At 38.2% G+C, this 72,089-nt stretch overlaps 2 protein-coding genes and 3 non-coding genes across 6 annotated transcripts; 2 read left to right on the top strand and 3 right to left on the bottom strand.

Annotated features, from left to right (window-relative positions):
• The first annotated feature begins 7,125 nt into the window (after nucleotides 1–7,125).
• Nucleotides 7,126–7,233, top strand: LOC112804700 (small nucleolar RNA R71). Its single transcript, XR_003203316.1, has one exon. It is a non-coding gene; the product is annotated as a small nucleolar RNA R71 (small nucleolar RNA).
• Nucleotides 7,234–27,006: 19,773 nt separating this feature from the next.
• LOC112804155 (small nucleolar RNA R71) lies at nucleotides 27,007–27,114 on the bottom strand. The gene has a single exon (XR_003202773.1). It is a non-coding gene; the product is annotated as a small nucleolar RNA R71 (small nucleolar RNA).
• A 20,013-nt stretch (nucleotides 27,115–47,127) lies between these two features.
• Nucleotides 47,128–49,565, top strand: LOC112800937 (aldehyde oxidase GLOX-like). Its single transcript, XM_025843402.2, has one exon. The coding sequence runs from the start codon at nucleotides 47,304–47,306 to the stop codon at nucleotides 49,068–49,070; it is 1,767 nt and encodes a 588-aa protein (XP_025699187.1). The 5' UTR covers nucleotides 47,128–47,303; the 3' UTR covers nucleotides 49,071–49,565.
• A 367-nt stretch (nucleotides 49,566–49,932) lies between these two features.
• Nucleotides 49,933–54,548, bottom strand: LOC112800936 (protein TWIN LOV 1). Of its 2 annotated transcripts, none has more exons than XR_003201601.3 (7): nucleotides 53,368–54,548; nucleotides 52,139–52,346; nucleotides 51,966–52,030; nucleotides 51,739–51,818; nucleotides 51,594–51,629; nucleotides 51,420–51,483; nucleotides 49,933–50,276 (listed from the first exon to the last, which is right to left on the bottom strand). XR_003201601.3 is itself a non-coding variant. In XM_025843400.3 (7 exons), the coding sequence occupies exons 1-7, from the start codon at nucleotides 53,999–54,001 to the stop codon at nucleotides 50,124–50,126; spliced, it is 1,260 nt and encodes a 419-aa protein (XP_025699185.1). In that variant the 5' UTR covers nucleotides 54,002–54,548; the 3' UTR covers nucleotides 49,933–50,123. The 2 variants fall into 2 exon arrangements, 1 of the variants encoding a protein (XP_025699185.1); XM_025843400.3 differs by having other exon boundaries at nucleotides 51,574–51,629.
• A 10,985-nt stretch (nucleotides 54,549–65,533) lies between these two features.
• Nucleotides 65,534–65,637, bottom strand: LOC112804959 (small nucleolar RNA R71). The gene has a single exon (XR_003203575.1). It is a non-coding gene; the product is annotated as a small nucleolar RNA R71 (small nucleolar RNA).
• Nucleotides 65,638–72,089: the final 6,452 nt, after the last annotated feature.

Below are 72,089 nucleotides of genomic sequence, written 5' to 3'. Positions count from 1 at the left end.
AATCTCTAAAGTCTTTCCACCAGGATTCCATTTTAGACCAACAACCATAAACAAAACCAGACAGTTTTATGAATTCATATTAGTGGATTCAGATTCGGTCTCGATAAAACATTATAAAGACCCTAAAGATACCGCTAACATAACTCATTCAACCATTCAAATCCTAAAAGTACTCACCCCTACTCAATTCGGTAAAAACCCAAACAGTACTAAAAAATTTCCCCAATAATATATATATATATATATATATATATATAATTTTTATAGATAAAGATAATGCTCGTAGATATATAGATAAAGATGATGCTCCTTACTAATAAGTCAGATCATTTTTATTTGAATGTGTTGTATTCTTGTTTTCAAAAGAAAGAACGTAGATAGCTAATAAGTCAGAGAATTTGCTTTCGTAACTCTTGGTTATCATAAAAATAACATTCTTATACACTAATAACTCTTAGTTTTCATAGAATTTGATTGGCCAATAGTAGTTTTAGTCATAAAAAACTTAGTTCATTTTGCTTATTCCATTCTTCTAGCATCTATTTAGTAGCTAATTAACATGTTATAATTGTAAGTTTAGTCATGGAGAATGATGGCAAAGAGTCGTATAAGGATGTTGATCACTCTAAATATTTAAATTTTGAGTATGAGTATAGATCCGATGAAAGTGATGATATGATGGATGTAACTACACATAAGGCAGAGGCAGATACAATTAATATTGATTGTTTTAAAAAGTTGATAACTGATTTGACCATCGAAAACATATGGTGATTGGTGTTTGATACAAAATCTCAAGTTTTTGAGTTCTATGCCAAGTGGTGCGCGAAATTGTGAACAATACTTTTTCACAACTCTCATAATCCCCGGTCATGAACCCCAAAAACTTGGTAGTTCAGTACCATGGCATTACACAACTTCGCACAACTAACCAGCAAGTGCACTGGGTCGTCCAAGTAATAAACCTTACGCGAGTAAGGGTCGATCCCACGGAGATTGTTAGTATTGAAGCAAGCTATGGTCATCTTGTAAATCTTAGTCAGGCAAACTCAAATAGTAATGGTGATGAACGAAAATAACATAAAGGTAAAGATAGTGATACTTATGTAATTCATTGGTAGGAACTTCAGATAAGCGCATGAAGATGCCTTCCCTTCCGTCTCTCTGCTTTCCTACTGTCTTCATCCAATCCTTCTTACTCCCTTCCATGGCAAGCTTAAGCAAGGGTTTCACCGTTGTCAGTGGCTACCTCCCATCCTCTCAGTGAAAGCGATTGCATATGCTCTGTCACAGCATAGCGGAATTCATTTGTCGGTTCTCAATCAGGCCGGAATAGAATCCAGTGATTCTTTTGCATCTGTCACTAACGCCCCGCCCTCAGGAGTTTGAAGCACGTCACAGTCATTCAGTCATTGAATCCTACTCAAAACACCACAGACAAGGTTAGACCTTCCGGATTCTCTTGAATGCCGCCATCAGTTCTCGCCTATACCACGAAGACTCTGATCTCACGGAATGGTTGGCTCGTTTGTCAGACGAGCACTCGGTTGTCAGGCGATCAACCATGCATCGTGCAATCAGGAATCCAAGAGATATTCACTAGAGCCTTGATCGCCTGTAGAACAAGAATGGTTGTCAGTCACCTTGTTCATGGGTGAGAATGATGATGAGTGTCACGGATCATCACATTCATCAAGTTGAAGAACAAGTGATATCTTGGATAAAGAACAAGCGGAATTGAATGGAAGAACAATAGTAATTGCATTAATACTCGAGGTACAGCAGAGCTCCACACCTTAATCTATGGTGTGTAGAAACTCCACCGTTGAAAATACATAAGCATAAGGTCTAGGCATGGCCGAATGGCCAGCCTCCCAAAGTGATCAAAAGATCTAAAGAAAAAGGTTCCAAAGATCAAAAGATTTCTAATACAATAGTCAAAGGTCCTACTTATAGAAAACTAGTAGCCTAAGGTGTACAGAAATGAGTAATTGACATAAAAATCCTCTTCCGGGCCCACTTGGTGTGTGCTTGGGCTGAGCATTGAAGCATTTTTCGTGCAGAGACTCTTCTTGGAGTTAAACGCCAGCTTTAGTGCCAGTTTGGGCGTTTAACTCCCATTTGGGTGCCAGCTCCAGCGTTTAACGCTGGGATTTCTTGAGGTGACTTTGAACGCCGGTTTGGGCCATCAAATCTTGGGCAAAGTATGGACTATCATATATTGCTGGAAATCCCAGGATGTCTACTTTCCAACGCCGTTGAGAGCGCGCCAATTGGGCTTCTGTAGCTCCAGAAAATCCACTTCGAGTGCAGGGAGGTCAGAATCCAACAGCATCTGCAGTCCTTTTTGGTCTCTGAATCAGATTTTTGCTCAGGTCCCTCAATTTCAGCCAGAAAATACCTGAAATCACAGAAAAACACACAAACTCATAGTAAAGTCCAGAAAAGTGAATTTTAACTAAAAACTAATAAAAATATACTAAAAACTAACTAGATCATACCAAAAACATACTAAAAACAATGCCAAAAAGTATACAAATTATCCGCTCATCACAACACCAAACTTAAATTGTTGCTTGTCCTCAAGCAACTGAAAATCAAATAAGATAAAAAGAAGAGAATATGCAATGAATCTCAAAAACATCTGTGAAGATCAGTATTAATTAGATGAGCGGGGCTTTTAGCTTTTTGCCTCTGAATAGTTTTGGCATCTCACTCTATCCTTTGAAATTCAGAATGGTTGGCTTCTTTAGGAACTCAGAGTCCAGATAGTGTTAATGATTCTCTTAGTAAAGTATGATGATTCTTGAACATAGCTATTTATTGAGTCTTGGCTGTGGCCCAAAGCACTCTGTCTTCCAGTATTACCACCGGATACATACATGCCACAGACACATAATTGGGTGAACCTTTTCAGATTGTGACTCAGCTTTGCTAAAGTCCCCAATTAGAGGTGTCCAGGGTTCTTAAGCACACTCTTATTTGCCTTGGATCACAACTCTTTATTTCTTTCTCTTTTTTTTCGATTTTTTTTTTTGAATAGAAATGCCTTTTTTTTTTCTTGCTTCAAGAATCATTTTAATGATTTTTCAGATCCTCAGTAACATGTCTCCTTTTTCATCATTCTTTCAAGAGCCAACATTCATGAACCACAAATTCAAAAGACATATGCACTGTTTAAGCATACATTCAGAGAACAAAAATATTGCCACCACATCAAACTAATTAAACTGTTATAAAATTCAAAATTCATGCAATTCTTTTTCTTTTTCAATTAAGCACATTTTTATTCAAGAAAGGTGATGGATTCATAGGACATTCATAACTTTAAGGCATAGACACTAAGACACTAATGATCACAAGACACAAACATGGATAAACATAAGCATAAAATTCGAAAAAAAATAGAAGAATAAAGAACAAGGAAATCAAGGAACGGGTCCACCTTAGTGATGGCGGCTCTTTCTTGCTCTTGAAGATCCTATGGAGTGCTTGAACTCCTCAATATCTCTTCCTTGTCTTTGTTGCTCCTCCCTCATGATTCTTTGATCTTCTCTAATCTCATGAAGGATGATGGAGTGTTCTTGATGCTCCACCCTTAGTTGTCCCATGTTGGAACTCAATTCTCCTAGGGAGGTGTTCAATTGCTCCCAATAGTCTTGTGGAGGAAAGTGCATCCCTTGAGGAATCTCAGGGATCTCATGATGAGTGGGATCTCTTGTGTGCTCCATCCTCTTCTTAGTGATGGGCTTGTCCTCATCAATGGGGGTGTCTCACTCTATGTCAACTCCAACTGAATAACAGAGGTGACAAATGAGATGAGGAAAGGCTAACCTTGCCAAGGTAGAGGACTTGTCCGCCACCTTATAGAGTTCTTGGGCTATAACCTCATGAACCTCTATTTCTTCTCCAATCATGATGCTATGGATCATGATAGCCCGGTCTATGGTAACTTCGGACCGGTTGCTAGTGGGAATGATTGAGCGTTGTATGAACTCTAACCATCCTCTAGCCACGGGCTTGAGGTCATGCCTTCTCAATTGAACCGGCTTTCCTCTTGAATCTTGCTTCCATTGGGCGCCCTCTTCACATATGACTGTGAGGACTTGGTCCAACCTTTGATCAAAGTTGACCCTTCTAGTGTAAGGATGTTCATCTCCTTGCATCATAGGCAAGTTGAACGCCACCCTCACACTCTTCGGACTAAAATCCAAATATTTCCCCCGAACCATAGTAAGATAATTCTTTGGATTCGGGTTCATACTTTGGTCATGGTTCTTGGTGATCCATGCATTGGCATAGAACTCTTGAACCATCAAGATTCCGACTTGTTGAATGGGGTTGGTAAGAACTTCCCAACCTCTTCTTTGAATCTCATGTCGGATCTCCGGATATTCACTCTTTTTGAGTGAAAAAGGGACCTCGGGGATCACCTTCTTCAAGGCCACAACTTCATAGAAATGGTCTTGATGCACCCTTGAGATGAATCTCTCCATCTCCCATGACTCGGAGGTGGAAGCTTTTGCCTTCCCTTTCCTCTTTCTAGAGGTTTCTCCGGCCTTGGATGCCATAAATGGTTATGGAAAAACAAAAAGCAATGCTTTTACCACACCAAACTTAAAATGTTTGCTCGTCCTCGAGCAAAAGAAGAGAGTAGAAGAAGAAGAAATGAGGAAGAGGGAGATGGTGGTGTGTTCGGCCAAAGAGGGGGAGAAGTAGTGTTTAGGTTGTGTGAAAATGAAGGGTTGAAGAAGGGTATTTATAGGAGAGAGGGAGGGTAATGGTTCGGCCATTATGGGTGGGTATGGGAGGGAAAGTGGTTTGAATTTGAAGGGTGAGGTTGGTGGGGATTTATGAAGGATGGATGTGAGTGGTGAAGAGAAAGATGGGATTTGATAGGTGAAGGGTTTTTGGGGAAGAGGTGTTGAGGTGATTGGTGAATGGGGGAAGAAGAGAGAGAGTGGTGGTGGGGTCCTGTGGGGTCCACAGATCCTGTGGTGTCAAGGAAAAGTCATCCCTGCACCAAATGGCATCAAAATTCACGTTTTGAGCCAATTCTGGCGTTAAACGCCAGGCTGGTGCCCATTCCTGGTGTTTAACGCCAGGTTCTTGCCCTTCTCTGGCGTTTAACGCCAGTCTGGTGCCCCTTTCTGGCGTTAAACGCCCAGAATGGTGCCAGACTGGGCGTTAAACGCCCAACTGCTAGGCTTACTGGCGTTTGAACGCCAGCAGCATCTTCCTCCAGGGTGTGCTGTTTTTCTTCCTGTTTTTCATTCTTTTTTTGCTTTTTCAGTTAATTTTGTGACTTCTCATGATCATCAACCTACAAAAAAGATAAAATAACAAAAAAAAAATAATTAATTATAAAACATTGGGTTGCCTCCCAACAAGCGCTTCTTTATTGTCACTAGCTTGACAGAGGACTCTCATGGAGCCTCAGAAATGCTCAGAACCGTGTTGGAACTTCCCAACACCAAACTTAGAGTTTGAATGTGGGGGTTCAACACCAAACTTAGAGTTTGGTTGTGGCCTCCCAACACCAAACTTAGAGTTTGACTGTGGGGGCTCTGTTTGGCTCTGTTTTGAGAGAAGCTCTTCATGCTTCCTCTCCATGATGACAGAGGGATACCCTTGGGCCTTAAACACCAAGGATTCTTCATTCACTTGAATGATCAACTCTCCTCTATCAACATCAATCACAGCCTTTGCTGTGGCTAGGAAGGGTCTGCCAAGGATGATGGATTCATCCATGCTCTTCCCAGTCTCTAGGACTATGAAATCAGTAGGGATGTAATGGTCTTCAACTTTAACTAGAACATCCTCTACAAGTCCATAGGCTTGTTTTCTTGAGTTGTCTGCCATCTCTAGTGAGATTTTTGCAGCTTGCACCTCTAAGATCCCTAATTTCTCTATTACAGAGAGGGGCATGAGGTTTACACTTGACCCTAAGTCACACAAGGCCTTCTTGAAGGTCATGGTGCCTATGGTACAAGGTATAGAAAACTTCCCAGGATCCTGCTTCTTTTGAGGTAGTTTCTGCCTAGACAAGTCATCCAGTTCTTTGGTGAGCAAAGGGGGTTCATCCTCCCAAGTCTCATTTCCAAATAACTTGTCATTTAGCTTCATGATTGCTCCAAGGTATTTAGCAACTTGCTCCTCAGTGACATACTCATCCTCTTCAGAGGAGGAATACTCATCAGAGCTCATGAATGGCAGAAGTAAGTCCAATGGAATCTCTATGGTCTCATTTTGAGCCTCAGATTCCCATGGTTCCTCATTGGGGAACTCATTGGAGGCCAGTGGACGCCCAGTGAGGCCTTCCTCAGTGGCGTTTACTGCCTCTCCTCCCTCCCAGGATTCGGCCAAGTTGATGGCCTTGCACTCTCCTTTTGGATTTTCTTCTGTATTGCTTGGGGGAGTACTTGGATGGAGTTCAGTAATTTTCTTGCTCAGCTGACCCACTTGTCCTTCCAAATTTCTAATGGAGGACCTTGTTTCAGTCATGAAACTTTGAGTGGTTTTGATTAGATCAGAGACCATGGTTGCTAAGTCAGAGGTATTCTGCTTAGAACTCTCTGTCTGTTGCTGAGAAGATGATGGAAAAGGCTTGCTATTGCTAAACCTGTTTCTTCCACCATTATTGTTATTGAAACCTTGTTGAGGTCTCTGTTGATCCTTCCATGAAAGATTTAGATGATTCCTCCATGAAGGATTATAGGTGTTTCCATAGGGTTCTCCCATGTAATTCACCTCTTCTATTGAAGGGTTCTCAGGATCATAAGCTTCTTCCTCAGATGAAGCCTCCTTAGTACTGCTTGGTGCATTTTGCATTCCAGACAGACTTTGAGAAATCATATTGACTTGTTGGGTCAATATTTTATTCTGAGCCAATATGGCATTCAGAGTGTCAATCTCAAGAACTCCTTTCTTCTGACTAGTCCCATTGTTCACAGGATTTCTTTCAGAGGTGTACATGAATTGGTTATTTGCAACCATTTCAATCAGTTCTTGAGCCTCAGTAGGCATCTTCTTCAGATGAAGAGAGCCTCCAGAAGAGCTATCCAAAGACATCTTGGACAGTTCAGAGAGACCATCATAGAAAATACCTATGATGCTCCATTCAGAAAGCATATCAGAAGGACATTTTCTGATTAATTGTTTGTATCTTTCCCAAGCTTCATAGAGGGATTCTCCTTCCTTCTGTCTGAAGGTTTGGACTTCCACTCTAAGCTTACTCAATTTTTGAGGTGGAAAGAACTTTGCCAAGAAGGCATTGACTAGCTTTTCCCAAGAGTCCAGGCTTTCTTTAGGTTGGGAATCCAACCATGTTCTAGCTCTGTCTCTTACAGCAAAAGGGAATAGCATCAGTCTATAGACCTCAGGGTTAACCCCATTAGTCTTGACTGTGTCACAGATTTGCAAGAACTCAGCTAAAAACTGATGAGGATCTTCCAATGGAAGTCCATGGAACTTGCAATTCTGTTGCATTAGAGAAACTAATTGAGGCTTAAGCTCAAAGTTGTTTGCTCCAATGGCAGGGATAGAGATGCTTCTCCCATAGAAATCGGGAGTAGGTGCAGTAAAGTCACCAAGCACCTTCCTTGCATTGTTGGCATTGTTGTTGTTTTCGGCTGCCATGAGTTCTTCTTCCTTGAAGAATTCGTTCAGGTGCTCTAAAGAGAGTTGTGCTTTGGCTTCTCTTAGCTTTCTCTTCAAGGTCCTTTCAGGTTCAGGATCAGCCTCAACAAGAATGCCTTTGTCTTTGCTCCTGCTCATAAGAAAGAGAAGAGAACAAGAAAATGTGGAATCCTCTATGTCACAATATAGAGATTCCTTTAGGTGTCAGAGGAAAAGAAGAGTAGAAGACAGAAGTAGAAAATTCGAACTTATCAGAGAAAATGGAGTTCGAATTTTGCATTAAGGGATAGTGTTAGTCCATAAATAGAAGGATGTGAGAAGGAGGGAAGTGATTTTCGAAAATTAAGTAGGAAATTTGAAAACATTTTTGAAAAACATTACTTAATTTTCGAAAATAAAAAGGGAAAAGAAATCAATTGATTTTTGAAAAAGATTTTGAAATTAGAAATCAAAAAGATTTGATTGAAAACTATTTTGAAAAAGATGTGGTTAAGAAGATATGATTGTTTTAAAAAAAATGTGATTGAGAAGATATGATTTGAAAAACATTTTAAAAAGATTTGATTTGAAAATTAAAAACTTGACTAACAAGAAAAGATATGACTCAAACATTAAACCTTTCTCAACAGAAAAGGTAACATACTTGAAATGTTGAATCAAATCATTAATTGATAGTAAGTATCTTAAAAAATGGAAAGAAATTGGTTTTGAAAAAGATTTGATTGAAAAATTGATTTGAAAAAGATTTGATTTTGAAAAGATTTTGAAAACTTAGAAAAAATTTGATTTGAAAACAAAATCTTCCCCTCTAGCCATCCTGGCGTTAAACGCCCAGAATGGTATCCATTCTGGCGTTTAACGCCCAAAATGCCACCTTTTTGGGCGTTAAACACCCAACCAGATACCCTGGCTGGCGTTTAAACGCCAGTCTGTCCTTCTTCACTGGGCGTTTTGAACGCCCAGCTTTTTCTGTGCAATTTCTCTGCTGTATGTTCTGAATCTTCAATTCTCTGTATTATTGACTTGAAAAGACATAAATTAAAAATATTTTTGGATTTTTAATAATAAGGACAAACCAAAATGCAACAAGAATCAAATAACAATGCATGCAAGACACCAAACTTAGCAGTTTGTATACTACTGACACTAACAGGATGAAAATGCATATGAGACACACAAAACTATCAAGTCAAATTGAATTCAAAGATCAGAGCAAGTAAATCATCAAGAACATCTTGAAGATCACTTAGACACATGAATGCATGCAATTGACACCAAACTTATGATGAGACACTAGACTCAAACAAGAAATATTTTTGGATTTTATGATTTTGTAAATTTTTTTTTTGTGTTTTTCGAAAATTAAATGGAAAAAGATATCAAAATTCTCAATGAGAATTCCAGGAATCAGTGCAATGCTAGTCTAAGACTCCGGTCCAGGAATTAGACATGGCTTCACAGCCAGCCAAGCTTTCAAAGAAAGCTTCGGTCCAAAACACTAGACATGGCCAGAGGCCAGCCAAGCCTTAGCAGATCACTGCTCCAAAAGCAAGATTGATAAGAAATCAACAAGCTCTTGTGGTGATAAGTTGAAATCTCGGTCCAATGAGATTAGACATGGCTTCTCAGCCAGCCAGACTTCAACAAATCATCATGAAACTCTAGAATTCATCTCCAAGAATTTCGAAAAAAAATAAATACCTAATCTAAGCAACAAGATGAACCGTCAGTTGTCCAAACTAGAGCAATCCCGGGCAATAACGCCAAAAATTTGGTGTTGTTGCCGGATCTTGGCACTGATGTTACCAAAAGCTTGCTCAAAACTTGAACAATCCCCGGCAACGGCGCCAAAAACTTGGTGCGCGAAATTGTGAACAATACTTTTTCACAACTCTCATAATCCCCGGTCATGAACCCCAAAAACTTGGTAGTTCAGTACCATGGCATTACACAACTTCGCACAACTAACCAGCAAGTGCACTGGGTCGTCCAAGTAATAAACCTTACGCGAGTAAGGGTCGATCCCACGGAGATTGTTAGTATTGAAGCAAGCTATGGTCATCTTGTAAATCTTAGTCAGGCAAACTCAAATAGTAATGGTGATGAATGAAAATAACATAAAGGTAAAGATAGTGATACTTATGTAATTCATTGGTAGGAACTTCAGATAAGCGCATGAAGATGCCTTCCCTTCCGTCTCTCTGCTTTCCTACTGTCTTCATCCAATCCTTCTTACTCCCTTCCATGGCAAGCTTAAGCAAGGGTTTCACCGTTGTCAGTGGCTACCTCCCATCCTCTCAGTGAAAGCGATTGCATATGCTCTGTCACAGCATAGCGGAATTCATCTGTCGGTTCTCAATCAGGCCGGAATAGAATCCAGTGATTCTTTTGCGTCTGTCACTAACGCCCCGCCCTCAGGAGTTTGAAGCACGTCACAGTCATTCAGTCATTGAATCCTACTCAGAACACCACAGACAAGGTTAGACCTTCCGGATTCTCTTGAATGCCGCCATCAGTTCTCGCCTATACCACGAAGACTCTGATCTCACGGAATGGTTGGCTCGTTTGTCAGACGAGCACTCGGTTGTCAGGAGATCAACCATGCATCGTGCAATCAGGAATCCAAGAGATATTCACTAGAGCCTTGATCGCTTGTAGAACAAGAATGGTTGTCAGTCACCTTGTTCATGGGTGAGAATGATGATGAGTGTCACGGATCATCACATTCATCAAGTTGAAGAACAAGTGATATCTTGGATAAAGAACAAGCGGAATTGAATGGAAGAACAATAGTAATTGCATTAATACTCGAGGTACAGCAGAGCTCCACACCTTAATCTATGGTGTGTAGAAACTCCACCGTTGAAAATACATAAGCATAAGGTCTAGGCATGGCCGAATGGCCAGCCTCCCAAAGTGATCAAAAGATCTAAAGAAAAAGGTTCCAAAGATCAAAAGATTTCTAATACAATAGTCAAAGGTCCTACTTATAGAAAACTAGTAGCCTAAGGTGTACAGAAATGAGTAAATGACATAAAAATCCTCTTCCGGGCCCACTTGGTGTGTGCTTGGGCTGAGCATTGAAGCATTTTTCGTGCAGAGACTCTTCTTGGAGTTAAACGCCAGCTTTAGTGCCAGTTTGGGCGTTTAACTCCCATTTGGGTGCCAGTTCCAGCGTTTAACGCTGGGATTTCTTGAGGTGACTTTGAACGCCGGTTTGGGCCATCAAATCTTGGGCAAAGTATGAACTATCATATATTTCTGGAAAGCCCAGGATGTCTACTTTCCAACGCCGTAGAGAGCGCACCAATTGGGCTTCTGTAGCTCCAGAAAATCCACTTCGAGTGCAGGGAGGTCAGAATCCAACAGCATCTGCAGTCCTTTTTGGTCTCTGAATCAGATTTTTGCTCAGGTCCCTCAATTTCAGCCAGAAAATACCTGAAATCACAGAAAAACACACAAACTCATAGTAAAGTCCAGAAAAGTGAATTTTAACTAAAAACTAATAAAAATATACTAAAAACTAACTAGATCATACCAAAAACATACTAAAAACAATGCCAAAAAGTATACAAATTATCCGCTCATCACCAAGTACTATAGATTTGTATCCCAAAAAGACTTGAAGACAGTAGATGCTAATGGCAACATTAATACAAGACAATTAGTTTGTAATAAAGTAGGAGAAAGACATTGGAAGCACCTTAAAAAGGACAATCGACAAAGAGAGCTTAGGACAATTACTCGTGTCAATTGCAAGGCTAGGATTCATTTCATTCGTCACTATAGGTCGGGTAAGTGGAAAGTTAGTGTCTTTGAGAGTGAATACAATCATCCACTATGTCCACCTAAGTATAAACATCTTATTGCTGCGAATCGTGGGCTTAGTGACATTGATAAAACACAAGCAGATAGCTTGTGAGCATGTGGTATTAAAACCTGTCACATAATGGGTTACATAACTTTCCAAAAGGGTGAATACGATAAAGTAGGTTTTACCAGCAAAGATCTACATAACCACATTAGTAAGACTAGGCGTGACAAAGTGAAAGACGGTGATGCATTTGCTGCATTGGCCTATCTGTTGTCCAACACAAATAGTGATCCATAGTTTTTAGGAAAATTCACCTTAAAAGATGGTAAGTTGGATAATTTGGTATGGGCTGATGGAGAAAGCGTTGTTAATTATGAATGTTTTGGCGATGTACTGGCTTTTGACACCACTTACAAGAAAAATGTCTACAACATGCCCTTAGTCATATTTTCAGGGACCAACCACATTGGCCAAACAACTATCTTTTGATGCGCCTTGCTCTCAGATGAAAGGTCCGAAACTTTCAAGTGGGCAATGAAAGAATTTTTGAAAATCATGTCAAGAAAACTACCCAGAGACGTTGTGACAGACGGGAACCGCGCTCTGAAAGAGGTCATCTTAAAAGTTTCTTTTGTTATACCACACCCCCTTTGTGCATGGGATCGCCATAATTTGGTATGGACTGATGGAGAAAGCATTGTTGATTACGAATGTTTTGGCGATGTACTGGCTTTTGACACCACTTACAAGAAAAATGTCTACAACATGCCCTTTGTCATATTTTCAGGGACCAACCACCATGGCCAAACAACTATCTTTGGATGCACCTTGCTTTTAGATGAAAGGTCCGAAACTTTTAAGTGGGCACTGAAAGAATTTTTGAAAATCATGTCAGGAAAACTACCCGGAGGTGTTATGACAGACGGGGACCGCGCTATGAAAGAGGTCATCTTAGAAGTTTTTTGTTATACCACACTACCTTTGTGCATGGCATCTCCATAATAATGTAGTACAGAATATAAAAAACAAGCGTCTTGGGGATGACTTTAATGTATTATTGTATGGACAGATTACTGCAAAATATTTGAAAAGAAATGGAGTGAGATCATATAGAAATATAGACTTGCTAAGAATGAATGGGTCCAGGACATCTATAATGACAAAATGAAGTGGGCTACCACATATTTGATGGAGCACTTCTTTGGCCGCATAAGAACTACATCACGGTGTAAGGAAATTCATTCATTATTGAAGAATTATATTGATAGTAAAACCAGTCTCCTTAAATTCATGCATCAATTCAGTGAAGTACTAAGACGTTACCGAAACAACCATCTTACTACAGACTTTGATACGTGCTTGAAAAGTTTTAAGAAACAAGCTACTAAAGTTTATACTAGAAATATTTTCAAACTTGTAAAAGATGAGATAGAAGCAGCAAGTGTCTTAAATATGATTGAATGCCCAAACAGTGGAGATATTGTTGAGTGTAACACGAGTGAGTATTTTAATCAATAATGACTATTTAAAGTATCTTACAATAAATACAAGGACCTATTTCCGTGTGAGTGCAGGCTATTTGAGACTCGTGGATTACCATGCTCCCACATCTTTGGGGTTTTAAAGCATCGCAATGTAAAATACGCCCCTAGATCTCTTATCTTGAAAAGATGGACAAGAGATGGAAATAGTGGTTTTATATGCTCAATTGGAGAGCAAGACTCTGCTGATGATATAGTGCACACACTTAGATGCGGTGTAATGGCTTCAATTTGTTGGAAGCTTTGTGATATTTCTTCAAAAAATTCAGCCGACTATAGAAAAACCTCAAGTGAGTTACTTAAGCTAATTTCAAAGGTGCAAAAAAAAGTGATACACAAGCGAGTCTTTCCCCCACGTCAACGCTAATAGGTGATCCAGCTGTTGTGAAGTCATAAAGTGCTCCAAGAAAGGTTCCGAAAGGCCAAAAGAGGCAAAGATATGCACATTATTAGTCAAGAAAAGGCATTTCATTAGGATATATCCATTACTTTTCAACGAGGACTCACCTACTAAATACTCAAATACAGAAGATGAACTAACGATATTATGTTAATACTTTTTTTATTAGTTACTTTATTCTTATATATTATTTTAGTATCTTTTGTAGAACTATTAAATAATGCTATATTTTGAGCAATTTTTTTCTTTTTTTGGGAAGTTGAGGAATATGAAACTAGTAAACAGACTCATTCTCAGGACACAAAATTAGTTGAAAATTCATGAATGCACAATAACAACAATTTTAAAGTAAGCACTTGTCTATGTTATACCATGTATCAATTTTATCATCATTTCAATCCAAATTTGAAGCATATTATTCGTCGACTTCTCTCACGTTTATTCATTGAAACTGTATGCTTTTATGATTTCTTCCTAATTGTACTTAAATGATTATAGCATGCTTTTTGAGGCCTTTAACTGATTAATTTATTTCACTTTTGACTTCATTCGATGCCTTATGTGTGTTCAAGTGTTTTAGGACCTATAGGACAAGGATGGTTTGAAAAATTGAAGAAGAGGGCATGCAAAAGCAAAGAATCATGAAGATTTGAAGTTTGAGAGTGTTAGTAGTCTCGTGTATGCGAGATATCGCCACATACGCATGATGTGAATTTTGGTAATCTCGCGCATGCGGACCCCTGCTGCGTGTGCAGAACACCAAAAGTGTGCCTCATTAAAGGAACATGTGAGTGGTGATTTCTGGAGCTCTTTGGGCCCATTTCCAAGCCCAAGCTGAGGCTAATTGACTGGAAAATGGAAGGAGATGGACACACACACACACACACACTCATACATAGGAAACCTCTTAGTTTTTGTTCTGTTTTTTTTTTGGGAGAAAAATTTCTCCTTTTCTCTAGTTTTTCTTAGGGTTATCAATACTTTGCTACTGAATTGTGGTTTGGATCTTGTTTAATTTTAGTTCTCTTCTTAATTTTGTATCCATTACACTCTTAATTACCTAGTTTACTTGTTAGGTACTCATTTTTGTTACTTATGACCATAGTTTGATATTATTGTGAATATTGAGTTCTCTTTAATTGGATTTGAGTTTTATGTTCCTTCCATGCCTATTATAGCCTTTGATAGTGATTGTATGTAGTTGGTAGTTTCAATTTCCATTTATTTTGCAACTTACACATGTCTTTATTTAGTGCATGATGTGCGGAAAACGATCCAACACAAAACTCACCGGCAAGTGTACCGGGTCGCATCAAGTAATAAAACTCATGGGAGTGAGGTCGATCCCACAGGGATTGAAGGATTGAGCAATTTTAGCTTAGCGGTTGATTTAGTCAAGAAAATAGAGGTTGATTTGAGTGAAATTATGTTTGACAGAATCCAAATTGCATGAATTGTAAAGGGGAGTGGGTGAATTACAGGTAATTAAAGAGAACGAAAGGAAAAAGAGCTAAATCTTAAAGTGCAAGTAATGTAAATTGCAGAAACTTAAATTGCAAGAAATGTAAATTGCAGAAACTTAAAGTGCAAGAAATCTAAATTGCTTGAATCTTAAATGGGTTAGGGATGTGGGATTGTAGAAATTAAACAAGGAAAATAAAATTTAACAAACGGAAGAGTAGAAGATGAATTCAATTGAATCGGATCTCAAACTGAAATATAAAGGAACTTTGTAGAAGCATTCAACAGTGAAATTTAAAATGAAAATTCCAGATCTCAGGACTCAAGAGACTAGATAACTAAATCTAGATCTCAATGCCTTCCTAGATCCAAATTTAGAAAACAATTGCAAGAGAAGTAAAGATCAAATAGTAGAAGAAAGGAATTCAAATATCAATTTCTCAATTGTGCAGTAAATCAAAATAGAGAGACCTCAGGGTGAGATTGAAACAGAATTCCTTCAATTCTCCAACCCAAGGTTCAAACAAGTGTGCAGGAAATGAAAATGAGAAAACCTGGGGGAAGAGAATGCAATTCTTCTTCCCAGAAACTCTAACAGTAACGAAAACTGAAAATTAAATCAAACTCTCTCAAAGGAAAAGGCTCTCTAAAAATTCTAAAAAGAAAGCTCTCTGAAAACTTAAATTCTAAGCTATTTATACACTTTCTTCTAATGATCTTTAAGCCTTGAATTGGGCCTTTTCTCTTGATGGAATTGGGTTGACAAAAGCCTCAGTTGATTGCTCTTGGTGTTGGGAAGAAATCCGTTTGCAACTTGGGCCTTGGGGATTTACGTTTGAGTTAACATTTGAGGCAAACGTTGACTCAAACGTCTTCGTGAATCACTTATGTAGCTCGGCCACTTTTGCTGCCATCCACGTTTGAGCCAACATTTGAGGTCAAACGTGAGCTCAAACGTGGCCCTTCCCATGCTTCTCTTTTAGCCAATGTTTGGCCTAATGTTTGAGGTAAACGTTGGCGCAAACGTGGCTCATCCAAGGCATCAAACAGGGGTGCTCTTCCATGCTAAAATGGCGCCAACATTTGACCTCAAGTTTGAGGCAAACGTTGGCGCAAACGTTGCCATGCTCCAAGGGTGTTTTTCTTGTTCTTGTGGCGCCAACTTGGGGATTTACGTTTGAGTCAACATTTGAGGCAAACGTTGACTTAAATGTCTTCGTGAATCACTTATGTAGCTCGGCCACTTTTGCTGCCATCCACATTTGAGCCAACGTTTGAGGTCAAACGTGAGCTCAAATGTGACCCTTCCCATGCTTCTCTTTTAGCCAATGTTTGGCCTAACGTTTGAGGCAAACGTTGGCGCAAACGTGGCTCATCCAAGGCATCAAACAGGGGTGCTCTTCCATGCTAAAATGGCGCCAACGTTTGACCTCAAGTTTGAAGCAAACGTTGGCGCAAACGTGGGCGTGCCTCTAGGGTGTGATTGCACTCTTCCTCACATTTGAGTTCAAGTTTGAGGCAAACTTGAGCTCAAACGTGAGTCCTTCCTCTTGCCTCTTGCTATCCCCTTTTCTTCAACCTTCTTCCAAACCTTTTTCCACCTATCATCAATCAACAATTGCATCAAAGCTATGCTATTATCATGAGAGTTCTTCTTCTTATTGACATATAAGCAATTATAGCACAAAAACTCATGAAAATGCATCAATTCATCCATGGTTGATTGAATCTAAGAAAACATGAAATTCTACCCAAATGGCTTACTTGTGGCTCAAGAAACTGCATAAAACTTATTGAAAACAAAGAAAAAGACTAGTAAAACTAGGCTAAGATGACTTGTCATCACAACACCAAACTTAAAGCTTGCTTGTCCCCAAGCAAGAAAATAATTTATGCTCAACAATTCTTTTAGTTTAGAATAGATTGAAGAATGACGTTCAATGCCCTGTGAGTGAAGTGATTAATTGACAGTGGGGTGAACTCTAAATCATATGTTTATGCAAGGGCTTCAGTGTTTACTAGTCCCCACATCTTGGAAGTCTTAGGTCTTAGGACTTTCACCCAAATGATACCGTGGAGATCTCTTTATAGATAATCACCTTGAAGTAGCTTATAGTTTATGTGTTTCGGTCTTGACTCTAAGTGTGCTGTCTCAAAGCGGCTCTTTAGATAAGCTTTCAATCAATACTCCAAAACCAGTTGGTTTTAAGGTATTAGGTGTTAAAGCACCCCTGAGGATTTACTTGCTCAAGCCTCTCTCTTTGACACAATTCGACCACAAGCATTTACTAGGCTAGTAACTCTTTGAGTTCTTGTTTCTCTTCTTTTTTTCTAGTAATTGATGCTCAGAGCCTTGGACCATGTTCTTTTAAAATATTTTTTTTGCTGCTTCTTGGATCAAAAGATGTTTGAGAATCTTCACAATACTTCTTTGAACTCTATTTCATGCCTATGAGCTCCCATGCAAGTTTTCAGAAACATGCAACCTCAATACACATACATATAACCAGAACCACCACTTCCCTTAATCTTTTGCTTACCTCAAGATGAATTTTTGATTCCTCAATCCTTCTCTTCAAAGAAATATTTTCTATTTGTATTTTTCCAATCCTTGAGTGCAAGCAAATTTTCAAGTGTATGGTGCTATGATATACAAAACATATTAGTTATTGAACTACAAGGAAATTATACTGAACAGGGGTACAATGTCACTTTCAATCATAGCAGTTTTGAATATAAGACAATCACTTAACAATACAACCTTTTGGAGTTTACTTGCTTCACTCCTTCTTAGCACCATTGTTGATCTTTGCATCCCTCTTTGTCTCTTTGGTTGATGGTGCTTAATCCTTCCTTAGATTCAAGTGACTGCCTACAATAAACTTTGAAAGTTGCTTGTTCCCTAAGCACTCTAAAATGGTTAGCATGCATAAATGTTTGTAGGCTTCTAAACTTAGATTAGTGTGTGAACACCAAACTTAGTTCCTTGCCTTATGCAGTAGTTTGTACATATGCAGAAAACCACATGTGCTTTCAGTAAGAAAACATACCATAAACTAGAAGAGTAAACTATGAACTAGAAAACGGACTGTGAACTAAACTAAACAATTGTTAAGTGGTTTTCTCTGATTGTTTGGAGCTGATAACTGGTCATGTTGAGGGTAAAATATATTATAAAATCTTTGGTGGAACACCAAACTTAGCATTCAACATTCACCCTTTAATTACTTTAGTGTGCAACACCAAACTTAGCTCCTTGCAATACAGATAAATCTACTTAACTTTCTTAATGAAACAGTAAAGTTAGAGAGAGTTACCTCCGGTTGGGTTGCCTCCCAACAAGCGCTTCTTTATTGTCATTAGCTTGACATTTTCCATTCTGTAATTATGGAGACTGAAGATCACAGTGCCTTAGCTTATCTTTCTTTACTGTGAACTTCCTTCCGGTTTCCTCTTTGATGACCTCTATGAGTTCTAGTGGAAGGATCCCAGTCACAATATAGTGATCAAGCAGCTGTGGAGGCACCTTCCTGGATTGAGTGTTTAGTAGCTCTTTATCCCCTAGTAAGAAGGAAAATAACAAGAGCTTATAAGTATCATGATTTACACCATCAGGTTTAACAGCACCACAAGTCCTCAGAAAAGTGGATAGGTGCTGTTTATGATCCTCCAATGGATTTCCGCCATAGGAACAATTGTTCTTGACTAGTGTAATGATTTGTGGTTTCATGTCGTGATACACTTCATCCTCAGAGACTCCTTACTCCTTCAGATGAGACCGCCACGCCTTCGGCTACCCCCTCTTCTTCCACTGCTGCACCTCCACCTGCTACCACTATTGCACCTCCACCTACCTCAGAGCCAGTTTATCACCTAGTGCACCGCTTGTTTCAGCAGCTAGACAGGATGGAGCGTCACAACCGGCGACGCTATGAGCACCTGAAGCTGTTGATACGATCTGGCAGCGACATCCCCTCCGAGCCTGACACACCATCAGAGCCATCTGAGGAGGAGGCAGATGAGCACGAGGAGGAGACCCATCCACAGAGAGAGGCTACGCAGGCAGGCATAGAGCAGGCTACACCACAGCAGGAGGTCCCACATCAGATCCAGGCTGCAGATCCCGAGATCCCTATCCAGTCAGCACCTCCTCAAACCACCACCACAGAGACTCCAGCTACTCATCCTTCTGGAGATGGCACTCCTTCACACCCAGCTTAAGTGAGCATCGAGGACGATGCTATTATTTAAGTGTGGGGAGGTTGCCATCTCTGGCATATCTTTATTTTGGTGAACCACTAAAAACTCTCTCTTATTTTGTTCATTTTCTGTATTTTTGCATATTTTTTCTCTTTTTGCTTTTTATTGTACTTTTTTTTTTTGCATTTTGCACTTTGAGCTATATGTATACTATTTTGGATATTTTAGCTTGATTTGCACATTAGTTTACTAGTTATTTTTAAGTGGATTAATTAGTATAGTTTACCCTTTTTAGTATATGATAGTTGACTTGATTGAAAATAAAAAAAGAGTAAGCTAGAGACCTCAACAGAAACAATCCACACACCTTGTATATATAGCATTACATGTTAGTTAGTTAACAACATTTCATCAAGGAGAAACACTAAAACCTTAAAAGCCACCCAAAATAATTTTTTATGAGAATAATGGGAAATTTTAACTAAACCTGCGTGACATATATGAATGATATATGATGTTTGAGTTAGAGAACACGCAGCCTGTGAATTTTGAGCTTTATTGTATGGTTACGTTTAAGCCATAATATTTTATTCTTGTGTGTTTCGCCCTTTTTTTTATTTTTCTGATGTTCTTTACTTTGCTTTAATCTATATGTCCAGTATAGAATATAGATACATACCAAGATAGGATTGAGGCCATTTTTGATTAAAACTCACTTATCCCAAATAAAGCCTACCTTTTATACCATCCTTGTTAACCCCCTTGAGCTTTTAAATCCCCCTTGTTTTATAACCACATTACTAGCCTTAAGCAGAAAAACAAATTAAAAACCCCAAGTTGAATCCTTGGTTAGCTTAAGATAGAAATTGTGTAATTGTTTAAGTGTGGGAAAAACTTTATGGGAACACGGATGATAGAAACAAAGGTAGAAAAGTTGAAAAGAATAAAGATGTTTTGGGAAACATGCTCATGTGAAATTAAAATAATTAATTTCCATGTGCATTTAAAAAAAATGCAAATTAAAGCAAGTGCACATGGAACAAAAATTAAAACTAATGCATGAGTATGTAACATAAAAAGTGGAAAATATGGGAAAATAGGTAAAGAAGCTTTGCTTTATAAAATATGTATGTTAGATGGGATCTTAGACTAATCAAGGATTCACTTAATTAGCTCACTTGGCCTTATACATATACTATTACCTTTACTTTGGCCCCATTACAACTTTAAAAAGACCTCATGATCTTTGTATGTCTATATTTTATGATTGTTGATTGGTTAGATGAAGAACAAAGTTATAGAAAGCAAGGATAAAAAGAAGAATAGAGTGATTAACCCAATAAACACTGAGTGATTAGAGAGTAAACACAAAATCCAGTGAGGGTTCAATAACTTATCAACATATATCTATGTTTAATTTGTTAATTGTCTTGCAAGTTTATAAAATATTTTTCTTCCCATCTCAAGTGTAAAAGTGCTTTAACATTATCGAAGGTTGGCTATGTATATATGAGTCCTTGAGAATGTAAATTGATTTAACTACATGTAAGCTTTATATATGAGTGAATAAAATTAGAATTGCATCATGCATTTAGTTTGTTGCATTTAGATTAGAATTGCATTGCATGGCAGTCCACCACTTCAACCTTACTTTTTACCTTGGATATAGCATGAGGACATGCTATTGTTTAAGTGTGGGGAGGTTGATAAACCCATATTTTGTGATATATTTTGTGCTTAGTTTGAGTGATCTATTCAATCATGCACCCACTTATTCATATTAATTGCATGGTTTTACTTTCCCTTCCTTATTATGTGATGTATATGAAAAACATGTTTCCTATGCTTTAAAATTAATTATTTTAATTACCTTTATTTCCATTCAATGCCATGATTAGTGTGTTGAGTAGTTTCAGATCTTTTAAGGCAGGAATGACTTAAAGGATGGAAAAGGAAACATACAAAAATGGAAGGAAAGAGTAAAATAGAGTTTTAAGAGAAACTGGCATCCACGCGATCGTATGGACGACGCGACCGCGTGCTAAGAGCGAAGAAGCAGCGATGCTACCACATTGACGCGGCCGCATGACTGACGCGACCGCGCGATAAGGAAAACTCCAATTGACCCGACCGCGTGACCCACGTGGACGCGTAACAGAGGCTACGCACCAGAAATTGCAGAAAATGCTCATAGCAGATTCTGAAGCCTTTTTGGCCCAAATCCAAGTCCAGAAGGCATAGACCAGGGGTTATGAAGTGAGGGAATGCATCCATTCAGGGGACTCTCAAATTTTTAGTCACTTTTTATGATTTAGGTTTAGTTGGAGAGAGGTTCTCTCCTCTCTCTCTTTAGGATTAGGATTTAGATTTAGGATTTTATTTGCTTTGAGGATTATCTCTTTATCAGGTTCAATATTCCTTTTTCATTACTTGCTTTCTCAATTTAGTTTATGAATTCTTCTATGTTACAGATTACTCTTTCGAATTAATGCTATTTGAGGTATTTCAGTTAATATTGCTTTCTTTTATTTATGTTATTGATTATTCCCAATCTGAAGACATTTTTATTCCAGTAGATTTAATCTCTTTCCTTTTGGTCTTGGTTAAGAAATCAGTAACTCAGGAGTTATCTTAGCTCAACATAATTGATAACTGTTATCTTTGCTAATTGAATTGAACTTCAATAATCCCAACCTTTTCTTAGGAAATAAATAGGATTCGAAGGTCAAACTAATTAGTCCCTTGACTTTCCTTTGCTTTAGCAAAGGTTAACTAAGTGGAATTGAGATTCAACTTTCACTATTATTGATAAGAATAACTAAGTCTGGACTTCCAATTTCTCATACCTTGCCAAATGGTTTGCTTTACAGTATTTATTTATTTTAATTGCCATTTAAATTATTTGCCATATTAATTCTTCATCCTCAACCCCAATTTACAATCTCCATAACCAATAATAAGAACATACCTCCTTGCAATTCCTTGAGAAGACGACCCGAGGTTTAAATGCTTGGTTATCAATTTTAAAGGGGATTGTTACTTGTGACAACCAAAACGTTTGCACGAAGGGATTTCTGTTAGTTTAGAATCTATATCTACAACGCGACTATTTTTATAAAATTCTTTAATAGCAAAAATCCTAACGTCAAAATGGCGCTGTTGCCGGGGACTTGCAAACTTGTGCCTTATTATTGGTTATTGTAAATATTTTTCAAAAAAAAAATTTTTCTTTTACTTGTTTATTTGTTTCTCCTTTTTCCCCCTTATTTCTGATAACTACTATGAATTCTCACCCCTCTCGCTTTGAGTTTGGTTCTAACTTTGTTGAAGGAAATAGAAACCACAACAGGAATATGCATCAAGGTCAGACCAATCAAGGATGGATGGAGCCAAGAGGATCTAATCAACCCTTTAGGCAACAACACCCTCCAAGATATCATGGACAATAACCATTCTACAATGCATACCCAGTTGAAAGATTTGGTGGACCGCCTTGTAACTACCAACAAGCCCCACCCTATGCTCAGAGACCATCCTCTCGACATAACTTTGAACCACAACACTCACAAGCTTCTTTTCACCATTCACTACCACAGGATCCTTATCCACCCCAACGCCAATCCAATTACTCCCAAGAACCACCACTCTCTTATGCACCATGTCCATATCCATCAAGCCAAGAATCACAGGTTCGCTTCAAGGAATCAGTAAACCAGTTCAATGCAACCCTTTATCAACTGGAGCAAGCAATAAATCAATTATCTTCCAGACGTTCAGACACTCAACAGACTCCCATGGCTTCATGTGGAGAATCTAATGAAGAACGCAGCATGAAGAAGACACTAGAGACTCCAGTGGACAGCATAGAGCATAACTTCGTATCGGAACAAGTAGAGGGCGCGGTCATTGCAGAAGAAGAAGAGTTGGTTGAAGATTTAGGAGATGCCGAACCGCCACCTGAATCCAGAGTTGTGGAGAACTCCGTCAAGGATGTTACAATTGATGCTAAAGAGGATGTTGCGCAGCCCCCAATGCAGATATCTTATGAAGAACTAGACGGAATTACCCAAGACACATGTTTCCTTGATGATGATGATCACCAGTCAAGTCTTCTTAGTGATGAACTTGCATCCGCAAGTGAATTCTTTGAGACAGAAGAATCTTCCCCAAGTGAATACAAAGATGATGCAGAGGTCGACTTTTCTCAACCTCCTAATTATGACTCAAGTGATGAGGAAGTGATGAGCGGATAATTTATACGCTTTTTGGCATTGTTTTTAGTATGTTTTAGTTAGTTTTTATTATATTTTTATTAGTTTTTAGTTAAAATTCACTTTTCTGGAATTTACTATGAGTTTTTGTATTTTTCTGTGATTTCGGGTATTTTCTGGCTGAAATTGAGAGACCTGAGCAAAAATCTGATTCAGAGGCTGAAAAGGACTGCAGATGCTATTGGATTCTGACCTCCCTGTACTCGAAGTAGATTTTCTAGAGCTACAGAAGCCCATTTGGCGCGCTCTCAACTGAATTGGAAAGTAGACATCCTGGGCTTTCCAGAAATATATAATAGTCTATACTTTGCCCGATATTTGATGGCCCAAACAGGCGTTCTAAGTCAGCTCAAGAATTCTAGCGTAAAACGCCGGAACTGGCACAAGAATGGGAGTTAAACGCCCAAACTGGCACAAAAGCTGGTGTTTAACTCCAAGAAGAGTCTCTACATGAAAATGCTTCAATGCTCAGCCCAAGCACACACCAAGTGGGCCCGAAAGTGGATTTTTATGTCATTTACTCATTTCTGTAAACCCTAGCTACTAGTTCTCTATAAGTTGGACCTTTTGCTATTGTATTTTCGTCTTTTGATCACTTGAATCTTTTGATCATGTTTTTATCATTGAACCCTCTTTGGGAGGCTGGCCATTCGGCCATGCCTAGACCTTGTTCTTATGTATTTTCAACGGTGGAGTTTCTACACACCATAGATTAAGGTGTGGAGCTCTGCTGTACCTCGAGTATTAATGCAATTACTATTGTTCTTCTATTCAATTCAGCTTATTCTTGTTCTAAGATATTCATTCGCACCCAAGAACATGATGAATGTGATGATTATGTGACGCTCATCATCATTCTCACTTATGAACGCGTGCCTGACAATCACTTCCGTTCTACAAGCAAACAAGGCTTGAATGTTTATCTCATGGATTCCTTAATCAGAATCTTTGTGGTATAAGCTAGAATTGATGGCAGCATTCAAGAGAATCCGGAAGGTCTAAACCTTGTCTGTGGTATTCTGAGTAGGATTCAAGGATTGAATGACTATGACGAGCTTCAAACTCGCGATTGTGGGGCGTTAGTGACAGATGCAAAAGAATCACTGGATTCTATTCTGACATGATCGAGAACCGACAGCTGAATAGCCGTGCTGTGACAGAGCGCGTTGAACATTTTCACTGAGAGGACGGGACTGTAGCCATTGACAACGGTGATGCCCAACATACAGCTTGCCATGGAAAGGAGTAAGAAGGATTAGATGAAGACAGTAGAAAAGCAGAGAGACGGAAGGGACAAAGCATCTCCATACGCTTATCTGAAATTCTCACCAATGAATTGCATAAGTATCTCTATCTTTATTTTATGCTTTATTCATAAATCATCTATAACCATTTGAATCTGCCTAACTGAGATTTACAAGATGACCATAGCTTGCTTCATACCAACAATCTCTGTGGGATCGACCCTTACTCGCGTAAGGTTTATTACTTGGACGACCCAGTGCACTTGCTGGTTAGTTGTGCGAAGTTGTGATAAAGAGTTGAGATTGCAATTGTGCGTACCATGTTGATGGCACCATTGATGATCACAATTTCGTGCACCAAGTTTTTGGCGCCGTTGCCGGGGATTGTTCGAGTTTGGACAACTGACGGTTCATCTTGTTGCTTAGATTAGGTATTTTTCTTCAGAGTTCTTAAGAATGAATTCTAGTGTTTCAAGGTGATGTTCTTATCATCACCAAAGCTGATTGATTTTCATCAATTTAGCTCTTGAATGCAATGTCCTGCTGAAGCTTGGCTAGCCATGTTTAATTCCTTTAGACTGAAGCTTTAGACTAACACTGCATGATTCCTGGAATTCTCATTAAGAATTTTGATATCTTTATTTTCTTTTCCACTTAATTTTTGAAAAATCCAAAAAAATTACAAAATCATAAAAGCCAAAAATATTCTCATGTTAAGTTTGGTGTCAATTGCATGTTTCTATTTTTCTTGCATTCATGCATGTGTCTTCATTAATCTTCAAGTTGTTCTTGATGATTTCCTTGTTCTGATCTTTAAATTCTCTTGTCTTGAGTGTTTTGTTGTTTTTCATATGCATTCTCATTTTGTTAGTGTCAATGGTATACAAACTGCTAAGTTTAGTGTCTTGCATGCATTGTTTATTTGATTTCAGTTGCATTTTGATTATTCCTCATTATTAAAAATCCAAAAAAATTTTAATTTGTGTCTTTTCAAGTCAATAATACAGAGAATTGAAGATTCAGAACATACTACAGAGGAATTACACAGAAAAAGCTGGGCGTTCAAAATGCCCAGTGAAGAAGGAAAACTGGCGTTTAAACGCCAGCCAGGGTGCCTGGCTGGGCGTTTAACGCCCAAAAGGGGTGAGTTTTGGGCGTTAAACGCCAGAATGTGCATCATTCTGGGCGTTTAACGCCAGGATGGCACAAGAGGGAAGATTTTGTTTTTAATGCCAATTTTTCTTTTAAGTTTTCAAAATTTTTCAAAATCAAATCTTTTTCAAATCAAATCTTTTCAATCAAATCTTTTTCAAAATCAATTTCTTTCCATTTTCAAAAATACTTGCTATCAATTAATGATTTGATTCAACATTTCAAGTATGTTGCCTTTTCTGTTGAGAAAGGTTTAATGTTTGAATCATATCTTTTCTTGTTAGCCAAGTCATTAATTTTCAAAATCAAATCTTTTTAAATTGTTTTTCAAATCATATCTTCTCAATCATGTCTTTTTAAAACTATATCTTTTTCAATCATATCTTCTTAAATCACATCTTTTTCAAAATAGTTTTCAATCATATCTTTTTAATTTCTTATTTCAAAATCTTTTTCAAAAATCACTTGATTTCTTTTCCACTCTTAGTTTTCGAAAATCAATTAGTGTTTTTCAAAATGTTTTTAAAATCTTTTACTTAATTTTCGAAAATTTCTTCCCCTCTTCTCACATCCTTCTATTTATGGACTAACACTACTCCTCAATGCACAATTCGAACTCCATCTTTCCTTGATAAGTTCGAATTTTCTACCTCTTCCTTCTATTTTTCTTTTCCTCTGACACCTCAAGGAATCTCTGTACTGTGACATAGAGGATTCCATATTTTCTTGTTCTTTTCTCTTTCATATGAGCAGGAGCACAGACAAAAGCATTCTTGTTGAGGCTGACCCTAAACCTGAAAGGACCTTGAAGCGAAAGCTAAGAGAAGCTAAGGCACAACTCTCTGTAGAGGACCTAACAGAAATCTTCAAAGAAGAAGACATGGCAGCCAAAAACAACAACAATGCCAACAATGCAAGAAAGGTGTTGGGTGACTTTACTGCACATACTCCCGACTTCTATGGGAGAAGTATCTCTATCCCTGCCATTGGAGCAAACAACTTTGAGCTTAAGCCTCAATTAGTTTCTCTAATGCAACAGAATTGCAAGTTTCATGGACTTCCATTGGAAGATCCTCATCAGTTTTTAGCTGAATTCTTGCAAATCTGTGACACTGTCAAGACTAATGGGGTTGACCCTGAGGTCTACAGACTTATGCTATTCCCTTTTGCTGTAAGAGACAGAGCTAGGATATGGTTAGATTCACAGCCTAAAGAAAGCCTGAACTCTTGGAAAAAGCTAGTCAATGCCTTCCTGGCAAAGTTCTTTCCACCTCAAAAATTGAGTAAGCTTAGAGTGGAAGTCCAAACCTTCAGACAGAAGGAAGGTGAATCCCTCTATGAAGCTTGGGAAAGATACAAACAATTGATCAGAAAGTGTCCTTCTGACATGCTTTCTGAATGGAGCATCATAGGTATCTTCTATGATGGTCTGTCTGAACTGTCCAAGATGTCATTGGATAGTTCTGCTGGAGGCTTTCTTCATCTGAAGAAGATGCCTACAGAAGCTCAAGAGCTCATTGAAATGGTTGCAAATAACCAATTCATGTACACTTCTGAAAGGAATCCTGTGAACAATGGGATGAATCAGAAGAAAGGAATTCTTGAGATTGATACTCTGAATGCCATATTGGCTCAGAACAAAATATTGACTCAGCAAGTCAATATGATTTCTCAAAGTCTGTCTGGAATGCAAACTGCACCAGGCAGTACTAAGGACGCTTCATCTGAAGAAGAAGCTTATGATCCTGAGAACCCTTCAATGGAAGAGGTGAATTACATGGGAGAACCCTATGGAAACACCTATAATCCTTCATGGAGAAATCATCCAAATCTTTCATGGAAGGATCAACAGAGACCTTAACAATAATGGTGGAAGAAACAGGTTTAGCAATGGCAAGCCTTTTCCATCATCTTCTCAGCAACAGACAGAGAATTCTAAGCAGAGCCACTCTGACTTAGCAACCATGGTCTCTGATCTAATCAAAACCACTCAAAGTTTCATGACTGAAACAAGGTCCTCCATTAGAAACTTGGAGGCACAAGTGGGTCAGCTGAGTAAGAAAATCACCGAACTCCCTCCTAGCACTCTTCCAAGCAATACAGAAGAGAATCCAAAAGGAGAGTGCAAGGCCATTAACATGACCTACATGTCCGAATTTGGAGAGGAGGAAGAGGCACTGAGCGCCACTGAGGAAGGCCTCAATGGACGTTCATTGGCCTCCAATGAGTTCCCTAATGTGGAACAATGGGAATCTGAGGCTCATAATGAGACCATAGAGATTCCATTGGATTTACTTCTGCCATTCATGAGACCTGATGAATATTCTTCCTCTGAAGAGGATGAAGATGTCACTGAAGAGCAAGTTGCTAAATACCTTGGAGCAATCATGAAGTTAAATGACAAGTTATTTGGTAATGAGACTTGGGAGAACGAACCTCCTTGGCTCACTAAAGAACTGGATGACTTGTCTAGGCAGAAATTACCTCAAAAGAGACAAGATCCTGGGAAGTTTTCAATACCTTGTACCATAGGCACCATGACCTTTAAGAAGGCTCTGTGTGACCTAGGGTCAAGCATAAATCTCATGCCCCTCTCTGTAATGGAGAAGCTAGGGATCTTTGAGGTGCAAGCTGCAAAAATCTCACTAGAGATGGCAGACAATTCAAGAAAACAAGCTTATGGACTTGTAGAGGATGTTCTGGTAAAAGTTGAAGACCATTACATCCCTACTGATTTCATAGTCCTAAAGACTGGGAAGTGCATGGATGAATCCATCATCCTTGGCAGACCCTTCCTAGCCACAGCAAAGGCTGCAATTGATGTTGACAGAGGAGAATTGATCATTCAAGTGAATGAAGAATCCTTTGTGTTTATGGCTCAAGGATATCCCTCTGTCACCATGGAGAGGAAGCATGAAGAGCTTCTCTCAAAACAGAGTCAAACAGAGCCCCCACAGTCAAACTCTAAGTTTGGTGTTGGGAGGCCACAACCAACTTCTAAGTTTGGTGTTGAACCCCCACATTCAAACTCTAAGTTTGGTGTTGGGAGGTTCCAACATTGCTCTGAGCATATGTGAGGCTCCATGAGAGCCCACTGTCAAGCTACTGACATTAAAAAAGCGCTTGTTGGGAGGCAACCCAATGTTATATTTATCTATTTTTCCTTTGTTATTTTATGTTTTCTGTAGGTTGATGATCATGGGAAGTCACAAAATCAATTGAAAAAGCAAAAACAGAATTGGCATAAAGAGCATTTTTGCTCGCCACTTGGTGTAGGGATGAATTTTTCTTGACACCTCAGGATCTGTGGACCCCACAGGATCCCCACCTACCCCACCACTCTCTCTCTTCTTCACCCATTCACCAATCACCTCAATACCTCTTCCCCAAAAACCCCTCACCTATCAAATCCCAATATTCTCTTCACCACTCACATCCATCCTTCATAAAACCCCACCTACCTCACCATTCAAATTCAAAACACTTTCCCTCCCAAACCCACCCTCACATAGTTGAACCTTACCTCTCTCTCCACTCCTATATAAACCCATTTTTTACTCTCTTCTTTCTTCTTTTGCTCGAGGACGAGCAAACCTTTTAAGTTTGGTGTGGTAAAAGCATTACTTTTTGTTTTTCCATAACCATTTATGGCATCCAAGGCCGGAGAAACCTCTAGAAAGAGGAAAGGGAAGGCAAAAGCTTCCACCTCCGAGTCATGGGAGATGGAGAGATTCATCTCAAAGGTGCATCAAGACCACTTCTATGAAGTTGTGGCCAAGAAGAAGGTGATTCCCGAGATCCCTTTCAAACTCAAAAAGAGTGAATATCCGGAGATCCGACATGAGATCCGAAGAAGAGGTTGGGAAGTTCTTACCAACCCCATTCAACAAGTCGGAATCTTAATGGTTCAAGAGTTCTATGCCAATGCATGGATCACCAAGAACCATGATCAAAGTGTGAACACGGACCCAAAGAATTGGCTTACAATGGTTCGGGGGAAATACTTGGATTTTAGTCCGAAAAATGTAAGGTTGGCATTCAACTTGCCCATGATGCAAGGAGATGAACACCCTTACACTAGAAGGGTCAACTTTGATCAAAGATTGGACCAAGTCCTCATAGACATCTGTGAAGAGGGAGCTCAATGGAAGAGAGATTCAAGAGGGAAGCCGGTTCAACTGAGAAGGCATGACCTCAAACCCGTGGCTAGAGGATGGTTGGAGTTTATCCAACGCTCAATCATTCCGACTAGCAACCGGTCTGAAGTTACTATAGACCGGGCTATCATGATTCATAGCATCATGATTGGAGAGGAAGTAGAAGTTCATGAGGTTATATCCCAAGAAATTTATAAGGTGGCGGACAAGTCCTCTACCTTGGCAAGGTTAGCCTTCCCTCATCTCATTTGTCACCTCTATTATTCAGTTGGGATTGACATAGAGGGAGACATCCTCATTGATGAAGACAAGCCCATCACTAAGAAGAGGATAGAGCAAACAAGAGATCCCATTCATCATAAAATCCCTGAGATGCCTCAAGGGATGCACTTTCCTCCACAAAACTATTGGGAGCAAATCAACACCTCCCCTAGGAGAATTGAGTTCCAACATGGGACAACTAAGGGTGGAGCACCAAGAACATTCCATTCTCCTCCATGAAATTAGAGAAGATCAAAGAATCGTGAGAGAGGAGCAACAAAGACAAGGAAGAGACATTGAGGAGCTCAAGCACTCCATAAGATCTTCAAGAGGAAGAACAAGCCGCCATCACTAAGGTGGACCCGTTCTTTAACTCCCTTGTTCTTTATTTTCCTGTTTTTCGAATTTTTATGCTTATGTTCATCGTCTATGTTTGTGTCTTATGATCATTAGTGTCTTAGTGTCTATGCCTTAAAGTTATGAATGTCCTATGAATCCATCACATTTCTTAAATGAAAAATGTTCTTAATTGAAAAAAGAGAAGAATTGCATGAATTTTAAATTTTATAACAAATTAATTATTTTGATGTGGTGGCAATACTTTGACTTCTGAATGTATGCTTGAACAGTGCATATGTCTTTTGAATTTGTTGTTCATGAATGTGGGCTCTTGAAAGAATGATGAAAAAGGAGACATGTTACTGAGGATCTGAAAAATCATAAAAATGATTCTTGAAGCAAGAAAAAGCAGTGGATACAAAAAAAACGAAAAAAAGGGAAAAGAAAAAGAAAAAAATAAAGTTGTGGTCCAAGGCAAAAAGAGTGTGCTTAAGAACCCTATACACCTCTAATTGGGGACTCTAGCAAAGCTAAGTCACAATCTGAAAAGGTTCACCCAGTTATGTGTCTGTGGCATGTATGTATCCGGTGGTAATACTAGAAGACAGAGTGCTTTGGGCCACGGCCAAGACTCATAAAGTAGCTATGTTCAAGAATCATCATACTTAACTAGGAGAATCAATAACACTATCTGGATTCTGAGTTCCTATAGAAGCCCATCATTCTGAATTTCAAAGGATAAAGTGAGATGCCAAAACTGTTCAGAGGCAAAAAGCTAAAAGCCCCGCTCATCTAATTAATACTGATCTTCATAGATGTTTTTGGAATTCATTGCATATTCTCTTCTTTTTATCTTATTTGATCTTCAGTTGCTTGGGGACAAGCAACAATTTAAGTTTGGTGTTGTGATGAGCGGATAATTTATACGCTTTTTGGCATTGTTTTTAGTATGTTTTTAGTATGTTTTAGTTAGTTTTTATTATATTTTTATTAGTTTTTAGTTAAAATTCACTTTTCTGGACTTTACTATGAGTTTTTGTGTTTTTCTGTGATTTCAGGTATTTTCTGGCTGAAATTGAGGGACCTGAGCAAAAATCTGATTCAGAGGCTGAAAAGGACTGCAGATGCTGTTGGATTCTGACCTCCCTGTACTCGAAGTAGATTTTCTGGAGCTACAAAAGGTCCATTTGGCGCGCTCTCAACTGCGTTGGAAAGTAGACATCCTGGGCTTTCCAGCAATGTATAATAGTCTATACTTTGCCCGATATTTGATGGCCCAAACAGGCGTTCCAAGTCAGCTCAAGAATTCTAGCGTAAAACGCCGGAACTGGCACAAGAATGGGAGCTAAACGCCCAAACTGGCACAAAAGCTAGCGTTTAACTCCAAGAAGAGTCTCTACATGAAAATGCTTCAATGCTCAGCCCAAGCACACACCAAGTGGGTCCGAAAGTGGATTTTTATGTCATTTACTCATTTCTGTAAACCCTAGCTACTAGTTCTCTATAAGTAGGACCTTTTGCTATTGTATTTTCGTCTTTTGATCACTTGAATCTTTTGATCATGTTTTTATGATTGAACCCTCTTTGGGAGGCTGGCCATTCGGCCATGCCTAGACCTTGTTCTTATGTATTTTCAACGGTGGAGTTTCTACACACCATAGATTAAGGTGTGGAGCTCTGCTGTACCTCGAGTATTAATGCAATTACTATTGTTCTTCTATTCTTTCAGTTTATTCTTGTTCTAAGATATTCATTCGCACCCAAGAACATGATGAATGTGATGATTATGTGATGCTCATCATCATTCTCACTTATGAACGCGTGCCTGACAACCACTTCCGTTCTACAAGCAAACAAGGCTTGAATGTTTATCTCTTGGATTCCTTAATCAGAATCTTCGTGGTATAAGCTAGAATTGATGGCGGCATTCAAGAGAATCTGGAAGGTCTAAACCTTGTCTGTGGTATTCTGAGTAGGATTCAAGGATTGAATGACTGTGACGAGCTTCAAACTCGCGATTGTGGGGCGTTAGTGACAGACGCAAACGAATCATTGGATTCCATTCCGACATGATCGAGAACCGACAGCTGAATAGCCGTGCTGTGACAGAGCGTGTTGAACATTTTCACTGAGAGGACGGGACTGTAGCCATTGACAACGGTGATGCCCAACATACAGCTTGCCATGGAAAGGAGTAAGAAGGATTGGATGAAGACAGTAGGAAAGCAGAGAGACGGAAGGGACAAAGCATCTCCATACGCTTATCTGAAATTCTCACCAATGAATTGCATAAGTATCTCTATCTTTATTTTATGCTTTATTCATAAATCATCTATAACCATTTGAATCTGCCTAACTGAGATTTTCAAGATGACCATAGCTTGCTTCATACCAACAATCTCCGTGGGATCGACCCTTACTCGCGTAAGGTTTATTACTTGGACGACCCAGTGCACTTGCTGGTTAGTTGTGCGAAGTTGTGATAAGGAGTTGAGATTGCAATTGTGCGTACCATGTTGATGGCGCCATTGATGATCACAATTTCGTGCACCAGGAAGACATGGAAGACTTTGACCAGGACATGGCTGGAATGGAAAAGGTTTGCCAGGAAGTGGAAGAATTCACAGAAGACCACAAGGGAGTAGAGCTTGCAGAACCACTGGAAACACTGACCCCAAGGCCACTACCACTCAACAGAAACTTCAAGTGGGTAAAATTCTTGACCTTTATCTTCAATTTTCCACTTGTATATGGTTTGCTTGAGACAGATGGCCAGCTTAGAGCTCTCTGCGGCTTTAAGAGAAAAAAGGAAATGACTCGCACTCAGCGATGGTATGCAAGATTCAATAAGGTTTCGCACTTCAATTTGAGGTGCAGGAATTGGTGTCAAGCTCAATCTAAAGGATCTCGGAAAACGTTTGGTCATCTTGGTGAGAATCTAATTTCTAAACCGCCCGGATGGAAAAGTATAGATCAAAACGAAGGCGGATTTGGAACCAAAGTTTGGGATCCTGGAAAATACTCTGATATTCATCACCCCGGGACTCTAAAAATCTGTTTGAAGCTGCTTAGAAGCTTCACATGCCTAGTTTGGGACCCCGGAGGCTATTGGCATTCCAACCATTGGTGGAGATTTTTGGATGAATTTAAACATAAGCTACCATAACAGGAAGCTCATCCAATGTCCAACTTAAGGACTTTAACTAAAAGTGCTAGGTGGGAGACAACCCACCATAGTATGGTCGTTCCTGTTTCCATTTTATTTCGTTTTTGTTTATTTTATATTGTTTATTTCTATTGAACATGGATGCTATTCATAACATTTGCATTTAGCACAGCATACTGCATAATTGCATACCTGCACAAAAAAAAGGGAGAGAAAAAGGGTGTGCGACTGAAACGCATCGATCATGCGATCGCGTCAGTTGCGACAAGACACCTCCCACGCGTCTGCGTCACTCACACGACCGCGTGACCTGGAAATTGGCGTAAAGATCCAACGCCCAGAAAGTTGGGCTGGAATCGTGTGGCCACTGTGCGTTTTGCACAAAATGAACCAAGGGACGCGACCGCGTCAATCGCACACAACCAATCCCATGCGACAGCGTGAGCGACGCGATCGCGTCGCATGGATTGCACAACACCCAACAATGAGACAGAGAGTTGCGCTGACATGACGCTGGAATCATGCGTTTAGCACAATTTCAAGCAACGGGATCGCATGCCTCAGGCGCTCGCATCATCCCCTCTTATATCCGTTCCATGCGATCGCGCGACCCACGCGATCGCGTCAACTCCCATTTCACCGCGGCCATGCGACCGCGTGCCCCACGCAATCGCATGGATTCAAATTTACTAACCCCCAGTCACGCGAACCCTACCCATTCGCGTCACCCCCCCCAAACCCCTTTCTTCCCTCTCTTCTTCTCCGATCACACCACCACCACCCAGCCACCATCACCGAACCACCGCCGCCCCCGTCGACCACCCAGAACCCACCGCCATGCCACCACCTTCCTCCTTCCCCCTCTTTCTTCCTCTTCTTTCCCCTTCTCCCTCCATCGTCGCTGACCCACCCCTCCCCCGCGCGATAGCCACCCACCGCGCCACCATCACTGCCGCACTACATCCGCCCACCACCACCACCCTCACCCCCGTCCCAAACCTTCCCCCTACCCCCATTACCCCTCCCTTTCCCGAAGCCCCTGCCCCCAACCAGCAGCCACCGCCGCCGCGCCACCCTCCTCCGCCATGCCTGACTCCACCACCACCATTCCCCAGCCACCTCTCTGCCTCAATCTCCTTCATTAGCCTTCCAGGTTCTGCAAAACGCCACCCTTCTATCCATTCGTAGTTACTTCATATCTTCTGTTTTGTTCATATTTAGGCTAGTTAGATATGCATGTTGTGGTGGATTTTAGGTTGTTAGGTAGCCTAGGATGTGGTTAGTGGATTTAGGCCTGATAATTGCGCTGTTCGTGTTTCTTGCTTTATGATTTTTGCAATTCTGATGATTCTCTGATGTTGCTATTGTTCATAAGCTGTACTTTCTTATTTCATGCTGCTTTTTACATTGCCTTTTTCATGTTCATACTCCTTATATGTGGTTGCAGCTATGTTTTAATTTTCATATGAACTGTTTTGTTGCTGTTTGTTTCCGGGATAATCCACTTTTAACCGGAATGCTGCCCAAATTTCTGTAAAATGTTTCCATTCTTGTCTTGGTTTTGGCATTTTCAACTGTGCTTTCCTTAGATTCCCCCAAACCAATTCATGAATGCCAGGGAACACATTCTTATTCTCTTTGATCTCCTGGTTCATAAATTGCATTTTTGATGTTTGATTCTAATTTTTGCTATTTCTATATCTATCTGAATCAACATCCCCCCTGTTTTCCTTGTTTGATTATGAGTTACCTGTAGCTTCTAATTATGAATGCTTGTTACCAAGAAACTTATCCTTATGCCACTTACCTCAACCCATTTTTCACTAACTCACTAATTTTAACTTCCTAAACTCTTTTTCAATTCGAACCAAACTAACCTTTTACAAACACCTCTTCTGGTTTTTCACTTTCTTTTAACTTTCTAATCATGGCATACTAATAATTTTTCCTAATTAACATGCCTTCTATTACATTATGGATTGTGCTTATCTTTTCTCGGATTTCAACTCCTATACAATCTTTAATGCACATTGCTTAACTCAATTTTCATTCTTTTATTGCCCTTTTACCACTATGTCCTTATTTTCTTATGTGCCTACCTGTTTTCCTATTCCCATTATATCCTTGATTTCTATCTTTCAGGATGTCTGACACCCAAAGAAAGGGAAAAAGAAAGGCCACTATGGGCAAACGGAAAAGAGGTGAATCCTATATGTCTCTCATGGGACTTCTGCATGATGACTCCTGGCGGGACAAGCACTTTACCGCGCAGGAAAAAGCTGACCAGCTACTCCCTGCTACTGATCCCATAAAGTTTGCAAACTGGTACTGTGAGCTAAAGTTTCCTAAGTTTGCTACCTCCAGAAACCTGTACCTGGAGAGGACTTTGAAAATCCCAGAAGAACTACAGCAGTACACCTCCGATCAGATCAAACAGAGAGGCTGGTTCTTCTTAGAGCGAAACTTGACTGAGGTAAATACTTCCTGGGTAAGAGAGTTTTACTGCAATTACTTCAAGACTTCCCTAGATGTCGTGCACCTCAGAGGGAAACAGATACTAGTCACTGAAGAGGTCATTGAGGATATTCTGCACCTTCCACCAAAGTCTGATCAGCCTGACGGTTACCAAAAGGTTGAGGAGGATATGCGCTTCATGAGGTTTGATTGGGATGCTGTCAAGGCTAGGATAGCCCTTGACCCGACTGTTCCATGGGAATTGGGTCAGGACACCACCATGCCTAAGGGAATCAAGCGGATTTACTTAAATGATGAGGCTCGGCTATGGCATCAGATCTTGAGCAACTATGTTATGCCGAGTACCCATGAGACAGCGATACCGGCCGCTATGATCACCCTTCTTTGGTGTGTGATGGAGGGTAAGGACCTGTACCTGCCACGTTTTATCCGATCCTACATGGCCAGGGTCCACATCCGAGGCACTCTCCCCTTTCCGTATCTGATTACCCAGCTCGGACGTCGAGCTGACGTACCGTGGGAGGACGCTGATGAGAGGCCACCTGCTGTAGAGTACAGGAAGATTATTCCTCACAGCAGGAACTTTCTGGCCTTGGGCTACAGACCTGATTTCCTTACTCCTTCAGATGAGACCGCCACGCCTTCGGCTGCCCCCTCTTCTTCCACTGCTACACCTCCACCTGCTACCACTACTGCACCTCTACCTGCCTCAGAGCCAGTTTATCACCTAGTGCACCGCTTGTTTCAGCAGCTAGACAGGATGGAGCGTCGCAACCGGCGACGCTATGAGCACCTGAAGCTGTTGATACGATCTGGCGGCGACATCTCCTCTGAGCCTAACACACCATTAGATCCATCTGAGGAGGAGGCGGATGAGCACAAGGAGGAAACCCATCCACAGAGAGAGGCTGTGCAGGTAGGCACAGAGCAGGCTGCACCATAGCAGGAAGTCCTACATCAGATCCAGGCTGCAGATCCCGAGATCCCTATCCAGTCAGCACCTCCTCAGACCACTACCACAGAGACTCCAGCTACCCATCCTTTTAGAGATGACACTCCTTCACACCCAGCTTGAGTGACCATCGAGGACGATGCTATTATTTAAGTGTGGGGAGGTTGCCATCTCTAGCATATCTTTATTTTGATGAACCACTACAAACTCTCTCTTATTTTGTTCATTTTCTGTATTTTTGCATATTTTTTCTCTTTTTGCTTTTTATTGTACTTTTTTTGCATTTTGCACTTTGAGCTATATGTATACTATTTTGGATATTTTAGCTTGATTTGCACATTAGTTTACTAGTTATTTTTTAAGTGGATTAATTAGTATAATTTACCCTTTTTAGTATATGATAGTTGACTTGATTGAAAATAAAAAACGAGTAAGCTAGAGACCTCAACAGAAACAATCCACACACCTTGTATATATAGCATTACATGTTAGTTAGTTAACAACATTTTATCAAGGAGAAACACTAAAACCTTAAAAGCCACCGAAAACAATATTTTTATGAGAATAATGGGAAATTTAAACTAAACCTGCACAACATATATGAATGATATATCATGTTTGAGTTAGAGAACACGCAGTCTATGAGTTTTGAGCTTCATTGTATGGTTACATTTAAGCCATAATATTTTATTCATGTGTGTTTCGCCCTTCTTTTTATTTTTCTGATGTTCTTTACTTTGCTTTAATCTATATGTCCAGTATAGAATATAGATACATACCAGGATAGGATTGAGGCCATTTTTGATTAAAACTCACTTATCCCAAATAAAGCCTACCTTTTATGCCATCCTTGTTAACCCCCTTGAGCTTTTAAATCCCCCTTGTTTTATAACCACATTACTAGCCTTAAGCAGAAAAACAAATTAAAAACCCCAAGTTGAATCCTTGGTTAGCTTAAGATAGAAATTGTGTAATTGTTTAAGTGTGGGAAAAACTTTATGGGAACATGGATGATAGAAACAAAGGTAGAAAAGTTGAAAAGAATAAAGATGTTTTGGGAAGCATGCTCATGTGAAATTAAAATAATTAATTACCATGTGCATTTAAAAAAAATGCAAATTAAAGCAAGTGCACATGGAGCAAAAATTAAAACTAATGCATGAGCATATAACATAAAAAGTGGGAAATATGGGAAAATAGGTAAAGAAGCTTTGCTTTATAAAATATGTATGTTAGGTGAGATCTTAGACTAATCAAGAATTCACTTAATTAGCTCACTTGGCCTTATACATATACCCTTACCTTTACCTTGGCCCCATTACAACTTTAAAAAGACCTCATGATCTTTGTATGTCTATATTTTATGATTGTTGATTGGTTAGATGAAGAACAAAGTTATAGAAAGCAAGGATAAAAAGAAGAATAGAGTGATTAACCCAATAAACACTGAGTGATTAGAGAGTAAACACAAATCCAATGAGGGTTCAATAACTCATCAACATATATCTATGTTTAATTTGTTAATTGTCTTGCAAGTTTATAAAATAATTTTCTTCCCATCTCAAGTGTAAAAGTGCTTTAACATTATCTAAGGTTGGCTATGTATATATGAGTCCTTGAGAATGTAAATTGATTTAACTACATGTAAGCTTTATATATCAGTGAATAAAATTAGAATTGCATCATGCATTTAGTTAGTTGCATTTAGATTAGAATTGCATTGCATGGCATTCCACCACTTCAACCTTACTTTTTACCTTGGATATAGCATGAGGACATGCTATTGTTTAAGTGTGGGGAGGTTGATAAACCATATTTTGTGATATATTTTGTGCTTAGTTTGAGTGATTTATTCAATCCTGCACCCACTTATTCATATTAATTGCATGGTTTTACTTTCCCTTCCTTATTATGTGATGTATGTGAAAAACATGTTTCCTATGCTTTAAAATTAATTATTTTAATTACCTTTATTTCCATTTGATGCCATGATTAGTGTGTTGAGTAGTTTCAGATCTTCTAAGGCAAGAATGACTTAAAGGATGGAAAAGGAAACATACAAAAATGGAAGGAAAGCGTAAAATGGAGTTTTAAGAGAAACTGGCATCCACGCGATCGCATGGATGACGCGACCGCGTGCCAAGAGCGAAGAAGCAGCGACGCGGCCATATGACTGACACGACCGCGCACCTAAAGAAGAACACCTATGACGCGGCCGCATGACTGACGCGACCGCGCGATAAGGAAAACTCCAATTGACTCACGTGGTCACGTGACAGAGGCTACGCACCAGAAATTGCAGAAAATGCTCATAGCGGATTCTGAAGCCCTTTTTGGCCCAAATCCAAGTCCAGAAGGCATAGACCAAGGGTTATAAAGTGAGGGAATGCATCCATTCTGGGGACTCTCGAATTTTTAGTCAATTTTTATGATTTAGGTTTAGTTGGAGAGAGGTTCTCTCCTCTCTCTCTTTAGGATTAGGATTTAGATTTAGGATTTTATTTGCTTTGAGGATTATCTCTTTATCAAGTTCAATATCCCTTTTTCATTACTTGCTTTCTCAATTTAGTTTATGAATTCTTCTATGTTACAAATTACTCTTTTGAATTAATGCTATTTGAGGTATTTCAGTTAATATTGCTTTCTTTTATTTATGTTATTGATTATTCCCAATCTGAAGACATTTTTATTCCAGTAGATTTAATCTCTTTCCTTTTGGTCTTGGTTAAGAAATCAGTAACTCAAGAGTTATCTTAGCTCAACATAATTGATAACTGTTATCTTTGCTAATTGAATTGAACTTCAATAATCCCAACCTTTTCTTAGGAAATAAATAGGATTCGAAGGTCAAACTAATTAGTTCCTTGACTTTCCTTTGCTTTAGCAAAGGTTAACTAAGTGGAGTTTAAGAATAGTCTTAAACGGGACTGTCCCCTATTTAAGCAGTTCTTTATTTTGTTTGTTTTGTTTTTTTTTGTTTAATTTATTTCAGTCACAAAAAAAATACCAAAAGATCCATCTAATAATTAACATAAACTTAACCAGAATTGAGTTCGACTTATTTACTTAGCACATTAATCCCACCTCATCTATTATTATCCGTTGAGTAAACACCCAATCCAGTCCCTGCCCAATTTTCATAAGGACAAAGCGATCCCTGTCCAAAAAAATGGTACGTCTCGGCCCCTGTCTTTGCATTCCGTGAGACATAGCGGTCCTTCTGTGCCTTCCGGTGTTGAAAACAACCGAAATAAGCATACGTGTCACTTAACGGTGATGAGCTGGCTGCCAAGTGTCCTTGAAGTGCCAAGTGTCAATTAAAAAATGGACAGGGGTTGATCTGTCCCTTTCTCCAAAATAAAAACGCTGTCGTTTTGTGTGGGGGATTGAAATGGTGCGTAGAGTACATGCCTTGGATTTCCATTTAACCCTTCTTCCCTTTCTCCTAATTACAGAAAACCCACAATCTTTTCATGTTTCCTCTGAAGACTCTCTGAAGACGACAAAACGACAACGCTCTACCTGGCTGTGGAGCTGAGTAAGACGCTGACAGTGTTGCTGACAACGCTCCAAGTGAAGCTTCAGACGGCACTACTAACGGACTTTCTGACGACGTTGACAGAACTTTCTTGTGCAAGTCTTCAAGGTAAGTAACAGATTATTCAAATAAAATATTAGTTACATTGTGTATTGTTTAATTAGTTTTGGGTTTGTCAGTGTTTGCATTTTTTGTTTTCTGACCTGGTGTCGCGTAACAAAGATAGAGTTTGGTTAGGGCTCAATGTTGCTAATTTTGGGGGATTTTGCCATCAAGAGAGATAGATGTTTTCCCTTCCTGCAATGGAATTCATATAGAAAATAGGGTTCAATGGAATTCATATACAGTTTGCAAGTGGGTTCAAAATGCATCGATTTGCTTGTATTAAAATCACAAACTCTAAATATAACAACAAATCTGACAGATATATTATCTTTATTCAAATTTTAATATTATATATATATATATATATATATATATATATATATATAAACATTGTTATGATTAGTGTTTATAAAAGAGTTCACAGCAATTTTCTATTAAAGTTTAAGGCAAATATATACCTTAGCAAATGTTTATGTACTCTATTAAAATTTGATTTTTCCGTGAAACAACAAACCAGTAAATATATACCTACATACTTTGACTATATTACATCATGCATAGTAGTGATGTTGAAATTTTTTTCTTGTGTCTCCATATATGTAATACTTCATTAGAATATATAGCTACTTTAACTACATGTACTCAATTAAAAAATATATGTACTCAATTAAAATCACAATTATTTATATAGAGGTTGTAATATAAAATATCATTTATTTTGTTTGTCTCAGATGAATGATTTTATGGTTGTTCCTGTATTATATCATGGAGGAAGTTTCAAGAGAAATTTAGAGGGGGTATTATGTTATGTTAATGGAAAAGTACATAAATATCCACCCATGGATTTAAACTATATTAACTTTTTTGATCTAGAAATTTTATTTAAGGAGTTAGGGTATACAACATATAAGGAGATGTATTGGTTTGACAATACTGCTGATGACATGGAAATTGGGCTACATGTTATTAAAGGTGATGCTGAGATAAACGAACTGAGGAATGCTCAGAAGAGAAATAAGGGTAATAATGAATTTTATCTTTACTTTGATCACCCGATAGATGTCCCTGAAGTTGTTGATGATGGTGTGGAGCGTGATAATGTTGTGCTGAGTGAATCATCATCATCTTCAGATGATGGATATGAGACCACAGAAGATGAGCCTTATAAGCCTCCTCCTTCTGGTTTTGAGGATACAGATAGCAGTGATGAAAGTTTGGAAAAGGGAAAAAATATTCAGAAGAAGAAGAGACTTTCACTTAAAAAGAAAGCTAGACATGGCCCAAAAGTTCAAGATAACACTGGCTCAAATGTGGAGGTTGGGGCTGGTTCAGGTGGAAAGGATAGTATGGACACAGCTAAGAAAAATTCTGTCCAAAAAAGGCCTTCTAAGAAGTATAAGGGCACTAGAAGAAAACATATTCTGAGAGATGAAAGTATAACGGAAGTAAGAATGACACTATAGGTGGTGGTTTAAGTGGCATTGGAACTAGTTTGGGTGGCACATCTGGGAGTGTTGGGCCAACTATAGAGGAATTGGATTCAGATTATGACAAGCCATATAATTATGAAAGTGAAGCTTTCAACAGCCCAGTGTCATCTGAGGATGAAGGGAGGACTGCATATGATGCCTTTAATGAAGAAACTGAGTACGGGGAGGTTGAATTTAAAGTTGGACAAACCTTCACTACAATGGAAGCATTCAAGAGTGCGTTGAAGGATTATTTTGTATATGAGGGTAAAGATGTTATGTATCTAAAGAATGAGAAGCAGAGGGTCAGGGCAGCCTGTGCAAGTGAAAATTGTTCATGGCTAATATTGACATCATAGAATAGTGCACATGGATGTTATCAAGTAAAAACTTTGTTAAATGAGCATAATTGTGGAAGGGATTTCAGCAGCAACCTTGCTGATAGGCAGTGGGTAACTTCAAAGTTAGTTAAGAGGCTTCTTACTCTGCCAGACATGAAGCCAAAGCAAGCTATGGAATACATGATCGAAGACTACAACATCCAACTGAGTGATAAAATGATAAGCAGGGCACTTAAGGCAGCTAGAGAGGAGGTAATTGGTGACGAAGGAGCACAATATGGTAAGATTAGGGATTACCTGATGGAATTGCATAGGACAAACCCTGGTTCAACTGCAAGATTAGACGTGATACCTCAGCCAGAGTCTCTCCCTTTGTTTGATAGACTATATATAAGCTTGGATGCTTGCAAGAAGGGCTTTATAGAAGGATGCAGGCCTTTGATTGGATTAGACGGTTGTTTTCTTAAGGGCTATTATGGCGGTTAGCTACTATCTACAGTGGGTCAAGATGGCAATAACCATTTCTTTGTTATTGCATATGCAGTTGTGCCGAATGAGTGTAAGGACACTTGGAAATGGTTCTTAACACAACTTCAGCATGACTTAGGTGATAGCACGGAAAGGGGCTGGAACTTTATATCGGACTAGCAAAAGGTATTAAAAAATAGTTGTTTCATTTCATTCATTGTTATTTGTTGATATGCATTGCTGGTCTGAATTATGAGAATTACATACCTTATTATTTATTGATATGATTTGTTTGACTGAACTTGTTTGATGGCCTTTTTTATTTATTGATATGCATTGCTGGTCTGAATTGTGAGAATCTCATACCTTATTATTTATTGATATGATTTGTTGGACTGAACTTGTTTGATGGCCTTTTTTATTTATTGATATGCATTGTTGGTCCAATTGGGTTATTGGGTTGCACTGTTGGTTTTCTGGTAGGGATTGGCATTAGCCTTAAAGGACATATTTCCAAGGGCTTTTCATAGGAACTGCGTACTACACATTTGGAAGAATTTCATTAAGCAATTTAAGGACCAACAGACCAAGCAACTTGTATGGGATTGTGCACGTTGCACCACACAAATTGAGTTCAAGGCAGCTATGGAAAAGCTGAAACAGATCAGTGTTTCAGCTTGGGAATATCTTGATAGGTTTGATCCAGCTGCTTGGTCAAAGGCATTTTTTAGTCCCGGACCCAAGGTTGACAATATCACCAATAATATGTGTGAAGTTTGGAACGCTAAGATAGTGGCATACAGGGGTAAGCCAATACTGACAATGTGCGAGGACTTAAGATGTTATCTAATGCGAAAGATGGCAGCACACAAAAAGAAGCTAGAGAAACATGTTAGCACTTTAGCTCCAGTGCAGCAAAAAAGACTGGACGACTTCATTAAGCCAAAAAGCCAAAAATGGAAAGCTATCTGGGCTGGAGATAGTAAGAGAGTTCTTTTTGAAGTGCACTGTCGAAATCACAAGGTTGGGGTTAATCTTGAAGAAAGAACATGCACATGCAACCTATGGCAGCTAACTGGTAAACTTGTTTTGAATACTATTTTGTACTTGTAAAAATATATATTTGTTACAAAGGATTGATTGCATGTGGTAAATTGAATTCATGTCTATAGGTATGCCTTGTAGACATGCAGTGGCAGCCATGTCTAAGATGGGCCTTAGGCCTGAAAATTTTGTGCATAAGTGGTTGACAATGGAAGCAGTAAGAGCTACATACTCACATTGCATCAAACCGGTTAATAGTGAAGAGTACTGGGTACAATCGGATGCTGCTAAGACTCTTCCTCCTCCAATCAAAAGAGCTGCTCATAGGCCAAAGATGAAGAGAAGATCAGACCCGATTGAGAAAGAGATGAATCCAAACAAATGTAAAAAACCTTTCAGGTCACTTGCTCTAAGTGTGGTAAGCTAGGACACTACTACAAGACTTGTACCAATGCACCTCAAGACCCGAATTGGAAACCTATGACAAAGAAAGAGAGAAGGGCAAAGAAAGTGCCTTTGCAATTTGTAGAGTCAAGCCAAACTAACACTCAGCAGGTATAATCCAACAATTGATTACTCACTTTCAAAATATATTTAATATGCTAACTGTCTTATATATATATAGTTAAGGAGTTAAGTGTCCTAATTAGTTGAGCCTTCTTGTTTCAATCTTGTGATTTGACAATTAAACAGGTTCAGCAAACAGGACAGAACAAGTCAACTGCCAATGCTGAAGAAACTACATTAGATACTGCTGTGAGTTTATGCTAATTTAGGGTCTTTATTTGGCATAACACTATTTTATTTGTTATCCTAACAGTTACCATTTATGATAGACTAAGGCAAAAAAGAACAAAAAGAAGTTTTCCAAAACATCTGCAACAGGACAATCAGTGAACCATGGTCAAAGGGAGGAAATTAATGTCTCTCAGTCTGCACCCCAAGCAGATGAGGTAAAACATGGTCCTAAGTTAAATTAGTAATCTCTATTTAATTTAATTATGACCTTTCCTATGATCTTCTCTGATGATAGCCTGCAACAAAATTCAACACCAACACTGCACCATGCTTTAGGGAGAAGCAACCAATTGTGAGACCTACTACTCCAACGAACCAAGGTGTATCAACAGGACTATCAGCTGAGACCATGGCAGAAGCAACATCAGGAACTGCATCAAGACTTTTTAAGTTCATCCCCACTCCAAGGATTAGGCCTCCTGACAAGAATTGAGTAGTTGATATAGTTTAAAAGTTTGGAACTAGGAAGAAAAGATAATTTGGACAATAACTTGTGGGCACTGTTTATTTTGGTTATCAGATTACTTGCTATGACAATTATGTTGATTAGGGACCTTGTGTTGCCCTTGCTTTTGTTATTATATAATTAGATGCTAAGACATGCAACCAGTGATATAGTTGGTTGAATACTCTTTTGGATAATTATATTATTAAGGGCTGTTATGATGATTCCCTTTTTCTATTATTATGGTATCATGTCTTAAGTTTCAATTTTCAACAGATGACTTCTTACTTTGTTCAACAAATTCATAATGCCTTATTTTATTACAAAATTATGTATACTACTGCAGTCTTTAAAATTGAATAAACGAACATATAAAAACAAAACCAGCTTAATTATATTTATATTCATTCATCAAAAGTGATCAATAGCAACAAATGCCATACCCTAACCAACTTAACAACCAAGATCACCATGTTTCACAGTACTCCAGAAGTAACATTTGATCTCTCTAAACTACACCACTAAACAGGTTTCTAACTACAATTCCAGCAACAAATGCCAACATAACACATCCAACACTACTGCATCTAATTTGACTAAAATTCAATCTAGCTTTCTTCAAATCAATTTCTAAGCCAACCAATCTTTCCTCTAGCTCCCTAACTTTGTTATCATCTGCAGAAGAATGATCTTCTTTATGATTCTGATTCAACTTCAAACCTCCGAACAAAAGAGTCTTCGCATCATCCTCATTGAATGATGCAACATAATCATCAAGCCAATAAAAGTATTTACAATGAGGTGTTGGAGTCTACAAAATAATATTCTTTATTATGAATCTATTGAAAAACAAAATGAACATAATTTTAATTCTTGATAAACCTACCTTGAAGTATGATCATGAATGAGAAACAAAGTGAACAAAATTTTAATTGTTAATAAACCTACCTTAAAATATGGGCATCGAAAGAATAGTCTGTTTGGGTTCATATAGGTTCCAGACATGAACAAAATTGCATAAATTCCACAATTACACACTGGGGCAACCCACTTCTTCTTCCACCTTGATCCCACACTCCCAGTAACATTCAAACTCCAACTTGATTCGTTTTCATCTCTCCCACTTCGCCGATTTGATGTCGACCCACGTTCTTCACTATGAACCATGCTGTTCTAGGGTTTACAGTCGAACACAGTGATACATTTTCAAAGTAGATAGTGAAGCAGTGCAGCATTTGAACCTCCCATCCCACACAAAACGACAACGTTTTTATTTTGGAGAAAAGGACAGATCGACCCCTGTCCATTTTTTAATTAACAGCTTGGCACTTCAAGGACACTTGGCAGCCAGCTCATCACCGTTAAGTGACACGTATGCTTATTTCGGTTGTTTTCAACGTCGGAAGGCACAGAAGGACCGCTATGTCTCACAGAATACAAAGACAGCGGCCGGAATGTACCGTTTTTTTAGACAGAGATCGCTTTGTCCTTATGAAAATTAGACAGGGACCGGATTGGATGTTTACTCTTATTCGTTCAATAAAGAAATAAAACGAGATTATAGGGGATTTAAAATATAAAAAAAAAACCCTTCGAATTACTAATCTTATCTTACAGCAGTATATCTAATTTTTACATTACTATAAATTGCATTGAATAAAATATTTCTCTTACAATTAACTACCCACTTATTTGACTCGTATCGATGCAGAATTTAATCCCCTCTGACACGAGTATATACTATATATATATATATATATATATATATATATATATATATATATATATATATATATATATATATATATATATATAACAAAAGCAAATTATATTCTCCCTCAACTTGACGCCCACAAGTTGATATCTACCCAGTTCTCTCCAAGTCTCCAACAATTTTATCGTTGTTTACTCTTTATTACACCCACCAAACCATGGATTCCCATCATAAATAACACAGTTTTTTTTTTTTTGCCCCCCTCTAACAAAACAATAAGGCTCCATTGTTATTCTTATATTACATATGTATGTATATGAGAGAGAGGATTGGAGTGACCACTGCACACACAAGTAAAGCCACCATGGCGTTCAAGATCAAGAACGCCCCATCCTTGCTCTTCCTCTTCACGTTCTTCTACAACATTGCATGCTCACCCTTCAACCCAGAACCGATGGCTGCAACCACGGGAGGCCACTGGGTTCAGCTGCAAAGAAGCATAGGCATCTCCGCCATGCACATGCAAGTAATGCGAGATAACAAGGTAGTTATCTTCGACCGTACAGACTTCGGTCCTTCAAACATCTCCCTCCCATTCAGCCGCTGCCGCTTCAACCCCCGCGACATGGCCTTGAAACTCGACTGCACCGCCCACTCCGTCCTCTACGACCTCTCCCTCAACACCCTCCGCCCACTCACCATCCTCACCGACGCATGGTGCTCCTCCGGCGCTCTCTCCCTCGACGGCACACTCTTCCAAACCGGCGGCTTCAACGACGGCCACAACAAGCTCCGCACCTTCTCACCCTGTCCTCAGCACCCTGAAACCTGCGACTGGCTCGAACTTCCATGGAACCTAACTTCCTCCCGCTGGTACGCTTCGAATCAGATCCTCCCCGACGGAAGAATCATCGTCCTTGGTGGAAGAAACTCCTTCACCTACGAATTCGTCGATCCCAACAGCATCTTCACTGCACCGGAAAACCCTAACTCTTTCTTCTTCCTCAGATTCTTGAAGGTCACGAGGGATAGCAACCCCGGCGAGGAGAACAATCTTTATCCGTTCTTGCACCTTCTCCCCGACGGGAACCTCTTCGTCTTTGCTAACCGGAGATCCATCTTGCTCGACTACAAACGCAACATTGTCCTCCGCGAGTTCCCGGTGATACCCGGAATAGAAAAACGGAACTACCCTAGCACAGGCTCTTCGGTTTTGCTTCCGGTTCATCTCTCCGGGTTGGACGACCCGACCCGATTACCCCACGCGGAAATTATGATATGCGGCGGCGCGTTTCCCGGCGCGTTCAATTTGGCCAACATTAACAAGATCTTCATTGAGGCTTCGAGGACATGCGGTCGGATTCGGGTGACCGACCCTGAACCCAAATGGATCATGGAGACGATGCCGTTTCCACGTGTCATGCCGGATATGGTTCTTCTTCCAACGGGTGACGTCGTTATAATTAACGGCGCGGCGAACGGAACTGCTGGGTGGGAAAATGCAGCGAACCCGGTTCGGTATCCGGTTTTATATAAACCCGGTTTACATGAACCGTTATCCCGGTTCGAGATACTGGCGCCGGCGAAGACCGCTAGGATGTATCATTCTTCAGCTGTGTTGGTGCCAGATGGCAGAATATTAGTGGGTGGGAGCAACCCACATAGAGGTTATGATTTTCAGTCGTACCCGTACCCGACAGAGTTGAGTTTGGACGCTTATTATCCGGATTATTTGGGACCCGAATTCGAAACCCTGAGGCCTTCGATTATTGCGGTTGAAGCTGCGAATAATACGGCGTCGTATGGTGGTAATTTTTCTGTTACGTTTTCATTGCGGCGTTCTTTGGCTGGGATTAGTGTGGCCCTTGTGGCGCCATCGTTTACGACGCACTCTTTCTCGATGAACCAGCGGGTGGTGGTGCTCCACGTTGCGGCGTTGCAGGAGGTGGCGGCGTCCGAATTTAAGGTGACGGCGCGTGGACCGCCTTCGCCGACGGTGGCGCCGCCTGGGTATTACATGGTGTTTGTCGTGCATGCAGGTGTTCCCAGTGTAGCTGTTTGGGTTCAGGTTAAGTGAAGTGAAGTGAGGTGATGTCAGCAAGTCGTCATCATTTGCTTCTGTGGGAATACTGTTGTATGTAGGGGTAGTGGCTTGGGTTTTTAGACACCATTCTTTTGGAGGGCACTTCTATTAAAACAGAAAGATAAAAACCTCAATTCTTTTGGGAAATTTCTATTTTATTCTAAATTATCGAGCAGTTTTGGTAATCTGAGTTACCATTGAATTTATTTGCTAGTCTCGTACTGCCTGGTAGTACTAATAAAGTAATAAGAGTAATCTGTCGTGTGTCCATTTATGTGAAGCCATTATTGCATCATCAGTTTCAGTGTAACCAAAATGCTTATCGGAAGATTTTGTAACCTTGCTAGCACTTAGCTAGTCTCGTTCAGTTAAGTGCTTCAGTCAATCAGTGCAGTTTAGTTAGTTTGTACACGCTTACATCTATAATATAAAATTATAAACAGAACTGGGTGATTCAATGTTTACTTTCGCTCAGTATTTCGGCTTCTATTTATGGTACATTTATATTTTCTCTCTGAAGCTGCGTTCTCTGCTTCAGTTCAAATGCTGTCTATTTTTCTTCTTGGTGTTACCAATTTGTCCCCAACTAAAATTAACCACAAATCAGTCATTATATATTCATTATATATTTATGTATGAATATATATTCTATACAAAGAATTAATGTTTTGTGTATACATAATATAGTTACTCCAAAAATAATCATCTCTAGTTACGTTCCAAATAAAATAACCGATGCAGGAGAGGAACAATTTGATTGACATGCTAAGAAAAGGGAGAAACGAAGTCATTGCAAGTCAATCGAGTAAGATAAAATTTATGGCTGAATAACATAAATACAGCTGACAGGCACATGGGAGAGAACACATTTAATTTATTTATCGATAGTAGAATGTTTTTCTTATAATTGCTTGGACACTATGGATTACATAAATCAGTATTTTGTGCTCATATCATCTCAACGATCAATCAGTTGAGATTGATAATTTTGTGAACGGGTAATAATATTTTTGAAAGTCGGCATATTATGAGTAATAAATAATCATCCTATGACTTTGAAGATCCAGCATGCATTGATAAACTCCTGACAGCAACCTTCACCACACCAACCACACTAAGCTGCCTCTTCTCAGGGCTCAAGCCTTGTCTATCCTCGTTTTTACACTCATCTTCTATTTGAACACCAACATAGTATGCTACCTGAACAAACACGCAATTCAGCAAGGTAAACTACATGCATGTAAAAGGCGAATACAGCCAATTTTCTTATGACAATTGATAACTGAAATTATAGCTCCAACTCTTTCACCGCAAGGCTTTTGGCATTTAACCATCAGATCATATAAACTCTACTCTGCAACTAACATATCTGTAACTAGAAGGCGGGCATTTGATGAAGCCACCAAAAATTATATAGTTACAATCATATATGATCTGCATTTAGGCAATATTGAATACATTGTAACTTCATTAAGATTAGGTTTTGACTTGGATGGACTAAAAATTAGGCTCAATGCACAGGGCTTGAGTTGACTATTTCCAAAATTTGAAACCCTGCCCGGTCCTTCAAGTCAAAAGGCAGCAATCTTGTAGCTGAATTGAGACTCATTCACCTCATGGACTAAAAAAGATAAGGGTAGAAAATTTCTAGTGCGCAACCATACAGTAAAGACCAGTTTGATCACCATTAAAACTGTAAGAAGCTTAGGGTGTATTTGGTTTGCATTTTCATTTTCTGTTTTCATTTCCAGTGTTTGTTTTTTTTTTTATTTTGTGAAGGAAAAAGTGAAAACAGGAGGTAAAAAAAGAAAACAGAATTTTATTTTCACTTTTCCTTTACAAAATCTAGAAAAACAGAACACTGAAAATGAAAACAGAAAATGAAAACGTAAACCAAACGCACTCTTAGCAACCCCACCAAGAAAAAATAGTTATTACCACATTATTAAAATGCACAACTGTGACCTCTTGGCTTTCCCAACCTTCTACAAGTAAATTAATTAATTGTTTAGTGCAACAAAACAATAGTCGTGCTGAATGCGGAACTTTGAGTTTAGGATCATAAAGCAGATTAAAATAACCAAGCTCTACAAATTTGAATATAGTTATACATTACAACCTAGCTGATTAAAATAACAATACAAGAAACCTTCAAAAAGCCACCCAAAACAATAGCACTCAATCAATTGTCATGGAATGAATCAAGGACCTTTCCAAGTTTGACTATTTTAATATTCTCAATGCTGAAACAGACTGGGGGAGAAAAATGACTAGCAGAGAGTGAAAAACAGAGACATTTAAGATGCATAGTTCAGCATATAAATAGCTCATGCGTAACACTACCTTGCCAGAAGCATCACGTACGGGTGAGATGTGGAGAAGGTTCCAAAATGAGCTTCTATCCTTCCTGTTAGTATTGTGGTAAATTGATTGAGCATGTCAAACAAATAAAATTCACAGCTTGCAAGCATAAGCAAAAGTGAAGGAAAGTGTTAACCTGTAATTCAAAATACGTACTGTGCATGGTTGTTCATTTTTAATGCTTTCCCTTATCTGTAAGCAAAAAGCAAAGTACCTAACCAAGTGGTCCATTTCCACTAATTTAAATAGCCAAGTTACAAGACAATTATTGAAGAACTATGACAGTAACAGCATATTATACCAGATATAAAGTTGAGTCATCAGTATCCGGTCCACCTAAAAATCTACAATTGCGGCCCAAAACTTCATCCCTTGCATAACCTATTCAAGAAATAAGGTTTTAGTGAAAACAAAATCATCGATCTGAATTAATGGCTTTTATCCTTAGATCAGGTGTCACCGTATTTGATGTAAACTGTAATTGTAACAGGGATATTATTAATTTAAATAACATGAAAGTTGGAGAACCTGTCAAATTCAAGAAGGCATCACTGGCATATACAATAGGCATGTCAGGTAAATGCGGATTAGTTCTGCGAGAAAACTCAAATTCAACAAACAACATATAAATGAATTAAAGATCTGCCAAAAGCATAGAACTTACTGTGAAGTAAGAAAACTAGTCTTTTTCAATAACTCACAATACAAAGCTTTGTTTGATTCTACCAAGAGAAATAATCAAGGAAGTGCTAAGAAGACCCATGTCAGGTATGCTGCATCTCTTTCTACATACCAATCTGCCTGTTGACTCGCTGTAGTGAGTTAGCACAGAAAAAATGTTGTCCATTGCAACCATCACACTTCTCTTCTCGTCGTCAGTTGCCTCACACGGCTTGTCACTGTCCAATTCTGAATGTCACAAAGCTAACAAATCAGTAAATAGCAAACCCCAAGTCCCTAACCAATCAGAGCTTCAATGTACAACGCCACTTCACTAGGAATTTAACATAATAGATAACATAAAAATACTAGATTAGTAGCTAAGCCTCATCCTACTAAGTGGTTTGGCTATATGAACCAGATGACTGCATGTCATAACATACACCATTCATCAAAATTCAAATCTTCATTTGATGAATTCACCATGATTAATAATAGAAAATACAAATTAAATTTGGACATTACCAAATTACTTGAAGCACTGTTCAGGAGGGTATCATAGGCAATTCCTCCCAACAAGAGGACAATCAATGATCAATCAGAGAATTTTTATTAACTAAAAGAAACAGAAAGGAAAGGGGGGGGGGGGGAGGCTTTTTGCCAAAGGGTCACCACAGAAACTGACAGTTACAAAGCCAAGAGCTACCAAAGTATATCAACCAGAACAGAAGTACCAAACAGTGCATGAACGTGAAGCATTCAACAATTTAATGCAGTTTTTTTTTCCCATAAAAGTATCCTATCAGGTATGCCGCACGTTCGGGTCATTTAGATCCCGTGACACAAATCCCCCACTGGCCACAAGAGTACAAAAGTTATACGTCCTCAGGAATTTCAACAAACTCCAGGAGATAAGGAACCTTCCTAATCCTACCTCAACCAAACATTTATGTGAAACAAGTTCTACTACTTTCACATACCCTAAAATCTAATTTATAGAAAAAAATAAAAATAATAAACTACTACAAAGTAAAAGCTTTTCAGTCTTTAATCATAGAACTTTTTTTCATTCCACCATTATGATAATTTAAATAATGAGTGCCCTCAGGAAAGAATTCACAGGTTTGATCATATTTTTTTGCATTTATAACAAAACATTCTAATTTTGACTCCTTAACCAGTTACTTTATAAACGCTCGTTAGTAAAATCCTAATTTTCAAATAACAAAAATTCTGACTATGTAGCATTTCTTGAACCCAGAACACAAACCTTTAGTATCATGGTCCAACCCGTGATCCATGGAAGAAACTAACTCAACCTCCAAGCTGTTATCATTGCACACCTCCTTCCTACAACACCCGAGAACATAATCGCCACTACCACCGTCATCGCCGCTACCTCTCCGGCACCCAATAGACCGTCGCCTCCTCAGCCTTCTCCCTTCCAAAGGAACCTGAACCGCCACAAAGTGAACAACCCGGCCACCATCCCTTCCAAAAACAGGACTCACATGAAAGAGCATCCAAAAGGGTGTCCCATCCTTGCGGTAGTTAAGCAAGCTGACCTGGCAGCTCCGATCATTCCTAACGGCCTCCCTGACCTCCATCAACGACCTTCTAGAAGTTCTATCACCTTGGAACATGGCCCCACCTCTTCCGACAACCTCGTCTCGGTCGTAACCGGTCATCTTGAGGAAGCCTTGGCTGGCAAAGATGATTGGGTGGCCTGGGATTGATGGGTCGGTGATGGTGAAGTTACCAGGCAATTCGTCGAGCGCCTCGCGTGCGTAGCGGGAATAAACGGAGTCGAAGGAATTCTGTATCGCCATCAACGATGTTGATGTTATTTCGGTTGATGTTGTTCTTCTTGTCGATGATGATGATGTTGATGATGATGACTCCATGAAAGGCTACCTGGGATTTGGTCGTTGCTTGGGTGGTTATTAATCCCAATCCCATGTGGTAAGTTGGGGCACTGTGTACTTGTTGCAGTTTCAATAACGGTTTTGTTCTTCGGTTAGTGGAGGCTTTAAGGTTTGAGTGGAAGCTGAAAAATTGAAGCTTGAGGGAAGAAGAAGAACATGTGGGTAATACCCATGAATGAAATGAAGTGTGTAGTTTAGTTGAAATTATTGTGGTGATTATGACGGGTTATAAGAAGGAGTAGACAAGAGAGGTGAAACTGAGGAGAGTGTGATTGTGACGGTGATTGTGAGCTTGTGTTGTGTGAGCAGAGAGAGAGAGACGCAAGCAAGGAAGAAAGGAATGGAGGAGGAGAGAAGGACTACGCAGTTCAATTACGCAGCGAACCGGAGTCACACAATTTTCTCTGATTTTTTCTTTTTTCTTTTTCTTTGATTTCTTGTTTGAGAAAGAGTGAAGTACCAACCAGTCCATTTTTAAGAATGAAAATACGATCTCTTAAAATAAAATTGATTTATTTCGATCTTTATTTTTTGATTTAGTCATACAACGTGATTTTATAGATATTTTTTCATCAACTCTGAACCAAAAAATATTGACATGTTAAATTCAGAAATAAACAAAGATCTAATTGTCTCTAAATTTAAATTGATTAGAATTTTATTTGTTCTTATAATTTTTTAAATAATATTTTTTTAGATTATCTTTTTATTTATTATATTAATATTCTTTTTCTAATAAATTATTAAATATATATAATAAGTATAAACTAATTAATAAATTATTTAAATTTAAAAATATTATTTATTATGAAACTAAATAAATCATTCTCAAATATAATTTTTAAATATATAAATAATAAACATTAAAATTCAGTTAATATATTAATAATAATAATCCTATAATATACTATTAGTATTATGATCTAAATAATTTTTTACAATAAAATAAAAATTAATAAACATATTATTTGATATATAGTAAAATATTTTTTAATAATAACAAATTTAATTTTTTATCTCTTTAAACTAAATTAATAATTCTATTTAATATTTTTATACTAAAATACACTATAAATAAACTATTAATATTATAAATAATGTAACAATTTAAGAACAACTAAGTCCTGCATTCCTCCCATCCGCCTAATAGCCAAACCTGTCAAATTTTTTTATAAACCATTAAAATACATATCTTCGTCAAACATTTTAAAAATAACTAAATCTCAAATTTTAAAGATAACTAATATAAAGATAGACATAAAATTAGTTAGTTCTACTACAATAATATCTTAATTTGACATAACAATATAAATTTATAATATCAATAAATTTCAATATTAGTATCAAAATAGATAACTTTAATTACAATATTAATATTAAAATAGATAAAAATTAATAAATTTTTAGTAAAATTTATATTTCTATTATAATAATACATAATTAAAAATATAATTAATTTAAAAAATAAATAATAAAAAAATAAAAAATAAATTAAATATTTATAAAATTATTTAATTTAAAAATTTATTATATAATTAATCTTTGTCGTATATAACATTAAGAAAATAGTAATAAAAATGGATTGCAACTAAGAGGTTTCGTGTTCAGCAGTAGCACCATAAGAGTGCACTATTATCGAAATAATCAGTAACGAATCCAAAAATTTTATAAGAGAGGGCCAAATTATATAAAATAAATTAAAATAATATAATGAAAAATCAACAAAATATAATTTATAATATATAAGTCAAAATTAATAATTATATTATATAAAAATTAACATTTAACTACATACTTTATAGGATTTTGATATTTTTAAATTTGTTTTGTGATATTTCATATAACTAAAATATCAATTTATCATCTGAAATAAATTTTGAACTATTCTCTTTTTCAATATATACAATCATATAATCTGCTAAAAATTCATCTTTTATCTTATTTTAAAGTCTTATTTTAATATTTTTATTGTGTAAAAAATCTATTTAATTATTACTATTGCCATAGAAAGAGTCAAAATAAGAAATTTTTTATAGTTGTTACATTAATACAAATCTATATTTTTAATAACTTTTTAATTATTTATATATTTATACATTTTTATTTTTTTAACCTAGTTTTTAATTGCTACTAGTATATTATAATACACATTATAATTTATACATATTAAGTTTCTAACATATAAATTTTTTAGTGTGTTAATATATATATATATATATATATATATATATATATATATATATATATATTATATAATAATAATAAACTAATAATATTAATTTTTTTTAAAAAATGGAGGACACGGCTACCTTAGGTCCACGTAAATTCGCCACTCGAAATGGTTAGATCGATTTTTGTCAGTTCTTATCGATTTATGTCGATTTTTATCTTTAAACGATCCAAAAAACGAACCAAATTAGTTTATGATTTTATTTATTAACTTTTTGGTTGAACCGATTAATCCGATTTGATTTTTACAATTTTTTCGTACATATCAAATAAAGAAAAAGAAACAATATTTTAGAATTCTTGATAATATTCACCTATAACAAAAAATTAAAAATAAATTATCCTCCAAATTCAGCAAGGACTTGAAAAATCAAGAAGAACAATTAAAAAAGCTTTTTGAAGGATTGGATTTAAAGTGATTACCTCTAATAAAATTTTTTTATCTATCTTTGTGTTTTCGTAATCTCTTTCTTATTCCTTTTAATTGAAAATTGATCTAACAAAAAAGTATAATGAATATAATGATGGTAGTCATAATATTCGTACTTGCCTAAAGAAATTTATGTAACTATAACTAACTAATTTTTTATTATTTTGCAAGTATATTATTTTTAACAGACAGTCATTCTAATTTGTTTTTAATACTTTTTTATTATATCCATAAATATATATATATATATATATATATATATATATATATTTTTTTTTTCAATCACAGAAATAATAACTTCAAATTCATTACTTTTGGGTGCCTTTTTATACTTTGGAAGGTTCATCACTTTTGGATGCCTTATATGGTTCATCACTTGACATACTCTTGGAAGCAGGTTTGAGGAGCTACAACAAAAATTAAGGCATTGTCATTCGAGACTCCTCTTGATATTGTTCATTTTTTTATTATTTGCTTTTGTTTTTGTATGATTATGTTTTAGGAGATATGATAAGTTTATTATTAATAAAAATTTAAATTTTTTATTTAATAAATATAAATTAAATAGATTAAAAATTTGAAATTTTTATATTTCTAATAATTTTTTAATTTATAATTTTAATATATGTCTTTAAGACAAAATAAAAACTTTTAGTAAATAAAATACTCATAGCCATTCACAATACTTATTAAGGTCTAGTAATAAATGAAATAGTGAAGCATATTTTTTTTGGTGAACTATAGTGAAGCCTATAAATATCCAATACTTTGTGGCTATAATAAAAAATTAGTTTAATTATTTTATTGGTTCTATAATTTTGTAAAATTTTTAATTAGATTTTTATTATTATTATTAATTAAGTTTTTACACTAATTTATTTTTTTAATTGGGTTCTTATATTTTTTTTCTTTTTATTTGAGTCTTTGTATCAAATTTTTTTTAGTTAAATTCTTATACAATTAAGTTAATTACTATCAAAAGAAATCTAATTGAAAAAGAAATTTAGTGCAAAGATCTAATTAAAAAAATATAAAATCTTAATTAAAAATTTTACAAAACTATAAAAACCAACAAAATAATTAAACTTAAAAAATTAGACCAGTCAAAATAAAAAAATGATTCACGCACATGAAGAAAAATGAGCATTGGAATATCAATTTATTACCGATTTAATGACCAATTTATTTTTTAGAAATTCAGTACTATCCAATGTTGGAAATGAGTTTCCTCCCTCCAATTATCCGAATTGAAAAGGTTAACTAATATGTGTCGTATTAAATGACAATAAACCAAACCTGAAAAAAAAAAAAAATCCATGTTGGCTCTTACTAGATTCTTATCCTATCCACGTCACCACTTACAAAATCTTTTGCTTATTTTTGTAGTAGATAATGTTGTCTAGTTGTATGTGGTTTTATTAGACAACGATGAGTTTGGCGTTTCAACAGAAAAAAAAAAAAGAAAAACACAACCAATAGTAAAATATTCGCGAAGTAACTTACAATTTGTTTTATTCAAAAATTTAAATAAATTAAAAGGAATGAAAGGGAATCATCCAAATTTCTAAACTCTGATTTTTTTTTTTAAAAAAGTAATTGGAAAATGCATCTTCTGATTTTTTTCATTTTGCAAAACGGTCTCCAATAAAATTTAAAATACAAAAAGCACCAATTATTATTATGTAATTCATACATCGTACTCCAATATAAAAAAAATTGAGCCGCAAAAAAATAATGTTGGTCTCGAATTCAGAATTTAAGAAAGAAAATGGGACTAAACTATTTATCCAATTTATGTTCTCTTATGTTCAAAGAGAACATGATATATATAGATAACATTATATATATAATTACTAATAAGTGTTCTAAAAAATGTCAAAATAAAAAGACTTTATAAAAACATAAAGGATAATAATATTTCTATCTTAATTTTAATAATATCACTCAATTTTTTTACATGTTGATGAAAAAAATAATAAAAAATATTGTATATAATGACTTTATAAAAAATAATAGGATAATATCCTTGTTTATATCCTGTCCCAACAATTAAAGTCAGGCTCAATAAAGATAAAATACTCAATTCATAAAGGATGTCTTCAATCCGTACCTGACCTATTTAAAGAGTTCAGACACTATAAAGGAGTTCAAGCTCTACTTGCCCAAGCAAGTAAACTACCTCTGCGAATCTCTTCTACTATCTCTATCTCCCCTAAAAGATAAATGCCAACAAACTCCCAAGATAAAGGGAACGGTTATCCATAATAAAGATGGAACTACTCCAACAAAGGTGATTATCGACTATACTATAAATAAACTGACACCCCTCAGGTATACTCACGTTCTAATCTACTAAATATCTGCCCAAATCCCTTTCTAACTTAAACATCAAAATTTCTTGCATGTACCACCCTCACCTCCTTACGAGAAACTCGGACGGTGGCATCTCAACAAAAGAACAAGTCGGACGCTGCCCCTCAAGGAGTTTGGACCTCACGTCCAGACCCAAATCAATGTTTCAGGTAACCTTCGAAACATTGGCGCCATTGCCGGAGACTTGGGATTCAACTCCTAATAATGGCGGACCACCAGTATGAAGACGGACATACAATATCCGAATCTGAACCTGAGTCCTAACTAGAGGGCCATGCCATTATACTTCCTCCACCACTACAAATGCATGTTCTTAACGGAGAAGGTACATCGAGAAATTTCCAACCCAGGTGGATCCAATCAGAAGTCCATCCACTAGTAGAAGAAGTCCCTCTACAAACAACGAAGCTGCTAGAATTGGTTCACGGTCAACGAGAACTATTAGAACAACTTGAACATGAAGCCGAGCGTCAACGGAAAGCAGAACATGAGCTGCCACGAGAAGTACAATGGAAAAGGGAGCTAGAAGAAAAGCCCTTATGACTAGAGGCCAGTCTCTAAAAACGAAGTACCAGAACAGACCGGGAAGAAGCCCCTCAGGAGAGAAGACCCATTCATAAAAGAGATCATGCTGGGTAAAGTTCTTAGGAATTTCAAAAATTTCGACGTAGATCTCTATGACAGAACCTCCGACCTGAGACACCACCTTAACAACTTCGAAAGCCAAATGTATTTAGCTAACGCCTTTGACTCCACCCGCTATAAAGCCTTCTCCACCACTTTGACCAAAGCGACAATGAAATGGTTTGACAACTTACTTCCCAGGTCAGTAACCTGTTTCGATGACCTGGCGAGGAAGTTTCTTACCAGATTTTTCATTCAGAAAGATAAAGTAAAGCATGCCCTAAGCTTGCTAGAAGTCAAGCAAGAGGTCGGAGAAATACTCCAAGACTACATGGAAATGTTCAACAAGGTGTGATTGAAAATCCAGAATTTACCTACCGAAGCGGTGATAATGAGATTGGTTAAGGGTCTTAAAGAATGACCATTCTCTCAATCCATATCCAAGCGACATCCGGCTTTCTTGTACGAAGTACAAGAGCGAGTAGGAAAGCACATCAACATAGAGGAGAACTCCGGATTACGAGAGCCACTCTCGAGATCTAGCCTGCCTTACCCACCTCGAGAAAAGGAAAAATAAGCTAAAAAGAAGGAAGAGTACAATTCGGAAAAGCCTTGCAGATACCATAACTACACCCCCTCTGGGTTGCCCTGGTAAGTGTTTATAGAGAAATATGCCATACCGAAAAACTTTCACCTCCTCGATCAATCAAACACAAAAGGGTGGATGTCAAACAAAATATTGTGAGTATCACAAACTTTATGCACATTCTACCAATGACTGTTATGACTTAAAGAATGTCATAGAAAAATTAGCCAGAGAAGGTCGACTAGACAGGTACCTAACGGATAGGTCAGGGGAGCCAGGGAAGAGAAAGAGAGATGAAGAGAGGGGATGACAAGAATGCCCACCTCAAACTTCCGAGCGACACATACATATGATTAATGAGGGATTTGCTTGAGGAGAAATATCAAAATCATCATGGAGAAAGCATTTAAAAGAGGTGTACCAAGTCGGGGAAGATGTCGAATTTCCCAACTTGCTCACCATCTCGTTCATCAAAGAAGACGCCCAAGGGGTAACACCCGACCTTGATGATCCGGTGGTTATAACCATGATCCTTGCCAACGCCAACCTTCATAGGACCTTCATAGAACAGGGAGAAGAGAGGGTGGTATTGTGTGAAAATGAAGAATGATGGAGGGGTTTATATAGTGGAGGGAGAGGGGTTAGGGTTCAGTCATTTAGGGTGGGTTTAGATGGGGAGGAGATTTTGAATTTGAAGGTAGGTGGGGTTTATGGGGAAGAGTGGATGGATGTGAGTGGTGAAGAGGTGACGGGAAAGAGTGATTGAGGTGATTGGTGAATGATGTTTGGGGAAGAGTGTTATGAAAAGGTGTGAGAAAGAGGGAGAAGGTAGGTGGGGATCCTATGGGGTCCACAGATCCTGAGGTGATCCTGTGGGATCCACAGATCCTGAGGTGTCAAGGATTTCTCATCCCTGCACCCTTTAGGCGTGTAAAATGCCCTCTGTATGCAATCATGGCGTTTAACGCCAAACTGCAGCATGTTTCTGGCGTTAAACGCTACTTCCATGCTTGTTTTGGGCATTCAACGCCAATCTGCAGTATGTTTCTGGCGTTGAACGCCACTTCCATGCTTGTTTCTGGCGTTTAACGCCAGTTTTCCTCAGGGTGCAATCTTGGCGTTTAAATGCCAGACTACTGCTTGTTTCTAGCGTTCAACGCCAGCTTCATGCTCTGTTCTGGCGTTAAACGCCAGCCAGATGCTCCTTACTGGTGTTTAAACGCCAATAAGCTCTTCCTCCAGGGTGTGCTTTTTCTTCTGCTATTTTTGATTTTGTTTTTAATTTTTGCAATTGTTTTGTGACTCCACATGATCATAAACCTAATAAAACATAAAAGAATAATAGAAATATAGATAAATAAAAATTGGGTTGCCTCCTAATAAGCGATTATTTAATGTCAATAGCTTGACAGTGAGCTCTCATGGAGCTTCACAGATCATCAGAGCATTGTTGGGACCTCCCAACACCAAACTTAGAGTTTGACTGTGGGGGCTTTGTTTGACTCTGTATTGAGAGAAGCTTTTCATGCTTCCTCTCCATGGTTGCAGAGGAAGATCCTTGAGCTTTAAACATAAGGTAGTCCCCATTCAATTGAAGGACTAGCTCTCCTCTGTCAACATCAATCACAGCTCTTGCTTTGGCTAGGAAGGGTCTTCCAAAAATGATGGATTCATTCTCATCCTTCCCAGTGTCTAAGATTATGAAATCAGCAGGGATGTAAAGGCCTTTAACCTTTACCAACACGTCCTCTACCAATCCATAAGCTTGTTTTATTGACTTGTCTGCCATCTCTAATGAGATTCTTGCAGCTTGTTGATAAACCCATATTTTATGATATAATTTGTGCTAAATTTAAGTGTTTTATTCAATCCTTCACCCACTTATGCATGTGAAATTGCATGGTTTTACCTTCCCTTCTTTATTATGAGATGTATGTGAAAAACATGTTTTCTAGGCTTTAAAAGTATTAATTTTAATTATCTTTTACTGCCATTCGATGCCGTGATTCGTGTGTTGAGTAATTTCAGATCTTCTAAGGCAGGAATGACTTAAAGGATGAAAAGGAAACATGTGAAAATGGAAGGAAAGCGTAAAACGGAGTTTTTGAAGAAACTGGCAGCGACGCGATCGCATGGACGACGCGGCCTCATGCCGGCGTGAAATGGCAATGACGCGATCACATGATTGGCGCGATCGCGCGCCACAAGCGAAACACATATGATGCGGACGCATGACTGAAGCGACCGCGTGATAAGGAAAATTCCACATGACGCGACCGCGTGACCCACGTGGACGCGTGACAGAGGCCACGCACCAGAAATTACAGAAAGCGATCCCAGTGATGCCAAGGCATCTAGGGCTAGTTTCACTAGCATTTTTCTGTTAGTTTTAGATGTTTTATGCATTTTCTTGAGCTTAAAGTAACCAAGAATGGTTAAATGAATAACAAAGCAATGAACCATCCAAACAGTATGATTTTGATGCAAATTCCATGAGTTTTTAGTTATATTACTTGAATGCTATGAATGGAAGATTTCTCATGAAATTTTGCAAGACTTTGATGCAGTTGTTTGGATGATTTCAGGGAAGAAGAGGCTAGACAAGGAAGCAACAAAATCAATAAAGGAAGCTTGAATACCACATGTGGAGTTTAAGTTCCAGTTTAAGCTTAAACTGGAACTTAAACTGCCAAGCCATATAATGCTGGGAACTATCAGTGGCGTTTAAGCTCCAGTTTAAGCTTAAACTGGAGCTTAAACGCCAAAATCATGAAAGCTGAGGAAAAGCTGAAAGTGGCGTTTAACCTCCAGTTTAACCTTAAACTGGAAGTTAAACGCCAGAATTGAGAAATGCACCAGGGAGCATTCCCACGTTTAAGCTCCAGTTTAACCTTAAACTGGAGCTTAAACGTGTTCGACCAAATTCACACTCCAGGGTTGCTTTCTTCATTTCCACGTTTAAGCTCCAGTTTAAGCTTAAACTGGAGCTTAAACGTGTTCGACCATTCCACACTCCGGGGTTGTTTTCTTCCATTTCCACGTTTAAGCTTCAGTTTAACCTTAAACTGAAGCTTAAACGTGTTCGACTACTTTACCCTCCAGGGTTGCTTTCTTCCATTTCCACGTTTAAGCTTCAGTTTAACCTTAAACTGAAACTTAAACTGCAACTTAAACACCACTATTTGAAAAGGTTTCTGGGCCAAAGATATTGCAGTTTAAGTTAGCATTTGAGCACAAACATTAACTTAAACGTACTCTGGTATGAAACCCAATTGAATATCATGGTTTATGGGATTGGGCCTGAAGAATTGATGAGTCTGGAATTTCAATTTGTTGAGTCATGTGTCATTACTTGATTATCACTAAGTTGGCTCAATGAATGTTACAGAATTGGATCAGCAGCCTCATCAGGATTATGGATCATAAACCCAAAGCAAAAGGAAATCAGGAAAGGGCCTCAAAGCCCAAGAAACACAACAGAAGCTCAATTTAGAAAGTGTATAAATAGGATAGAATTTAAGTTAGATAGGACTTTTTGGATCATTTTTCTAGTTTTGATACTTTTAGGTAATTGAATTCAGAGCTATGACTCACTAAACCCCCTTTCATTGGGTTAGGGAGCTCTATTGTAATTCAATGAATCAATAATAGTTTTTATCTTCTTCTTCAATCTTTTCTCTTGAATTTTGTTAGAAAGCTTCTCGAATCTAATTCCATTGGTTAGTTGTCTTGGGAAAGAAACTATCCATAATTGGAATCCTTCGGAACCTTGGGAAAGGAATGGAGGATTCATGCTAGAGAAGCTTTCTCACAGTGAATTGGATTGGGGTTTGGATGGATATTGTGACATGTAATCCTACCAAATTGTGGTTCATGAAACTGTGTGGTATAATCAGTGATCGAGCATCATCTCTTCTTATGAACATTTAAACCAAAGGATTGGGAATTTGTTTGTTTTTAGAGAGAATTGGTGAGCCAAGGGATTGGGATCCAATCATATAAGATTGCCAAGCAAAATTCAATGAATGCATTGGTTGAGGAAGGGATAAAAATGTTTTGATTCGGAGATCTCAATATCTCCTGAACCCCAATGAATTCCCCATTTCTGATCTACCACTTTCTCTTTACATTCTGCAATTAAATTCATGCAATCATCCCGATTCCTTTTTAATTTCAGCAATTTAGCTTCTCGCTCTTTAATTCATGCAATTTAACATTCCGCAATTCTCATCTAAATCTTGATTCCGCTCAACTAGAACACACTTCTAATCCGAATTGCTCACTCAACCAATCCTTGTGGGATTCGACCTCACTCTATTGTGAGTTTTTACTTGACGATAACCGGTGCACTTGCCGGAAGGAATTTTTGCCGATCGTGCAATTTCCTAAAATCGCAGCATCAAGTTTATGGTGCCGTTGCCGGGGATTGGTTTTCGATTGACAATTCTCAAATTGGAAGTTAACTAGATTGAGCATTTTTCTTGTTTTGTTAATTCAGTTCAAGTTACTTGTTGAATTTTAATTTCTGCACTCTATTACTTGCTTTCTTTCTTTATGCCTTTAAATTCAAGCAACTAACTCACTGACTCACTAACTATTTGAATTAATTCCTCAACTGCTCTAACCATACTCTTCCATTAACCAAGAGTATTTCACTTGTTTGTTGCCTGTGCTGTGTTCTTGTATGACAGGTAGGAGAGGAGAGACATCAACTCCTCCATATACCGAACCAGAGAGGACCCTTCATAAACTTAGAAGGGAAGCAAGAGGGAAGAGAGTACTGAGAGAAGAAGAATCTGAAGGAGAATCTGAGGACAATTTTGAGGAAGCTCTAGATCTCAACATGGATAGAGAAGTTCAACACCATGAGAGAGCTGATGGAAACAATGCCATTCCCGAGAGGAGGGTTCTTGGTTCATACATAAACCCAACCTCTGGGAATTGTGGTAGCAGCATTCAGAAACCACCCATTCAGGCCAACAATTTTGAACTCAAACCACAACTAATATCACTGGTGGAGAATCATTGTTCATTTGGTGGGAGTGCTAATGAAGATCCAAACCAACATCTCACAAAATTCCTGAGAATTTGTGACACTGTGAAGTCCAATGGAGTCCAGGAAGATGCCTATAAACTGCTCTTGTTCCCATTTTCACTTAGGGACAAGGCAGCTAAGTGGCTGGAATCATTCCCAAGGGGGGGCCTAACAACCTGGGATGAGGTGGAAAGCAAGTTTCTGGCACGTTTCTACCCCCCACAAAAGGTCAATAGGCTTCGATCTGAGGTTCAGACTTTTAGACAACAAGATGGTGAAACTCTCTACGAGGCATGGGAGAGGTTCAAGGATTTGACAAGGAAATGCCCACCAGACATGTTCCATGACTGGGTGCAATTGCATATTTTCTATGATGGACTTTCTTATGAATCAAGGAAGGCTGTAGACCATTCATCAGGAGGTTCATTGAACAGGAAAAAGACTGTGGAAGAAGCCATTGAAGTGATTGAGACAGTGGCTGAGAATGAGTACTACTATGCTTCAGAGAGACACAACACTAAAGGAGTCATGGAGCTGAACCATGTTGATACAATTCTAGCCCAAAACAAGGTGTTTGCCAAGCAACTAGCAGAGCTCACCAGGAAATTAGAAACAAAGCAAGTGGCTGCAATACACACACAAGATCAAGAGGAAGTAAGCACCGAAGGAGGTGATTGGGAAGAGGCCAATTATGTGGGAAATCAACAAAGGCAACCATATGATCCACATTCCAACACTTACAACCCAGGCTGGAAAAACCACCCAAACTTTGAGTGGGGAAACCAGCAAACCCAACCACAAAACCACAAACCTTACAACCCCAACCAACATAACAATTCCACATACCAAAACTCCAACCAAAGATCATACCAAGCCACACAAAACACTTACTCCCAACCACCATATCATGGCCAAAATAATCAACCTGCCCAACCTAATCCGAACCAACAATTTCAAGATCAATTAAACAGGATAGAAGGAATGCTTGCAAACATGGGTCAGGACATAAGTGAGTTGAAAAGCTTTAGGGATGATGTGAGATCTACCTTAAGGAACCATGGTGAAAAACTCAAGAGGATGGAGTCTCGAGTAGGAGAGCTATCTCAACAGGCCCCTAAGTCAACTGCAGTGTTCCCTAGTGACACAGAAAAGAATCCTAAAGGGGAACAAAAGGGAGAGAGATGGGAAGAATGCAAGGCCATCACCATATTGAAGGAAGTCTCAGAAGAAGAAGGAATCAGACCCTCAAAACAGGAGCCAGAAATCTTGAAGGAAGGTGTGGAAGAAGCTAAGCAGGAAAGTGAAACTGAGCAAGCCAAGGAACTGCAAAATAAAGGCATGCTGGAAACATACCAACCAAAAGCACCATTTCCTCAGAGGTTAGGAGGAGGTGAAAAAGGGAAAACATATTCAAGGTTTTTAGAGACATTTAAGTCTCTCCATATCAATATTCCCTTTCTTGAGATTCTCCAGCAGATGCCTACACATATCAAGTATTTGAAGGAATTGCTGAGCAAGAAAAGAGTTTTGAAGGGAGGACAAACTGTAATAATGAACAAAGAATGCAGTGCCCTCATCAAGAAGGACATAGTCTCTAAGAAAACAGACCCAGGAAGTTTTCATATCCCCTGCATCATAGGGGAAACAAAAATTGACAGAGGATTCTGTGATCTAGGAGCTAGCATAAATGTGATGCCTCTGACTCTTATGAAGAGGCTACAACTGAATGAGGTGAGATCCACTGATGTAATCATACAACTGGCTGACAAAACTCAAAAGCAAGCTGAAGGGGTAGTTGAGAATGTGCTGGTGAAAGTGGAAAATTATTTCTTCCCCACAGACTTTGTCATTTTGGACATGGAGGAAAGCTACTTACACCCTATCATTCTGGGAAGGCCATTTCTAGCCACTGCTAGAGCGCTCATAGATGTAGAACAAGGAGAGCTAATTTTGAGAATACATGATGAACAGCTCATTTTCCATGTTTTCAAACCTGCATCTGAGCCTGAACCAGAACCTGAAAAGCCTAAGGATGATAGTAGCCATCTGTGTTTGGAGGAAAGCAATCCAGCAGCTGAAACTCTGAAACAGTCCTTGGAAGGCAAACAAGAATTGCAAGAGTTAAAGCCACAAGAATCAATAGAAACAGCTCAGAAGGATCCTCCTGGCATAAGGGTCAATAAAGAAATCCTCAAGAGAGAGGGAAGAATTGTAAAGAAATTGCCAAGAGGGTGGAGAAACAAGAAAATTCCCACTGAAGGTTTCTCTCCGGGAGATAAAGTGATATCAAGTCATTATCTGCCAATCCCACCTGGCCTCAAAACCATTCCTTCCCAGCTCCCTCAAGTGTTCACAATCAGGAAAGTTCTTTCTATGGAACATTTGGAAATCATGAAGGAATCAAATGGGGACGTTTTCATAGTGAGAGGAGAGGACATCAAGCACTACAATCCACCCTAACAAGGGACAACCGTCAAGCTAATGACGTTAAAGAAGCGCTTGTTGGGAGGCAACCCAACCTGAGGTAATACTCCTTTGCTGTTTCTTTTATTTGTTTCAATAAAAAGGTGAAGTAGTTTCTGTGCATTGCAAAGAATTAAGTTTGGTGTTTCACACCAAACAATGAATTCGTGGATCAATAATTCAAAGGGGAATGTGTGACTCTAAGTTTGGTGTTCCACCATACAGATCAACTGAACACAACAACCTTTGAATTATATGAAAGGAACAACCATTCTAAGCAATCACAGAAATGCTTAAAATCCTTAGCAGCAACTTCATTCCAAGGAGAATTCAAGGATTCAAAGAGCAGAGGAGTAAGTAGGAGACTAAGTTTGGTGTTCACACACCAACTTAAGACTCAGACACTTGCCCATACATAGTGATCTAACCACTCAAGTGCTTGAGAAGCAAGCAACTTCATCACTCTTTGCAGGAAAGGAAACAAGGATCTTAGAAAGAACATGAAGCAACAACTAGGAGAAGAAGGAGAAATCAAATTGTTTCCTGGCAACAAAGAGAAAACAAGAAATTTCACAAGGTGGTGTTGTTCCTTGACCATTCTTTAAAAGGCAAACAAAAGCATGCTTGTTCTGGTTTAAACTGTAATTGTTGAATCTTTCTGGAATGTGAAGTTTTTAGTATGAGTGTTGGTTTACTGCTTTGAATAAAGTGAATGCCTAGATGTTTGGATATAACTTCACCTTCTTAAACAAATGCTTTCCATGCTTGTTCTGTTTCCAAAAATAAAAGAAAAGTTTGAACAAAAGTAACTTGGCTCATTTAGTGACAAATCAAGTAGAATTAAGTGGTGGTATGCATGCTTGATTGTTTAGTCAGCTCACTGGAAATTGAGTGTAGAATTATCATTTTTGTGTAGAAGTTTGAATACTGTCTATGGATCTTGATGAATAAATGTCTTTGGCCATGAAAAAGAAAGAAAAAGAAGAAGAAAAAGCCACTGAAAAAGGGCAACCAAAAAGCAAAAAAAATTGAGAGAATAAGCTAGGCACCAATGGTTTGAACTTCTGAGACAAATGCCTGTGGTGTTTATGTATTAAGGATATGCTTGGATGAATAGGTTCTGAGGAGTGTTTCAACACTTGGTAACTTGGGTTAACTAACCCGGGATTATCAACCAAAAGTCCATTATCAAGAGCAACCTAAATACAAAACATTTAGTCACACAAAGAGGTGCTGGGCACCAATGTCTCAAGAAGAAATGTGAACTAAAATGCCTGTAGTGGATATGTGTAGTGCACTGATAAGAAAAAGAAAATGCCAAAGGCTTGTGCAACACATGACACTGAGCAAACAAGGAGCAAAGGAGCTCTAAGAAAAAGAAAAACAAAGAAGAGAAAAGTGCCAAGGACATAAGAATAACAAGAGGCCATAGCAGTGTTTAATGGATGCAGTGAAAAAGTGATAATCTTGCCTGATAAGAATGAAAAAGTGATGCTGCAACTTTCTGCATAAAACCCTTCTGATGAACTTCAAGTGCTTACTAATATAGCCAATGTAATTGCTTTCTGTTTCATACTTTCTTCTCAAATAACTCAGGACTTGCTTAGGGACAAGCAAGTATTAAGTTTGGTGTTGTGATGCCAAGGCATCTAGGGCTAGTTTCACTAGCATTTTTCTGTTAGTTTTAGATGTTTTATGCATTTTCTTGAGCTTAAAGTAACCAAGAATGGTTAAATGAATAACAAAGCAATGAACCATCCAAACAGTATGATTTTGATGCAAATTCCATGAGTTTTTAGTTATATTACTTGAATGCTATGAATGGAAGATTTCTCATGAAATTTTGCAAGACTTTGATGCAGTTGTTTGGATGATTTCAGGGAAGAAGAGGCTAGACAAGGAAGCAACAAAATCAATAAAGGAAGCTTGAATACCACATGTGGAGTTTAAGTTCCAGTTTAAGCTTAAACTGGAACTTAAACTGCCAAGCCATATAATGCTGGGAACTATCAGTGGCGTTTAAGCTCCAGTTTAAGCTTAAACTGGAGCTTAAACGCCAAAATCATGAAAGCTGAGGAAAAGCTGAAAGTGGCGTTTAACCTCCAGTTTAACCTTAAACTGGAAGTTAAACGCCAGAATTGAGAAATGCACCAGGGAGCATTCCCACGTTTAAGCTCCAGTTTAACCTTAAACTGGAGCTTAAACGTGTTCGACCAAATTCACACTCCAGGGTTGCTTTCTTCATTTCCACGTTTAAGCTCCAGTTTAAGCTTAAACTGGAGCTTAAACGTGTTCGACCATTCCACACTCCGGGGTTGTTTTCTTCCATTTCCACGTTTAAGCTTCAGTTTAACCTTAAACTGAAGCTTAAACGTGTTCGACTACTTTACCCTCCAGGGTTGCTTTCTTCCATTTCCACGTTTAAGCTTCAGTTTAACCTTAAACTGAAACTTAAACTGCAACTTAAACACCACTATTTGAAAAGGTTTCTGGGCCAAAGATATTGCAGTTTAAGTTAGCATTTGAGCACAAACATTAACTTAAACGTACTCTGGTATGAAACCCAATTGAATATCATGGTTTATGGGATTGGGCCTGAAGAATTGATGAGTCTGGAATTTCAATTTGTTGAGTCATGTGTCATTACTTGATTATCACTAAGTTGGCTCAATGAATGTTACAGAATTGGATCAGCAGCCTCATCAGGATTATGGATCATAAACCCAAAGCAAAAGGAAATCAGGAAAGGGCCTCAAAGCCCAAGAAACACAACAGAAGCTCAATTTAGAAAGTGTATAAATAGGATAGAATTTAAGTTAGATAGGACTTTTTGGATCATTTTTCTAGTTTTGATACTTTTAGGTAATTGAATTCAGAGCTATGACTCACTAAACCCCCTTTCATTGGGTTAGGGAGCTCTATTGTAATTCAATGAATCAATAATAGTTTTTATCTTCTTCTTCAATCTTTTCTCTTGAATTTTGTTAGAAAGCTTCTCGAATCTAATTCCATTGGTTAGTTGTCTTGGGAAAGAAACTATCCATAATTGGAATCCTTCGGAACCTTGGGAAAGGAATGGAGGATTCATGCTAGAGAAGCTTTCTCACAGTGAATTGGATTGGGGTTTGGATGGATATTGTGACATGTAATCCTACCAAATTGTGGTTCATGAAACTGTGTGGTATAATCAGTGATCGAGCATCATCTCTTCTTATGAACATTTAAACCAAAGGATTGGGAATTTGTTTGTTTTTAGAGAGAATTGGTGAGCCAAGGGATTGGGATCCAATCATATAAGATTGCCAAGCAAAATTCAATGAATGCATTGGTTGAGGAAGGGATAAAAATGTTTTGATTCGGAGATCTCAATATCTCCTGAACCCCAATGAATTCCCCATTTCTGATCTACCACTTTCTCTTTACATTCTGCAATTAAATTCATGCAATCATCCCGATTCCTTTTTAATTTCAGCAATTTAGCTTCTCGCTCTTTAATTCATGCAATTTAACATTCCGCAATTCTCATCTAAATCTTGATTCCGCTCAACTAGAACACACTTCTAATCCGAATTGCTCACTCAACCAATCCTTGTGGGATTCGACCTCACTCTATTGTGAGTTTTTACTTGACGATAACCGGTGCACTTGCCGGAAGGAATTTTTGCCGATCGTGCAATTTCCTAAAATCGCAGCATCAAGTTTATGGCGCCGTTGCCGGGGATTGGTTTTCGATTGACAATTCTCAAATTGGAAGTTAACTAGATTGAGCATTTTTCTTGTTTTGTTAATTCAGTTCAAGTTACTTGTTGAATTTTAATTTCTGCACTCTATTACTTGCTTTCTTTCTTTATGCCTTTAAATTCAAGCAACTAACTCACTGACTCACTAACTATTTGAATTAATTCCTCAACTGCTCTAACCATACTCTTCCATTAACCAAGAGTATTTCACTTGTTTGTTGCCTGTGCTGTGTTCTTGTATGACAGGTAGGAGAGGAGAGACATCAACTCCTCCATATACCGAACCAGAGAGGACCCTTCATAAACTTAGAAGGGAAGCAAGAGGGAAGAGAGTACTGAGAGAAGAAGAATCTGAAGGAGAATCTGAGGACAATTTTGAGGAAGCTCTAGATCTCAACATGGATAGAGAAGTTCAACACCATGAGAGAGCTGATGGAAACAATGCCATTCCCGAGAGGAGGGTTCTTGGTTCATACATAAACCCAACCTCTGGGAATTGTGGTAGCAGCATTCAGAAACCACCCATTCAGGCCAACAATTTTGAACTCAAACCACAACTAATATCACTGGTGGAGAATCATTGTTCA

The sequence above is a fragment of the Arachis hypogaea genome, chromosome 5 (assembly GCF_003086295.3).
Source record: "Arachis hypogaea cultivar Tifrunner chromosome 5, arahy.Tifrunner.gnm2.J5K5, whole genome shotgun sequence".
Classification (NCBI taxonomy): domain Eukaryota; kingdom Viridiplantae; phylum Streptophyta; class Magnoliopsida; order Fabales; family Fabaceae; genus Arachis; species Arachis hypogaea.
The sequence above is the reverse complement of the archived record's forward strand: the minus strand, read 5'-3'. Positions and strand labels throughout refer to the sequence as shown.

Excerpts from the sequence above, each read along its gene's own strand:
- LOC112800936 (XM_025843400.3), bottom strand. The coding sequence starts at position 54,001 with ATGGAGTCATCATCATCAACATCATCATCATCGACAAGAAGAACAACA. Across the intron at positions 52,031-52,138 it reads ATCAAACAAAGCTTTGTATT|AACTAATCCGCATTTACCTG; the intron begins GTGAGTTATTGA and ends GTTTTCTCGCAG. Across the intron at positions 51,630-51,738 it reads ATGACTCAACTTTATATCTG|ATAAGGGAAAGCATTAAAAA; the intron begins GTATAATATGCT and ends TTTTGCTTACAG.
- LOC112800937 (XM_025843402.2), top strand. The coding sequence starts at position 47,304 with ATGTATATGAGAGAGAGGATTGGAGTGACCACTGCACACACAAGTAAA.